The sequence below is a fragment of the Hylobates moloch genome, unplaced genomic scaffold (genome assembly GCF_009828535.3).
Source record: "Hylobates moloch isolate HMO894 unplaced genomic scaffold, HMol_V3 SCAFFOLD_5, whole genome shotgun sequence".
NCBI classification, from domain to species: domain Eukaryota; kingdom Metazoa; phylum Chordata; class Mammalia; order Primates; family Hylobatidae; genus Hylobates; species Hylobates moloch.
Window position 1 is genome coordinate 56127145 of NW_026652280.1, and position 71843 is coordinate 56198987.

A 71843-nucleotide genomic window follows, 5' to 3' on the forward strand; every position below is an offset into this window, starting at 1 on the left:
CAAGTGGAGCAAGAGCGAAACTCCATCTCAAAAATACATACATACATACATACATACATACATACATACAGGGTTGGGCGTGTTTATATAAACAGGAGGCAGAAGTTGCAATGAGCAGAGATCACACCACTGCACTCCAGCCTGGGTGACAGAGCTAGACTCTGTCTCAAAAAAATTTTTTTTAATTTAAAAAATGAATTCCATCTTTCACCTTTTCATAAAAACCTACAGTATTGACCATCCCCTGTTTCTCTCATATAGGCAACCTCTCCTCACTCCTGCTCCTAGAAGCAGCCTTTATATTTGCTCACCTCTCCCATCATAAAACCAAAACAAAAACAGAACTGAAAACACAGAGGACTTCCCTAAAACACACGTCCCTGTCTGGCTATCACTGCCTTCCTCTACTTCACAGTTAACAGGAGTCGGTCTGGACCCATCCCCCCTCCGACACCTCATGCCCAAGCAGGGACAGGCCATCAGATTAGGTAGAAGTTTAGAAAAAGAGACTTCCAAGAAAACCCGAGCTTCTCCACAGAAGTGCATATTTCGAACATGACCCCACAGGGATGTCTGCCAAGGACAGGGCAGCAGTGCAGTGTGTGTGTGTGTGTGTGTGTGTGTGTGTGCATGCATCACACTTAAAAAAGACTATGGTCTTTTCGTGACACCGGGCATCTCGTCCTTCCCAGAGAATTCGGTTCAGTTGACTCTGGCAGATGTTTTTGTCCTAAGAGCCAGGCTTGATTGTTGTGCAGTTTGCCTTGGGTCTGCAAGCAGCATTGAGGTCTGCCCGCATGTTATGGGCTGAAGTGTGTCCCCCGAGAATTCAGATGTTGAGGTACTAACCCTTAGTACTTCAAAATGCATCTGTATTTGGAGATAAGGCTTTAAATAGGCCATTAAGGTAAAATGACGAACCCTAATCCAGTATGACTGGTGTCTTTATAAGAGAAGATTAGGACCTAGACACACAGACTGAGGGGCCGCCCATGTGAAGACACAGCAAGAAGGCGCCACCTACAGGCCAAGAAGAGCTGCCTCAGAGGAAGCAACGCTGCTGGCACCTTGATCTAGGACTTCCTAGCCTCCAAAACTGTGAGAAAATAAATGTTTTCAACCTCAGTCTGTGGTATTTTGTTGTGGCAGCCCAAGCAGACTAATACACTGGCCATGGGCAAGAGGCCCTGACCACAGTGATCTTGACAGGGGGTGTGGGTGCAGGAGTTTCTGGGGCATCTTGAAGCCACTGCAGACCCCACAGAATCTAGAGGGTCCAGAATAAAGTCTTTATCCCTCCATGAGCTATCTCTTTCTGTTGCACATTTTTTTCTGCATTAAAACAGTTTGATTATTTGCCCCATGCCCATATAGGATTCCCTATTCTTCATAAATTTAAAAAAAAACCCTTTTTATTGATAAACATCAAAACTCTGCAAATAGTCTTTTAAAAATGGACAACAGACATTTCTACTTTGAGATTCCGTGTGTTACCAGAACTCACATTTTAAAGTGCCTAGTATCAGTATGGAAATCACCAAAAGGACTGGCCAGAATTTGAATTAGATGAGAATTTTCTTTCTATCATATCCCTACCTGGCCTGATCATTGCTTCCGTTCTCAGAACATTGTTTCTGTGGATTTCTCTTGCTACTGAGTCAGATACTTTCTTCCTCATTTCTGTTGTTTATGTAACAGATGTTTCTGCTGTGTCTTTGAAACTGCCTTTGCAAAAATTGTAACTGAGGAAATTGTAACAGTGAAAGAGATCAGACCTAAGCGACTCCATCTTGCTTCTAACCTTTAAGCTGTCCTTGTTCATTCCTGGGCATTTGGGAAGGAATTCAGTTCATAGTTTGACTCTGAAACAAAATTAATAATAGCGCTTTCCCGAAAAGACTCCCTTCTTGCCTGGGGACCAGTCTGCCTTTGCAGGACTAACAAGTTAGCTACAAGATTAGAAATTACGGTTTAGGGGTCATGCAGCCTCTGGCTCCAAGAGTCTGAACCTCCCCAAATTGCTTTTGGGGATAGCATCACTATTGTGAAACCTAAGATCAGTGCTTGAGATATTTTGTAGACCCTACACTGGATGGATCAGCTGACACCATCCAGACTGGTAATCTGGGCCAATCAGTTCTGCCATCCCATCTAGGAGTAGAAAACAGCAAGAAAACTTCACTTCGACCCCACTAGGATTCCATCTCCAACCTGACCAATCAGCACTCTCCACTTCCTGAGCCCCTACCTGCCAAATTATGTTTGTTTGTTTGTTTGAGATGGAGTCTCACTCTGTTGCCTAGGCTGGAGTGCAGTGGCACAATCTCGGCTCACTGCAACCTCCACCTCCTGGGTTCAAGCGAGTCTCCAGCCTGTCTCCCGAGTAGCTGGGTTTACAGGCACGTGCCACCACGCCCAGCTAATTTTTTGTATTTTTAGTAGAGATGGGGTTTCACCATGTTGGCCAGGCTGGTCTTGAACTCCTGACCTCAGGTGATCCGCCTGCCTCAGCCTCCCAAAGTGCCGGGATTACAAGCGTGAGCCACCACGCCCAGCACCAAATTATCTTTAAAAACTCTGATCCCCAAATGCTCGAGGAGACTGATTTAAGTAATAATCAAACTCCTGTCTCCCTCACAGCCAGCTCTGCGTGAAATTACTCTTTCTTCATTGCGATTCCACTGTCTTGATAAATTGGTTCTGTCTAGGCCGCAGGCAAGGTGAACCCTTTGGGCGGTTACATCTTTAAACATTATATTGAAGAAAGGATGCAAAGCTGTACCTCTGTTTTGGTTTCTCTTCATTACTGGCATGCTTTTCCCTGCTCTTGATTTGATTTTCAGAGGAAAATTAAAGTTTATAATACAAATTAGAATAATTCACATGTTTAACATTTAAAATTCACTTTTTAAAGTCAAAGCTAGACCTGGGAATAATTTGTAAATAAAATTAAATAAGTTAAATTTACTTTTATTGGAAATAAAAACTTGGTTTTTGTTTATGTTTTTGTTTTTGTTTTTTTTTGAGACGAAGTTTCGCTCTTGTCGCCCAGCCTGGAGTGCAATGGTGCCATCTCGACTCACCGCAACCTCTGCCTCCCTGGTTCAAGCAATTCTCCTGCCACAGCCTCCTGAGTAGCTGGGATTACAGGCAGGCGCCACCACGCCTGCCTAATTTTGTATTTTTAGTAGAGATGGGGTTTCACCATGTTGGTCAGGCTGGTCTCAAACTCCCAACCTCAGGTCATCCTTCCACCTCAGCTTCCCAAAGTGCTGGGATTACAGGCATGAGCCACTGCACCCAGTCACAACTTGTATTTTAAAAAACTCATTAAGCAATCTCAAAACATTGTTCTTTTAATTGCATGTAGCTGTCTTGGAAGATCATTTAAGCAAACATTTAAGCAAAAAAAAAATCTAAAGACTTGTTTTTACATCAAAACCCACGGAACTACCAGTAGGTTCTTTGCCCCTGCCTGTGACTCTGCTGGGGTCACAGGAGTTTTAAACTCCAAAACATTTCCAGAGACTGTCTAGCTCAATGGCTCCCCAGACCAGCTAGTTATCAGACTCCAAAGAGTCAAAAATTACAAAATAAAATCACACTATATTGTAATTATGAAAGAAATGCATGCATGTTAAAGAATTTTAATAGTACGGAAAAATAGCAAGTGAAAAAAAAAATCTCTCCTTCTTCCCCAACAAGAAGTGGGAAGACCCAGAAGAAATCATTGTTACCAATTTCTAGTTTTAGCCCTGATGGTCACAGCATAACTCTCGTATACTTATCTTGTTTTATCAGCTTCAGAAGTATCTGTTATTTCCTGAGGATATAGTTTAGATGTTATCCCCTCCAAATCTCATGTTGAATTGTAATCCCCAATATTGGAGGTGGGGCCTGGTTGGAGGTGACTGGATCATGGAGGCGAATTTCTCATGAATGGATTAGAGCCATTCCCTGGGTGCTGTCCTCCCGATAGTGAGTGAGCGCTCCTGAGATCTGCTTGTGGCACCTCCTCCCCACTCTCTCTTTTGCTCCAACTCTTGCCAAGTGAGACGTCAGCCCCTCTTCACTGGCACCACGCTTCCTGTACAGCCTGCAGAACTGCGAGCCAATTAAACCTCTTTTATTTATAAATCACTCAGCCTCGGAGATTTTTTTATAGCAGCACAAGAACGGACTAACACACCTGCTATAAAAAATGGCCAGGCGTGGTGGCTCACGCCTGTATGCCCAGCAATTTGGGAGGCTGAGGCAGGTGCATCACCTGAGGTCAGGAGTTCAAGCCCAGCCTGGCCAACATGGTGAAACCCCATCTCTACTAAAAATACAAAAATTAGCTGGGTGTGGTAGTGCACGCCTGTAATCCCAGCTACCCAGGAGGCTGATGCAGGAGAATTGCTTGAACCTGGGAGGCAGAGATTGCAGTGAGTCAACATCGTGCCACTGCACTCCAGCCTGGGTGACAAAGTAAGACTCTGTCTCAAAAATAGTAATAATAAGAAGAAAATGAGGAATTTAGTGCATTGATCTGCCTGTCACTTCCTTTTCCTCCATACCTCTCAATTTTTGTTATATTTTTCATTCTTCTAGTATTTACTTGCGTAACTTTTTATAATATCCATTGAATTACATTTTTTAATCCATCAGGGTTAGGAAGTTCTAGTGTCTCCCCACTGTATAAAATGGGGAGATGTGGGTCCTTATACTGCCCTCCCGTTCTCTCCTCCCTCCTCCCTACCTGCCATTACATTGTGTGATGGTTAATTTCATGTGTCAACTTGACTGGGCCACAGGATGTGCCCAGGTATTTGGTCAAACACTATTCTGGGTGTGTTTGTGAGGATGTTTTTGGATGATTTATCATTTATCAGTGAACTGAGTAAAGCAGATGACCCTTCCTAATGTGAGTGGGCCTCATCCAATCAGCTGACTAGAACAAAGTCCTGAATAGAACAAAAAGGCTGAACTTCCCCTGCAAAAAAGAGAATTCTGGCTGCCTGACAGCCTTTGAATTCAGACATCAGTTTGTTTCCCTGCCTTTAGACCTACACTGAAATGCAGGCTTTTCTGGGGTGTCCAGCATGTGTGTATACATGGTGGACATATATATATATATTCTATTTATTTGGAATAGATATATATGTATATTTGGAATATATATACGTATATTTGGAATATATATATTCTCTTTCTCTGGAGAACACTAACTAATACACATTGTTATGGTTTAGGACATTTACATTCCATAAGTATAAATTCAGTGACTTGTATAACGATTAACTCTAAAATTTGAAAACTAAAGCCAGGCACAGTGGCATGCACCTATAGTCTCAACTACTTGAAAGGCTGAGGCAGGAGAATTACTTGAGCCCGGGAGCTCAAGACTAGCCTGGGCAATGTAACAAGACCACACCTTTTTAAAAAAAGCAATAAAATATTTTTTTTTCCTTTTTTTCTTTTTAGCTGGTACCTTGATCTTGGATATAGTGTTCAAAATACTATTATTTTTATTTGTTTGTTTGTTTCTGAGATGGAGTTTTCACTCTTGTCGCCCAGGTTGGAGTGTAATGGCACAATCTCAGCTCACTGCAACCTCCGCCTCCTGGGTTCAAGCGATTCTCCTGCTTCAGCCTCCTGAGTAGCTGGGATTACAGGCAACTGCCACCACACCCAGCTAATTTTTGTATTTTTAGTAGAGACGGGGTTTTGCCATGTTGGCCAGGCTGGTCTCGAACTCCTGACCTCAGGTGATCTGCCCACCTCAGCCTTCCAAAGTGCTGGGACTACAGGCATGAGCCACTGCACCCAGGCAAAAATTTTATTATTTTTAACAATATATACAACCATAGAATGATTGAGTCTTTGGAAAAAGAAATGTGATCTTTCATTGCTGAACTCGAATATTTGAAAGAGAATGGTCAAAATCCTCTACCATTTGCTCAAATATCATACTACATTTTGGTTTGCTTATACTAAAAGCTGACTTTGTTATACAGCTTTCCTATAGTTTGAACACGCCCTCCAAATTTCAAGTGTTGGAAACTTAATCCCCAAATTCATATATTGTTGGTATTTGGAGGTGAGGCCTTTGGGAAGTAATTAGGATTAGATGAGGTCATCAGGGTAGGGCCCCCACAATGGGACTGGTGGCTTTATAAGAAAAGGAGGAGGCTGGGTGTGGTGGCTCATGCCTGTAATCCAGTATTTGGGGAGGCCAAGGTGGGCAGATTAGCAGAGGTCAGAAGTTTGAGACCAGCCTGGCCAATGTGGTGAAAACCTGTCTCTACTAAAAATACAAATAAATTAGCTGGACATGGTGGTACACACCTGTAGTCCCAGCTACTCGGGAGGCTGAGGCAGGAGAATCACTTGAATGAACCCAGGAGGCGGAGGTTGCAGTGAGCTGAGATTGTGCCACTGTACTCCAGCCTGAGCAAAAGAGTGATACTTCGTCTCAAAAAAAAGAAAAGAAAAGAAAAGAAAAAAAGAAAGAAAGAAAAAGAGGAAAGACCTGAGCTGACACACTAACACACACACTCTTGCTGTCCCACCACATGATACCCTCTACCATGTTGAGATGCAGCAAGAAGGCCCTCACAAGATGCCAGTGCCATGCTCTTGGACTTCCCAGATTTCAGAACTGTAAGGAATAAATTTCTTTTCTTTATAAATTACCCAGGATATGGTATTCTGTTAGCAAAAGAAAACAAACTAAGATAAGTTTTTGGCTTGTTTTTCCTGGAGTTTTTAATTGCCTTTCATTTTTTGTGGTTGTTGATAAAAGGGACTATGCTTTTATTGTATCTTTAAACTCTTCCAGGTTTTTTTTTTGTTTTTGTTTTTGTTTTTCTGAGATGGAGTCTTGCTCTGTCACCCAGGCTGGAGAATAGTGGCATGATCTTGGCTTACTGCAACTTCTACTTCCTGGGTTCAAGCGATTCTTGTGCCTCACCCTCCTGAGTAGTTGGGATTACAGGCGTGCACCACCACGCCTGGCTAATTTTTATATTTTTTAGTAGAGATGGGGTTTCACCATGTTGGCCAGGCTGGTCTCGAACTCCTGACCTCAAGTGATCTGCCTGCCTTGGCCTCCCAAAGCACTAGGATTACAGGCATGAGCCACTGTGCCCAGCCTCTTCCAGGTTTTTGTTAATTATATAGTTTGTATAGTATACTCCACATCATTTTGCAGACATTCTACACAGAGCCCTCTCATTTCTTATTCCATGTTTTCTATGATTTTTACTTTTTGTGGGTACACAGGTGCATATATTTGTAGGGTATAAGAGAAGTTTTGATACAGGCATGCAATGCATAATAACCACATCATGGACGATGGGGTATCCATCCCCTGAAGCACTTATCCTTTGTGTTGCAAACAATCCAATTATACTCTTACAGTTCTTTTTCTTTTTCTTTCTTTCTTTCTTTCTTTCTTTCTTTCTTTCTTTCTTTCTTTCTTTCTTTCTTTCTCTCTCTCTCTCTCTCTTTCTTTCTTTCTTTCTTTCTTTCTTTCTTTCTTTCTTTCTTGTTTCTTTCAACAGATTCTCACTCTGTCACCCAGGCTGGAATGCAGTGGTGCAATCTTGGCTCACTGCAACCTCCACCTCCTGGGTTCAAGTGATTCTCCTGCCTCTGCCTCCCAAGTAGCTGGGATTATAGGCACGTGCCACCATACCCAGTTAATTTTTTTGTTTTGTATTTTTAGTGGAGACAGGGTTTCACCATGTTGGCCAGGTTGGTCTCAGACCCCTGACCTCAAGTGATCTGCCTGCCTTGGCTTCCCAACATGCTGGAATTACAGGTGGGAGCCACCACACCTGTATTTATTTAGAAAAAAAAAGAGAGAGATAGGGGTCTCACTATGTTGCCCAGGCTGGTCTCGAGCTCCTGGGCTCAAGCAATCTTCCCACCTCAGTCTCCCAAAGTGCTGGCATTACAGGTACAGTCCTCTTTTTTTAGTTTTTTTGAGGAATCTTCAAACTGTTCTCCATAATGGTTGTACTAATTTACATTCATACCAATAGCATACAAGCGTTCGCTTTTCAGCTGGGAGTGGTGGCTCATACCTGTAATCCCAGCACTTTGGGAGGCCGAGGCAGGCAGCTCACCTGAGGTGGGGAGTTAAAGGCCAGCCTGACCAACGGGGAGAAACCCCGTCTCTACTAAAAATACAATATTAGCGGCGTGGTAGCATATGCCTGTAACCCCAGCTACTCAGGAGGCTGAGGCAGGAGAATCACTTGAACCCAGGAGGTGGAGGTTGCAGTGAGTCGAGATCACGCCATTGTACTCCAGCCTGGGCAACAAAAGCAAAACTCCGTCTCAAAAAAATAAATAAATAAATAAATAAATAAAATAAAGAGTTCCCTTTTCTCCGTCTTCTCGCCAGCATTGTTATTGCCTGTCTTTTGGATAGAAGCCATTTTAACTGGGGTGAGATGATATCTCATTGTCATTTTGATTTACATCTCTCTAATGATCAGTGATGTTTAGCATGTTTTCATATGCCAGTTTGCTATTTGTATGTCTTCTTTTGAGAAATGTCTGTTCAAATCTTTTGCCCATTTCTAAATCAGATTACTAGATTTTTTTCTATTGAAGTTGTTTGAGCTTCTTATATATTCTGGTTATTAATCCCTTGTCAGATGGGTAGTATTTTCTCCCATTCTGTGGGTTGTCTCTTCACTTTGTTGATTGTCTCCTTTGCTGTGCAGAAGCTTTTTAACTTGATGTGATCCCATTTGTCCATTTTTGCTTTGGTTACCTTTGGAGAATTACTCAAGAATTTTTTACCCAGACTAATGTCCTGGAGATTTTCCCCAATGTTTTCTTGTGGTAGTTTCACAGTTTGAGGTCTTGGATTTAAGTCTTTAGTCCATTTTGGTTTGATTTTTGTATTTGGTGAGAGATAGGGGTCTAGTTTCATTCTTCTGCATATGGATATCCAGTTTTCCCAGCACCATTTATTGAAGAGATTGTCCTTTCCCCAGTGTATGTTTTTGGCATCTTTGTCAAAAATGAGTTCACTAGTAATGAGTTCACTGGTGTGAACTCATTTTTTGACAAAGGTCAAATGAGGTGTGTGGATTTGTTTCTGGGTTCTTATTCTGTTCCATTGGTCTGTGTGTCTGTTTTTATGCCAGTACCATGCCGTTTTGGTTACTATAGCTCTGTGGTATAATTTGAAGTCAGATAATGTGATTCCCCCAGTTTTTTTTTTTTTTTTTTTTTTTTTTTTTGCTTAGGCTAGCATTGGCTATTCTGGGTCTTTTATGGTTCCACCTTATTCCATGTCTTGATTGTCCAGCTATTGTATCAGCTAGAATTACATTCACTGAAAGTAACTGCAAGAAATACCAACTCACAGTAACAACCAAACAGAACTTTATTTTTTCTCTAGGAATAAGAAGTCTGCAGGCAATCCATCTAGGCCTGTTACTGAGGTTCTATGATGCCTCAGGGATTCACACTCCTTTCGCTCCCCTTACCCATCTATCCCTATAGTGTCATTTCCACTCATGCTCATCACATCATAATTGCAAAATGGATGCTTGCTTCTCAAATGGGGCCCACAGTCCCCAGGCAGGAAGAAGGGGAAGAGTGAAGGGCAAAAGAACTTTCTAAGAGGCTCTAACCCAGTGACTTCTGTTTCATCTTATTGGCCAAAATTGTGTCTAGTAGCCACCCTAGCTGCAAGGGAGTTTGGGAAATGAAGTTTGTAGCTGAATATATCATGCCCTGTAGAAACTGGAGGTTTTAGTAGGGAAGAAGGTAGAAATGAATATTGGGTTAACAACTAGCAATGGACTTTTTTTTTTTTTTGAGACAGAGTCTCGTTCTGTCACCCAGGCTGGAGTGCAGTGGCGCGATCTTAGCTCACTGCAAGCTCCACCTCCCGGGTTCACGCCATTCTGCTGCCTCAGCCTCTAGAGTAGCTGGGACTCAGGCGCCTGCCACCAAGCCCAGCTAACTTTTTGTATTTTTAGTAGAGACAGGGTTTCACCATGTTAGCCAGGATGGTCTTGATCTCCTGACCTTGTGATCCATCCGCCTCGGCCTCACAGAGTGCTGGGATTACAGGCGTGAGCCACTGCACCCAGCCCTTTTTTTTTTTTTTCGTTGCATTTCAGGGTTAGTCATGCCTTTTTTTTCTCCCTCAGACTTTTAGTGAGCATCAGAAATGTTATTTCTGGCCAGGTGTGGTGGCTCACGCCTGTAATCCCAGCACTTTGGGAGGCCGAGATGGGTGGATCACTTGAGGTCAGGAGTTTGAGACCAGCCTGTTCAACATATGAAACCCCATCTCTACTAAAAATACAAAAATTAGCCTGGTGTAGTGGCACACACCTGTAATCCCAGCTACTCAGGAAGCTGAGGCAGGAGAATCACTTGAACTCAGGAGGCAGAAATTGCAGTGAGCTGAGATCACGCCACTGCACTCCAGCCTGGGTGACAGAGCAAGACTCCATCTCAAAAAAAAAAAAAGAAAGAAAGAAAAAAGAAGTGCTATTTCTTAAAATTCAGATTCCTGGGCCCTATTCTGACATCCTTGCTTGGGAACATATACTTTTAGTAAACCCATCACGTGATTATTTTCAGCCAAACTGACACCTGTTCACAGACAAACATATGGGGACCACTAGTTAGTTGTGAAATTCAAACCTGAATATGAACTGTTAAACTAAATCAAGGCCAGGCATGGTGGCTCACGCCTGTAATCCCAGCACTTTGAGAGGCCGAAATGGGCGGATCACCTGTGGTCAAGAGATCGAGACCATCCTGGCCAACATGGTGAAACCCCGTCTCTACTAAAAATACAAAAATTAGCTGGATGTGGAGGCGTGCACCTGTAATCCCAGCTACTCTGGAGTGAACCGGAGGTGGACTTGCATGACCAAATTGCACCACTGCACTCTGATCTGGAAACTCAAAAAAAAAAAAAAAAAAAAAAAAAAAAAAAAAAAAAATAAACAAAAAAAAATTAAAAAAAACAAAAAAAAAGTTTTGGCGCAGGTGGAACCCAAAAACATTAGAATATGAAAAAACAATTAGCAAATTAATTAAGATCTTCGTTTTCATTAATTGTGAAGGCAGTTCTTTTACCTTTTGTGAAGACACTGGAGAACAAGGCAGCTAGAACCTGAGAAGCCATGATTCTGTAGAGAGGGAAGCCTGGAGAAGGGAGGCTCACTTTTTTTTTTTTTTTCGAGATGGAGTCTCACCCTGTCGCCCAGACTGGAGTACAATGGTGCCATCTTGACTCACTGCAACCACCGCCTCCTGGATTCAAGCGATTCTCCTGCCTCAGTCTCCCAAGTAGCTGGGATTACAGGCGCCTGCTACCACACCCGGCTAATTTTTTGTATCTTTAGTAGAGATGGTGTTTCACCATGTTGGCCAGGCTGGTCTTGAACTCCTGACCTTGTGATCTGCCCACTTCGGCCTCTCACAGTGCTGGGATTACAGGCATGAGCTACTTCAGCCAGCCGGAGGCGGACATTTGCTGCCACTTCTTTCCACAATGAACTCGCTGCTTTGAAAGCAGTGACTGAGGTTGAGACGCTGAGCAGAAAAGGAAAGCTAAGAAGCCGAAAAGCGGTTAAAACTTTTTTTAGGCACATTCAGGACTGGAACAGTAAAATCTGGGGTACAGAGCCTGCTAGAGGCAGTCCTGGGGCCCTGGAGGGGACTCCTACCTAGGAACAGGTCAACTAAAATAGGGGGAAAACTTAAGTGCAGCCTCGAGCCAGCTCTACCCTTGATGGATACCTGGCTGCCCTGCCCACCGCTGGGGTTACTGAATCAGCACTGAGTTCGTTAGTTTGTTTTTCTTCTCCTTTCTTAGTTTACTATGAGCCAATGTTTCCGGAGCCACCAAAAAAGCTCAGTGTACCTCCTGGTGTTTCAGATAAGCACTCGACATGCTTGTTTTCCTTTTATAGCAGCTTAAAATGTGCGTCTGACAGTTTCTAAAACCTAAAACAACACATAGGCTTTTCTGTTTATTTTTGTTCTTATTTTTAAGTTCCGCTTTTCTGTTTTGCTGAGTTTTGTTTGCATTAATTTTTGTTTTATAGTCTTTGTTAGACTCTATGACAGATGTCTGAAGGCATATGTAGCCATATTTGTGTAGTGGCTCTCACTACTTGGCATGTTTTCAGATGGCTTTTACTTTGTTCTTTAAACTTTCTGAAGTCCTTTTTGTTTTAAAATGAGGATGAATAATATTTACAAAGAGCTATTTCTAAAGTACATATTTGCTGGTAAATTTTGACTATGTATCACTGTTTTGGAACCTGCTTTTTCATTTCAGAAGTGTTTTATGTTTGAATGCATCTTTCTTTCTCTCTTTTCTTTCTTTCTTTTTCTTTCTTTCTTTCTTTCTCTTTTCTTTCTTTGTTTCTTTCTTTCTTTTTCTTCTTTTTTTTTTTTTGCGACGGAATTTCCCTCTGTGGTCCAGGCTGGAGTGCAGTGGTGCGATCTCAGCTCACTGCCACCTCCACCCCCCGGGTTCAAGTGATTCTCCCACCTCAGCCTCCCGAGTAGCTGGGATTACAGGCGCCTGCCACCATGCCCAGCTAATTTTTGTATTTTTAGTAGAGATGGGGTTTTGCCATGTTGGCCAGGCTGGGCTTGAACTTTTGACCTCAGGTGATCCACATGCCCCGCCCTCCCAAAGTGCTAGTATTACAGGCGTGAGCCACCGTGCTGGGCCTGAATGCATGTGTCTTTCTACATTTGCATTTGCATATACATATGTATATAACAAGTGTCAGGAGTAATGTATATGGTAATTGTCTTGTACTGTGGGTGATTTCTGCTCTTTTTCCCCTACGGTTGCCAGAAGGTTCAGGAGGGTCTCCAGATGCTGGTGAGACCCCCGCCCCAGTTGGTTTCTTTTCGAGAAAGAATTCAGGGACAAGTCAGAATGAAGGGAAAGGCAAAAAGCTTTTATTGCAAAGTGACAGTATGCACTGAAGAGAGAAGTGCAGGCATGTTTGTGAAAATGAGTCACACAGAGGAAGTTTGGGTTTCTAATTTTATGGGTGTTTAATTAGGGGGTGAAATAATCATTTGGTATTCTGGAAGAGGGGGGATTTCAGGGACCCTCCTCTGTCCCACATCCCCAGGTACCACCCCCTTTCTCCCTGATTTGGGTTTGCACTGAAGAGTCATGGACATGTCACCCTGTCTCTGTTGCCCAGGCTGGAGTGCAGTGGCGTGATCTCGGCTCACTGCAACCTGTGTCTCCTGGGCTCAAGTGATCCTCCCGAGTAGCTGGACTACAGGCGTATGCCACCATGCCCAGCTATTTTTTATTTTTTTATTTTTTTATTTTTGGTAGAGAAGGGGTTTCACCATATTGGCCAGGATGGTCTCGATCTCTTGACCTCATGATCTACCCGCCTCAGCCTCCCAAAGTGCTGGGATTACAGGCGTGAGCCATCATGCTCGGCCCAATGGGCCAAATACTAACAATAAGATCACCATTAATGGGCCTAAAAGTGGTAAAACCAGGTAACAGAAAGTAGAGCAGCCTTAACGCATTCCCTTCGGAATCGGCCAAAAGGTTTTCCTTTCCAAAGGTGTGAAGCCCTTTTGCTTGGTCAGTTGTGCCTGAATTCCAAAGTAGGGGAAGGTATGGCGAGGCCAACGTATCCCAGAGGCAGTGCTGATGGCCAAGCTTTCATTCTGGCCCATATTGATGCAGGGGTGGCGTGCTACAGGCCCTGGGTCCCTCATGTCCCCTAGTGGGGCCCCTACGGCCAGGAGACTTAAGAGTCAAAAATCTTACTGCCAACTAAACATTCTAGACCAGATAGGAATGGAGGTGGGCAGGGACTCAAGCTTCAGCCTGTTTTTCCTTTGCTCCCCCTTTCCCTTTTGTGTGCACTTTTAGGTCTGAAGGTTTGTCCTTTCCTGCTGCCTTCTTTTTTGGCTTCGTTTCTACTTTTGCAGGAGCAAGGTTAGCGGACAACTGTGCCCATCTCCTCCTGGGCTTTTCCTTCACGGCCCCCTTGGCTGAGCTGACCTTCCTCTTGGGCATGTTGGTGGTGGGGAGGGGGCCTGCCAGGTGCCTACGGGCAATGGCGAAACCAGAGCCTTCTGGAAGCTGGGCTCACCAGCTACTGCTGCTCCTCCCACCACCCAAGCTGCCGAGACCTGTGGCACAGATTTTTTTCCCTCAAGTTTATAGAGCTATCTGTAGTAGCTCACTCGTATTCTGTAATGAATACCCCACCTTCCCCACCCCTCCATCTGCCACTTTCTTATCTACCGAATTTGATCTTAACTCCTCAAAAAGCTAGCCAAGTCTGGGAGAAAGTTGGAAAGTTTAGGATGGTAAAAGTAACACTGTTCCAAGCTGTTCTAAATGCAACATTGTATTATTTTTACATTGGAAACAAATCGGAAAAGAATAAAAACAACAGGCTTTCAAATTAGTAAACTGATGTCTCCAAATATAAAACACACTTTGGTAACTTATTTTTATGTAATCCTGACAAAAATCCAATAGAAAAATATTGTCTTCAAAAACCTAAGGATCAAGGTTTGAAAATATAATCAGATGAGCTTTTCTCTGCTCCTATAGAGCTTGGAATTTCAAAAGGTGCAGAAAACAATCTCTTCTGATGCCCAGAGCCCGAATGAGCAGTAAGAAACGTACTCCTAACACATCTTAGGGCCTATTGTCTTCATCTTCCTTAGAGTCTCCCGTGCTCAACATTTCCCCATCAGCTGCCTTGCTTCATCCTTTTTGTTCAAAGGTTTTTTTTAAAAAGGAAATACCATATGCAAAGGGGAAAAAAATTGCAGGGATGTATGCCACACTGTAAACAATAGTCTTTGGAATATGAAGGACTTTTACTTTTCTTTTGAGACAGAGTCTCGCTCTGTTGCCCAGGCTGGAGTGCAGTGGCACCATCTCAGCTCCTCTGCCTCCTGGGCTCAAGTGATTCTCCTGCCTCAGCCTCCCAAGTAGCTGGGATTACAGGCAATGTGCCACCACGCCCAGCTAATTTTTGTATTTTTAGTAGAGACAGGGATTCACCATGTTGGCCAGACTGGTCTCAAACTCCTGACCTCAGGTGACCTGCCCACCTTGGCTTCCCAAAGTGCTGGGATTACAGGCCTGAGCCACTGCGCCTGGCCGAGGGACTTTTACTTGAACATTTCTGAATTCCTACAATATTTAAATGCAAATAAATGACTTACTTTTGTAAGCAAGAAAAACTAATTTTTATGAAAAGGAAACTGGTAATTATCTTGTTGAAATAAAAGCTATCTAGTCATCCTTATTTTGATAACTTAATGGGAGATAAAATATCCCTATTTCCGTATTTTATATATTTTCATTTTATTAATTTATTTGAAACCAAATCTTTATCTATCACTCAGGCTGCAGCGTAGTCGTGTGATCATAGCTCACTGCAGGCTTGATCTCCTGAGCTCAAAGAATCCTCCTGCCTCAGCCTCCCAAGTAGCTGGGACCAGAGATGCATGCCACCACACCCACCTAATGTTTTGTAGAGATGAGGTCTGCTATGCTGCTCAGGCAGATCTCAAACTCCTAGGCTCAGGTGATCATCCTGCCTCAGCATCCCAAAGTATTGGGATTACAGGTGTGAGCCACCACACCCAGCTGGTATTTGACTTTTTATTTACTTAGCAAACCAGTATTTTTCACTTTCTTTTTCTACTATGGGAAAAAATCTACTCTCTAATCTACAAGGTGGGGGGGGGGGGGGGCGTGAAAACCTATTTGTAATGTGAAGTAGGCCATTTGAGATTGAAATCTAACAATGAGAAGTTGATGGGGAATAATCTACTTAAAATAGTATTGCTTAACTTTATACAGAAACGGCAACTTGGTACCAGGACATAAGTTAATATAAGGAACAGGAAGACACCACACAAAGAACCAATTTTAAAATGATCTCTTTTTAATTTCTTAAAAAGCACATTCACAGCACACTCCAAGAATGCCACACAGCAGTGGTTTGCTGCTCTGTCAGAGTATGTCAGGAAACAAAACAAAGAAAGTTTTAAATGCTAAAGGTTTTAAAAATTAGTTCTCTGAAATTTCTGTAAAGCCAGTATCACCAGTCCTCTAAATCTTTATTTTGGAATAGTGAACGTTTCAAAAATGTAATCAGCATCTACCCAAAATCACACCTCTCTGAAATGCAATTAAAAGCTATCAACAAAAACAAAAATAAATATTTTTCTAGAAAGAACATATTTGGCATTTTAAAATAATGTTAAAAACAGCTTTCTCAAATGTAAATGATGTCTAGATTTTTACTTTCTATTACCAGACAGAAGGTTTGGATCTTTAGTGGTTCCAATCTGACTTCAGTAACAGGAGGCATGATTACATTGAAGTTAATGAACTTCAATCCTAACAAAGCCAATATACTTTTCTAGCACAGTGATTGCTTTTTCAAAGTGGTGTCCAGCACGTACTAAAAACTACTAAGAGTAAGGCCAGATAGCTCAAATTAGTTGATTAATTTGGTATCCAAATTGGGTTTGTTGTTTTTTTTCCTGGAGACGGAGTTTCCCTCTGTCACCCAGGCTGGAGCACAGTAGCATGATCTCAGCGCACTGCAACCTCCGCCTCCCGGGTTCAAGTGATTCTCCTGTCTCAGCCTCCTGAGAAGCTGAGATTACAGAGATGTGCCACCACACCCGGCTAATTTTTGTATTTTTAGTAAAGACAGGGTTTTGCCATGTTGCCCAGGCTGGTCTTGAACTCCTGACCTCAAGTGATCCACCCGCCTTGGCCTCCCAAAGTGCTAGGATTACAGGTTTGAGCCATCGTGCCTGGCCCCCAAATTGTTTTATATATACCTTTCATCCTTAGATTTAATATTTCTAATTTGTGATATTTCCCTGAAAATCAATCAAGTACAGTTTTAGTGAAATATAAACTGAATTTTGCTTCATTAACTAAATTAAAATATGTCAAACATGGTTAAATCTTATATTCTGTCCTTTCAGATAATTTACATTTTGTTGATAAATGTAGATTAGCCACACCATGAGTTATATCCTAACCATTTTACCTAAATGTAGAAAAGCTGAAAGTTGACTGGATAGTTAAAAAGCTGTTACATAGTTATCTCTTTCAGAAACCTATGATGCCTTTTCTTAGATATAAGTATGGAAAAAGAATTCTGTTCATTTTCATGATATATCAACAAAAATTACATGACTTATGTCGATTTCTGTCAGCCATTCTGAAACCAAATTTTCCATTTGTTCTACCCACTAAAGAGCACACATTTTCCTTTAGAATCACGGCCACAGTCTGGAAACATAATTGAGAAAGGCTAACTCTGGGCCAGTAAAATATTCAAGGAAAGACGCAACACAAAACCGGGAGGTGAATAAAGCAAGTATGTTGTAAAATCCTCCCTTGTAAACACATCTGTCCTTTCCTCCCATATTTGGAAATGTTACCTAAGTTTTAAAAATTACCATCAAGATATTTTACACCACAAGTCACATAAAATTAGGTCTACTTCAGCCAGATAACCTATAGCTGTTAAAGAATTATATTATCCTATTCATAAGATGAGAGGTAGTGACATTTTATTCTCTCAATGCCGAGCTAAAAATTCCACACATCTGGCACATGGGTTACAAGGGGGAAAAGCACAGAAGCACCATTGCCCACTCCTCATGTTTTGGTATTTCAGGTCACCCATAACTTCATTTGCTATTGGCAGCTGACAATCACTGCTGTGTTAACACTGAAGCAGTGGGTATTAGTGCTATTCATCATATAATAGTGGTGGGTCTCCATCATCTTTCAAAAATGAAGCAGCTTTCCTTCCATTCTTCTGAACGTGATCTTCATTCATTTTCTCCAAAGCTTCTATCTACAAAAATAATACATTGAATCCATTTGTCAAAATCCTACTTTTCACAGAAACCATATTTTAGATTGTGCTAGTAATTTTTTTCTTTTTTTGAGATGCAGTCTCACTCTGCTGTCCAGGCTGGAGTGCAGTGGTGCAATCTCGGCTCACTGCAACCTCTGCCTCCTGGGTTCAAGCAATTCTCCTGCCTCAGCCTCCCTAGTAGCTGGGACACATGTGCCACCACGCCAGCTAATTTTTGTATTTTTAGTAAAGACGGGTTTCACTACGTTGTCCAGGCTGGTCTCGAACTCCTGACCTCAGGTGTTCCACTCGCCTTGGCCTCTCAGAGTGCTAGGATTACAGGCGTGAGTCACTGTGTCCAGCCAATTTTTTTATTTTTTATTTTTTAATGGAGTTTATGTTGCTCAGGCTGGTCTCAAACTCCTGGGCTCAAGAGATCCTCCCTCCTCGGCCTCCCAAAGTGTTGGGATAACAGGGATAACAGGAGTGAGCCACCATGCCTGACTAAGCCAGTAATTTTCACTCTCTTAAAAACTAGGTTATTCCTAATGATTCTGCCTTTGAGTTGAAATTACTGTGTGTGTGTGTGTGTGCGTGCACGCACACACGTGCATGCGTCCAAGTACACACACATAGTCATACATACATGTATTTTTTTTAACTTGATCACAAGGGTCAGTATTTACTATCTTTATCCAGCTAGCAATTGGAATCATCTATGTTTTGAAATGTGTTCTATAAAACATTCCAGAAACAGGAAAAAGAAAATTCAGCATTCATCAAACAACAGTATCACTTACTCACTGAGCAACTGTATTGTGCTGGAAGCTGAATTTACCATCTTTCTGTTATTTCTCTCTAGCCTTAGGCTAGGCACAGCTTACCCAAACTCAAGTCATCCTGGGAATTTCTGGAACAGACTCAGTAATCACTCTCCGCTTTGTTATAATGTTGGGAATAATTAACTGCTATTTCACCTTTTAGATTTTGTTCAATTTTAAGAGACTTTCTCTGGAGGAAGCTTTTTCATGGTTCTCTAGATCTGATATTATAATAACTGGGTATTTCCAAAGATGGGCACTTCTAACTTTCTATGTTTAGTAAAGGGCAGGGACCACATGTTACTGCTTTTTCTATCACTCAGAGTGTTCATCAACTTCCTCATTCATTAAATAGGGGAAATAGGAGTCTACTGGAAATGTACAGTTTGCCCATCTTAACCAAATGGTGCCCTCCGTGAAGAAATGTTTTGCTGTGTGTGTATTCTGAATTTTAAGTATAGAATAAAACAGGCCGGGCACAGTGGCTCATGCCTGTAATCTCAGCACTTTGGGAGGCCAAGGTGGGTGGATCCCTTGAGGCCAGGAGTTCAAGATCGGCCTGGCTAACATGGCGAAACCCTGTCTCTACCAAAAATACAAAAATCAGCCAAGCATGGTGGCACACACCTGTAATCCCAGCTACTCGGGAGCCTGAGGCAGGAGAATCGCTTGAACCCGAGAGGCAGAGGTTACAGTGAGCCAAGATCACGCCACTGCATTCCAGCCTGAGTGACAAACCAAGACTCCATCTCAAAAAAAAAAAAAAAAGAAAAGAAAAAACCAAAAACATCTTAAGAAAAGAAAAATCTCAAATTAATTTTGTTTTTTGGGAAAGGGAGGATAAAACTAGCTCTGGGTTTCAGTTATCTCCTCTATGCAGTTCTGCATGACCAGCAAGGTAAAAAACAGCAGTTTATCACATACCTCAGCTAAAAAATCAGCTTCATTATCTGCTGAGATGTTTAAGCCTGAAACAGCATTGAAGAGTTCTCGTTCACTAAGGGCTTCCTTGACTCCTCCTTTCTGGAAAAACTAGTAAGGAAATACAAGAAAGTCAGTAAGAAGTATTAGCAATGTTCTCTTATAAACTAAAAACAGGGAGCAGCACATTTATAAAAAGACTTGGACGCATGCACGTGTGCACACACACACACAGTAATTTCAACTCAAAGGCAGAATCATTAGGTAGGAATAACCTAGTTTTTAAGAGAGTAAAAATTACTGGCTCAGCCAGGCATGGCGGCTCACTCCTGTTATCCCTGTTATCCCAACACTTTGGGAGGCCAAGGAGGGAGGATCTCTTGAGCCACTACATTCCTTCTCTCATTTCTCAACCATCGATTTTCCTACTTCCAAGCTGGACTATGCTCAGGTTCTAGTTGCTTTTCATCCTCTCACACATCCATTCTGCCTTCTGGATTTAGCTCATACCACTGCACCTTCTATAGCTATAAAAATGAGTGCTATATATAAAACCACTTGGCATTGCTTTGGATATGTAAAGGAAATACTTTCACTAAACCCCAGAAATTAAAAATTTCAAGCAGGCTCAGAGGTTATTTCCAATATGAAGTCACTCTATCCTTTAGAAAGATCATTCCTATCTGAATCTACTGCCAACAATTCATTTCCCTTAGAAATACCAAACAAGTGTGACCCAACCCTGTGCTTACTAAATTTTACCTTATATATATATATGTTTTGTTTTTTTTAAGAGACAGGGCCTAGCACTGTCATCCAGGCTGGAGTGCAGTGGCACAATCATAGCTCGCTATAATCTTGAACTTCTGGACTCAAACAATCCTCCTGCCTCAGCCTCCCTAGTAAAACAGCCTCCCAGTTAAAGCAGCTAGGACTACAGACATGTTCCACCACACCCAGCTACTTTTTAAATTTTTTTGTAGAGATAGGCGTCTCACTATGTTGCCCAGGCTGGTCTCAAACTCCTGGGCTCAAGCAATCCTCCCTCCCTGGCTTCCCAAACCGTTGAGATTATAGGTGTGAACCACCATGCCCAGCCACCTAATCTTCTTACCCTGCTTCACAGTGACAGTGATCAGACACTGTCCCACAATGGAGACTGTCCCTCTTTCAATGGTAATAATGGCAGCAAGCATACAGGCACACCATATACCAGCTTCTGTTTAAGCACTATGCACACATTAAATGTCTGCTCGACTGCTTATATACAAGGAGCCAAAACACTCACTTATTCCCTTTAACATTTTTTTTTTTTTTTTTTTTGGAGAAGGAGTCTTGCTCTGTCACCCAGGCTGGAGTGCAATGGCGCAATCTTGGCTCACTGCAACCTCCGATTCCCAGGCTCAAGTGATTCTCCTGCCTCAGCCTCCCAAGTAGCTGGGATTACAGGCACACGCTACCGCACCCAGCTAATTTTTTTGTATTTTTCATAGAGACAGCGTTTCACCATGTTGGCCGGGCTGGTCTTGAACTCCTGACCTCAGATGATCCACCCACCTTGGCCTCCCAAAGTGCTGGGATTACAGGCATGAGCCACCGCACCCAGCATTTTTTTTTTTTTTTTTTTTAGATGGAGCCTCGCTCTGTTGCCCAGGCTGGGTGGAGTGCAGTGGCACGTTCTTGGCTCACTGCAACCTCTGCCTCCCAGGTTCAAGTGAGTCTCCTGCCTCAGCCTCCCAAGTAGCTGGGATTACAGGCGCCTGCCACCACGCCTGGCTAATTTTGCATTTTTAGTAGAGATGGGGTTTCACCATGTTGGCCAGGCTGGTCTTGAACCTCTGACATCAAGTGATCCACCTACCTCAGCCTCCCAAAGTGCTGGGATTACAGGCATGAGCCACCGTGCCTGGCACCCCTTGAACATTTTACCCAACTGTGAGACATGGAATCAAATTCTTGCAAAATGAAATATGACAAATTGATCTTTATATCCTTGTCCTGAAAGCAGCCCGTATCCCTTCCTTCAATTTCTAAGAATATGGTCCTCTTACTTATCTTAGGAGTGAGAAAAATACCTGCAGCTGTTACATCCAACAAAAAAAGGCATATTGATTTACACATCTACCTGCGAGACATTCCTGCAGTCCCGGAACAGGAACTCCAGGCCATGAGGGTGGGTAGGTTCTACTGACTGACTGACATCGATCAACCAGACCTATTTCAATACAGAACACAAACTGATGTACTTACATTTTAAATTTTACTTAAAGTAATTAAATCTGAATGTTAACAAAATGTTCTCCTCACCTTTCCAGCATGCCACAGCATGTTATACTCACTGAGGTCAGCATGGACAAGCGTACATTCATGATATAACTGCCGCATCAACTGTGAAGGCACACATTAGGAAACTAATAAATTAAGTGGTATTATTGATGATGACAACCCTGAAAGTTTTTTTTTTTTTTTTGGAGACAGTCTCACTCTGTCGCCCAGGCTGGAGTGCAGTGGTGTGATCTCGGCTCACTGCAAGCTCCGCCTCCCAGGTTCACACCATTCTCCTGCCTCAGCCTCCCAAGTAGCTAGGACTATAGGCGCCCACCACCACTCCTGGCTAATTTTTTGTATTTTTTTTTTAGTAGAGATGGGGTTTCACCATGTTAGCCAGGACGGTCTCAATCTCCTGACCTCGTGATCCGCCCGCCTCGGCCTCCCAGAGTGCTGGGATTACAGGCATGAGCCACTGTGCCCAGCCCCCGCAAAGTCTTATAGTAGAAATCAACATTAATGCATTTGTTTGACAGCCTTAATAGAATTAAATAGAAAAGTTTCATCACTATTTAATCTCTTCCCCAGCCACTCCACCTCCCAAAGAGGCCAGAAAAACATACTTGATTTTCCTTTCAATGTTTACCTTTGGAGGCAGAGAAAGGTGGGTCACCTTTCTAGCTATATCTTTAAAAATTAATTTGGATTAAAATTTCCATATCTAGATCAATGGATGCATTACACGACAGCTTCAAGTGGAGATTGCATAAAGTAGCACATTAAGTTCCTCCAGTGTTCAATTAAAACACAGAGGGATAATGGCAGTATTAGAAGCATTTTCTCAACCTAGAAGGCCCTCAGATTGAATTCAGTTGCTATTTCAAAGCATGTAGTTTCCTTGAGATTCCCGACATGTGCCTTCCAACTTAACACCTGTACTCCCTATTGTTTTCAATTTTCATCATCACTCTTTTATGATGAGACCAGACCTGCTTTCTTTCCTTCACTGTTAAAGCTGTAACATTCAATGTCTGGGTGTGGTGGCTCACACCAGTAATCCCAGCACTTTGGGATGCTGAGGCAAGAGGATCACTTGAGCCCAGGAGTTTGAGACCAGCCTAAGCAACATAGTGAGACCCTGTCTCTTATTTGACAAAAAAAAAAAAAAAAAAAAAGTCCCAAAAAACTGTAACATTCATGAAAGCACACAAACTAATGAGGCACTTTGCTAAATGTACTAACAGCAAATTTTATTTAATGAAGTTTGGTGAAAAATAGCTTCATGCACTATGTCACTAATCCTAGCAATGACGACTTCCCTGGTTAAGTCTGTAAGTTTTCTAAAACTATTTAAGACACACATATATTGATAGAAAAACAACTCTTCAGTGTTAACATTCTTTCACAAACTTCAACTTGTCTTTGTTATAGCACCTTGAAATAGCACTATTTAAGAAACTTGGGGTTTTTTGTTTTTTAAGAGATAGGGTCTTGCTCTATTTCTTGCCCAGGCTGGAGTGCAGTGGCACAATCATAGCTCAATGCTGCCTTAAATTCCCGGGTGCAAGTGATCCTCCCACCTTAGACTCCCGAGTAGCTGGGACTACAGGTGTGTGCCACCATGCCCAGCTAATTTTTATTTTTTTATTTTATTTTTTTTTTTTGAGACAGAGTCTTACTCTGTCACCCAGGCTGGAGTGCAGTGGTGCAATCTCGGTTCACTGCAACCTCCACCTCCCTAGTTCAAGCAATTCCCGTGCCTCAGCATCCCGAGTAGCTGGGATTATAGGCACACGCCCAGCTAATTTTTTTTGTATTTTTAGTAGAGACAGGGTTTCACCATGTTGCCCAGGCTGGTCTCAAACTCCTAGGCTCAAGTGATCCTACTGCCTCAGCCTCCCAAAGTTCTAGATTACAAGTGTGAGTCACCATGCCTGGCTTCTTTAAGGAAATTTTTTTAAAGTTTAGAGGAAATATTTTTTAAAGGTAGTGTGTGAATGCTTTTAAAAGCACAACTTACATGAAGAGTTTGATAGTAGGCTTCTTTCATTTCTTCACTATTGAGCTTTACTTCTTTTAATTTAAGGGCTGGAACTTGATCATGGCCAATAAAAGACATAACTAAAATGTGTTTCTTCAGTAGTACAACTGTTGGACAAGGAATTCCAGCTCTCTGCATTCTATACAGAAAGAAATGATTCAGAATATACAGATCAGAAGGAGAGAAAATATGTCATTTATTCAATAAATATCTAATCAGGGCCTGCAATGAGCTGGCACTATGTTCTACCCTGGTGATGTGGGAATACAAAGACAGTAAAACACAGCCTCTGCCCGTAGAGAACTCAGGGACTGATGGAAATGACAGACAAGTAAAGAGACAATTACAGTTACGCACTGGCAGAGGTATGGGTAGGAGCTACAGGAGCACACAGCACCAAGGATGGCTTATTAGAAGAAGAGGTAGGGAATAGGAATTAGCCACATGAAGACAGTGCAAGGGAATGCAGGGAGGTGTTCAAGAGCAGTCCATTTGGGGAATGTATATCAATCAACATAGCTGGATCTGTGAGTAGGAGGAAGGGCAATGTGGGCTAAGGCTACAGAGACAGGCAAGCTCCACTATGGAAAACTGTTGAAGAATTTTAAGAAAGGCAGGAATTTCAGGAGTACAGAAAAGAGACTGGAGGACAGCAAGACCTTCTAGAAAATGATTCTACCTGGAATTAATTAATTAATTGAAAAAACATTTTTTTTTTTTTTTTTTTGAGACAAGGTCTCGGGAGTCTAATGTTTCTAGGCTGGTTTTGAACTCCTAGGTTCAAGCAGTCCTCCCATCTCAGCCTCCCAAGTAGCTGGGAGTACACGTGCACACCATGCCTGGCTTATTTTGGTGGGGAACTCTCAGTAGAAGAATTTTGTAACTGATATATATGAATAGTTACTTTTGAAAGCAAATATCTTTAGAAAATAACAAACTAAAATTAAGCTTTTAATAAATTAAGATAATAGAAAGGTTTTTAATGAGAAGGACTATTACTGAATTTCTTGGTTGATAAAACAAATTCTTTGATAGAAAATGAATTGCTTAGAAAATTCAGATACAAGTATAAAAATTAAAACAAAATGTAATTTGATTGGTAAGAACTTACTCCCACAAAATTAACAAAAGTAACAAACATTTTCTGAAACAAAAAAGAAACCTTTTTTTTTATGCTAAGCCTAATTGGATGCTGGAAGTTTTACTTCTTGATAAAAGCAATTTAAAAATGGCATTTAGATATATGATAAAGTGTCTAAGGCAGAAAATGCCCAGATTTCCCTCAAGCTTCATTGAGGAAAGAAAAAAGAAAATGGCTTTTTCATCCTAAAAGTATGAATCGAGGTCATACACCTGGCCTTTCATTATTTCTATAAATGAATTTAAAAGAAAGCATGGATTTTTTTATCCTAACGAAAAAGGTATTTACCGAAGATTACGTCTAGCACAATATTTTCTTTACCTTGTGAGATTGTGCATTTCTTTTTCTGCCCACATGCGGATGATCTTACGTGGATTTAGTTTACTGAAGCGATCTTTAAACCTGAAATCATCTTTAATATATTTGTCACGATTCTTAAACTCATTAAGGGTTGTTTTAAATACCTTGATGGCACATTCTGTAGGTATAACTTTACTATCTTCCTTTTCATCTTCCATGCTAAGTGGAAGAAAAAAAATCAAGTCAGTACAAGTTGCCAGCTCACTAGTACAACAATTTCAAAATAAAGATTCTGTAACATTAAATTAGATCTACCTTCTCTCAGTGTCAAGTCTTGTTTTTTTAAGCGTTTAGGTTTTGGATCTTAATAAAGCCTTAGGTTTTGGTTTGATTGTTTAAATAAAATATACTTTCAAATAAATTGTCAACCAATTTTCAACCATCTATCACATAATGTTCTTCACTTAATGACTACGGAATCAAGCTTGAGATACAATGAAGACATATGCACTTGAAAATAGGCTACGGTCTTCCCAATATGGTTCAGGAGCAAAATTCAATAAAAGCAACAAATAAAACAGCTTTTTAAAACATAACTCTTTCACTCCTAGCAGACATATAAAGGTGAATCAAATGGTTCCTGCCCCACAAGTCTGCAAGAAGTGGCAACACAGAACAAAAGAAGTACATGAATAGGAAAGGTCCCTTTTCATTGGAAAGGTCAGGCAAGACTTCACGGCACAAGTGCCATCTGAAACAGAAACAGGACAATGGGTAGGATTTGAACAGCATGAACAAAAGCAGAGGCAGGAAACCACAGGACATGTCTGAGGAACAACAAACACTATAGTTAAGACTTGGCTGGAGAGAGAGAATGAAAAAAAATTGGAGCTAAAGGACAGGACAGAGGCACATCTGTGAAGAGCCTGGACAAATTCCTAGAGGTGATGGGGAATCGCGAGGGTTTCTGTGTATGGCACTCTCAAATGCGTGCTTCATGAAGATCGAGTGAACGATACTGTCAGCATGGAAGGGCACAGGGACAGGCTAGAGGTGTGGGGTCGACTCAGGATGCTACTGCAATAGTCCCCCAATAGTGAACTTCAGTCATGATGGTGGCAGTGGGAATGAAAAGGTGGATGGAATGAGAAACAGTATTAATATTTACCTTTAAACATCTGATAGGATGTTAATCTGGGAAAGAAACGAACTATATTTCCAAAGGACAGAATGTGAATCAAACCTCCTGCTGTACCATATTCTCCCAACTGACTCCTCTTCCATTTAGTCTCAAAAGGTTAAAGTCCTTCACCTGGTTCTAAGAAACCACCCTTCTCTTCCTGGGCAATTTCACTTAGCCCCATGGCTCTAAATATCATCTCTATATAGACAACTCCCACATTTCTTTCTTTTTTTTTTGTTTGAGACAGAGTCTCACTTTGTCACCCAGGCTAGAGTACAGTGGTGTGATCCTGGCTCACTGCAACCTCCACCTCCCGGGTTCAAGCTATTCTCCTGCCTCAGCCGCCTGAGTAGCTGGGATTACAGGCACGTGCCACCACGTCAGGCTAATTTTTGTATTTTTAGTAGAGACGGGGTTTCGCCATGTTGGCCAGGCTGGTCTCGAACTCCTGACCTCAGGTGATCCACCCATCTCGGCCTCCGAAAGTGCTGGGATTACAGGCATGAGCCACCGTGCCTGGCCGACAACTCCCACATTTCTATCTCAGTCCTGACTTTCCCTAGAACTTCAGGCCCATTTATCCAACACCTACGTGACATCACTTAGAAGTCTAACAGGCATCTCAAATTTAATATGCCCAAAACAAAACTCATGCTGAGTCCTCACCCTACCCTTCCCCAGGCTCTCACCTCGTCAAACAGCACCACCATCAGCTGCTCTAGCCCAGAATCTATCCTCCTACACCCACTTCCAATCCAACAGCGTGTGCTGTTCTCTCTGCCTTCAAAACACACACCAACGCTCTCCTACTCTTCACTTCCACTACCGCCCTCCCTAGTCCAACCTTTCACCATTTCTCACTTCAACTACTACAACGTTTTAACTGATCTTACTGCTTCTTCTCTTCTCCTCCTATAACTCATTTTCCACACAGCAATCTTTTTAAAATAAGAATCAACTCATAGCTTTGGTTCCAGAGCAGTCAAAGAGCAGACTCCTTACCCTGGCCTACAAAATCCTACCTGGTCCAGCCCCTGCTTAGTCCTCCAGCCCCCCCTCTCTCCCATTCACATCCTATGCTCCAGGGAGACTGGGTTTCTTACGCTTCCCTCAAAGATACTAACTTTGTACCTGTCCTAAGGCATTAGCACTAGCTGTTCTCTAGTCCAGAATGCCCATCCACCTGATCTTTGATGTATCCTAGATGTGTCACTCACATGTCACTTCATTGGAGAAGCGTTCCCTGTCCTACTAATAAAGCTAGTCAGCCTGTCACTATGACATCATCCTATTTTCACTATCTGCATAGCACATATCTGACATTTTTTGTTTATTATTGTCATGGAGAGGGGTTGATGGGGGAAGCACATTCCATTAGACCAGAGACCTTCCTTGTACCATTCATTGCTGTATCCCTAGTACCTGCTCAACTATTTGGTTAACAGATGACACAATTTTCAGGGAGACAGATTAGAGACTCTATTCAGAGAAGAAATCTCTAATAACTTAAAAGACATTATGACAGAATAGGCTAGATTTTGAGATAAGCTCCTTTCATTGGACTAGTTTAACCACACAGGAGGTGAGGCCCTAGCAAAAATGCCATACAAGAGATCCCTTACTTGGAAGGTCTCTAGGATCGAGTCCAATTTGTAAGATTTGCCTTGTTATTGTCCTACTACAAAAAGATCCTGTTTCTTAGCAAATGACACATCCCTCTGCCTAGCTCTTAAGGTCCTCCTTACCAATTTCCAGTTTGCTTACACCACTTTACTTCCTACTACCTCTAAGCACATACCTTCCTAATCTTCTCAGTGCCTCAACTTCAACCTTCCCACCCTTAGCCTTTTTCTTAAAGAATTAAACATTACAGATGATGCTGAAGTGCCCTCTGATTACCATTCCCCATCTTAACTCACCAGAGGCAATAACTATCATAAATGCTGTATTTCTAGTCTCTTTTAAAAGATAATATATAAGTATCCACAAGCATCTATAAACATCTCTGTAATTTTCTGTATGACTTAAAAAATTTAAATAGATGATATACTGTATATATATTCTGCAACTAGCTTTTTATGCTCAACATTGGATTTTTTTTTTTTTTTTTTTTTTTGAGACGGCGTCTTGCTCTGTCACCCAGGCTGGAGTGCAGTGGTGCGATCTCGGCTCACTGCAAGCTCCACTCCCAGGTTCACGCCATTCTCCTGCCTCAGCCTCCCAGGTAGCTGGGAGTACAGACATCCACCACCATGCCCGGCTGTTTTGTATTTTTTAGTAGAGATGGAGTTTCACTGTGTTAACCAGGATCGTCTTGACCTCCTGACCTCGTGATCCGCCCGCCTCGGTCCCCCAGTGGATTTTTTTTTAACCTATTTTTGAAATCCAGATTGAGATCCAACTTCATTATGATATCTTCCCTGAATGTGCCTGGCAATGATCTTGTTCTATTCGCTATTCCTATCCCATATAAGGTCTCGTTTGCATAACTGGGTACTCTATTATGTAATTATCTTTCATTGACCATAATGGTTCTTACTGTAATGTTCTCCTTTTAGCTAAAGCTTAAGCTCTTTGAGAGTAAAAAATATGTCTTATATTTTATTCCCTGAGTAATCTAGCACAAATTACTGTTTGAATAATTGTTGATTGCCTGACCAACCTGAGAGTGACAGAAACCAGAGCTTTGACCCAGGCACAGTGGCCCACGTCTGTAATCCCAGCACTTTGGGAGGCTGAGGCAGGTGGATCACAAGGTCAGGAATTTGAGACCAGCCTGGCCAAAATGGTGAAACCCCGTCTCTACTAAAAATACAAAAATTAGCCGGGCATGGTGGTGTGCGCCTGTAATCCCAGCTACTGGGGAGACTGAGGCAGGAGAATCACTTGAACCTGGGAGGGATGCAGTGAGCCAAGATTGTGCCATTGCACTCCAGCCTGGGTGACAGAGCAAGACTCCATCTCAAAAAAAAAAAAAAGAAAGAAAGAAAGCAAGAAAGAAACCAGAGCTTTGTGGAAAGCAAAACTCCCAGCCCCCTTGGTGTGCACACCCTGCATAATACCTCCTTCCCTTGAGCACGTGTGGGATAGCCACTCCCTGGTTAGGTTATGTGGCAAAGGTGATGGTCTAGTCATTCCCATGATAACATCCCACTAAGTCTCAGTCTTAGCAGACTGGAGAGATTCTCCTGCTGGCTTTGAAGGTGTGAGAGCTTGTACGTGAAGGGGCCTGTGAGACAGCCCCATGGCAAGGAACTGCAGGGGCCTGGAGGAGTTGAGAGCAGCCCACTGCTGACAGCCAACAAGCAAGTGGGACCTCAGTCCTATAGCTGCAAAGAACTGAAAGGTGGCCAAGGGAAGAGGACGCCAAGCTCCAGAAAGGAACACAGCCTGGCCAACACCTAGACTGCAGGCTTGTGAAACCCTGAAGAGAGAACCTAGTTAAGCCGTGCCTGGATTCTGTCAACAGAAACTACGAGATAATAAATGGATGCTGTTTTGGCTGCTAAGTCTGTGGCAATTTGTTATGTACCACAGAAAACTAACAAACTTTTAAAAGCATTTACTTTTAGCTGTAGAAAACTGAATGTTCTCTAGTTTTGCTAACTTAGAAATGTCAAAGTACAGATTATGATACCAACTCCACCAGAAAGACTGATCATTTATTATATTAGAGTATGTTAAGTATAACAGGCCAGGCGCAGTGGCTCACGCCTGTAATCTTGGCACTTTGGGAGGCCAAGACGGGTGGATCACCTGATGTCAGGAGTTTGAGACCAGCCCGGCTAACATGGTGAAAGCCCGTCTCTACTAAAAACACACAAATTAGCCAGGCGTGGTGGCACATGCCTGTAATCCCAGCTACTTGGGAGGCTGAGACAGGAGAATCGCTTGAACCCAGGAGGTGGAGGTTGCAGTGAGCCGAGATTGCGCCATTGTACTCCACCCTGGGCAACAAGAGCAAAACTCCATCTCCCCCCTCAAAAAAAAGAGGAGTATATTGAGTATAACAGAAAATGGACAAAGGATAAACAAGAGAGAAGACAAGAAAAAGAAATACAAATGGCCAATAAAGCACTTGAAAAAAATGTACAACTTAATCATAATTAAATAAATGCACACCAAAATACCAAGATGTTGCTTTTCATCTTTCACACTGACAAAAAGCATTAGATTTGATAATACTAAACACTGATAAAGATGAGGAAGGCTGGAAGCGGTGGCTCACGCCTGTAATCCCAGCACTTTGGGAGGCCGAGGCGGGTGGATCACCTAAGGTCAGGAGTTTGAGGCCAGCCTAGCCAACATGGCAAAACCCTGTCTCTACTAAAAATACAAAAATTAGCCAGGCGTGGTGGCATGTGCCTGTAATCCCAGCTACTCTGAAGGCTGGGACAGGAGACCTTGCTTGAACCCGGGAGGCAGAGATTGCAGTGAGCTGAGATCACACCACTGCACTCCAGCCTGGGGAACAAGAGTGAAACTCCATCTCAAAAAATAACAATAACAATAATAATAATACACGCATTGAAAAAAACTGGAGAAGTCTACCCAAAATTATTAATGATTATCTCTGGGTGGTGGTATTAGGATGATTGTGTTTTTTTATACATTCCTATACTGCCTAGACTTTCTACAATAACACTTTAAAAATTACTCTGCTTGCCATGCAGCATTATTTTGATTCTGTGTAAATTCATTAATCTTGGGGAGAAGAGACTAAGTTTTCATATCATGGTATCATATTTTGCTCATTTACCTCCCTCCATATGCATGAAAGACAACAGACTCCTTTCCTGTACTAATACAGCCAGTGATTGTCTCCAACATTCCAGAGCTGACCATTTTATACATAAGTAAACGTGTCTTAGGATCAACTGCTTTCTCCTGCAAGAGATAAAGCACTGTAAGTGAAAATGACTGCTAATCACAAAATATTTTCTGAGCCACTTCTAATAACTTTTTATTTTTTTTTTTTGAGACGGAGTCTTGCTCTTGTCACCCAGGCTAGAGTGCAATGGCACCATCTCTGATCACTGCAACCTCCGCCTCCTGGGTTCGAGTGATTCTCCTGCCTCAGCCTCCCGAGTAGCTGGGATTACAGGCACCCGCCACCACACCTGGCTAATTTTTGTATTTTTACTAGAGATGGGGTTTCACTATGTTGGCCAGGCTGGTCTCGAACTCCTGACTTCATGATCCACCCGCTTTGGCCTCCCAAAGTGCTGGGATTATAGGCGTGAGCCACCACGCCTGGCCTAATATCTTTTTTTTTTGAGAGAGAGAGAGAGAGAGAGACAGGGTCTCACTCTGTTGTCCAGGATGGAATGCAGTGATATGATTATGGCTCACTACAGCCTCGAATTCCTGGGCTCAAGTGATCCTCCCACCTCAGCCTCCTGAGCATCTGGGACTAAAGGCGCACACCAACATGCCCGGCTAATTTTTTAAAACTTTTGCTGAGACAGGGTCTCCCAGAGTCTCCCTATGTTGCCCAGGCTGGTCTCGAACTCCTGGGCTCAAGCGATCCTTCCACCTTGGCCTCCCAAGGTGCTGGGAGCCACCTTGCCTGGCTTATTTACATTTTTTTTTTTTTTTTTTTTGAGGCAGGGTCTCAATCTGTTACCCAGGCTGCAATACAGTGGTGCAATCATGGTTCACTGCAGCCTCAACTTCTTGGGCTCAACCAATCCTCCCACCTCAGTCCCCCGAGTAGCTGGGACCACAGGCGTGTGCCACGATGCCCAGCTAATTTTTTTTTTGTGAGCTGGGGATCATTATGTTGCCCGGGCTGTTCTCACACTCCTAGGCTCAAGTAATCCTCCTGTCTCCATCTCCCACCCCAAAGTAGTGGGATTACAGGCAGGCACCACAGTGGCTGGATTTATTTACATCTTTGATTTAAAAAGCCAATCTCATGAAAAAATACCAAACATGAAGTTTTTTTTCCTTCACCCAAAGTTTTCTAATATGAATCTTTCTAGTAAAAAAGAAAAAAAAAATCTATAAATCCTTACTGCTGTAGAATGCTCCTTTTTCTCATGTAGGCGGGCACTTCGACGTTCTTCTGAGTAGGCATGTTGTTTTAAAGCATTGAAAACATGGTTTGATAGTTTTAAATCCATTCCAATTCCATCTCCTACCTGAAACTCAGGTGCAAACTGCCAAAAAGAAGAATTACCATCTAAATATTTTAAAACAGGGACAGTTAAAAACAAAAACAACGAAATGAGAAGATTAGTCTTTAATTTCTTACTCAATAGATGATCACACTAGAAAACCAGAACTCATAGCTACTATAGATAAAAAAATTACTCACAGAAAGAGGAGCAATACTATTTAAGAAATTACAACCCAAAGGAAGGCATTCATTCCAGGCATAGAAAACATCTCATCACATCCAAAACTAAGGTCTTTCAGCATGTGCATTGTACCTTGCTTTTAGCCAAAGGACACAATATTGAACTGCGAAGGCTACACCAAATCTAACTAAAGAAATACAATTTTGTAATTATTTGTGGAGAGTGGGTTGTTATAGCAGACTATGTTCACACCATGACAATTATGTTCTAGAACTGTGCAATTCAGTTAGGTAGCCACTAGCCACACTTGGATATTCAAGTTAATTAAAATTAAATTAAAAATTCAGTTCCTCTATTATACCACCCAAATTTCAAGTGCTCAACAGGAAATGTGGCTACCATATTGAACAGCACACATATAGAACATTTCCATTACCACAGAAAGTTCTATTGGACAGAACTCTTCTAGAATTAGATCTGGAATATTTCTAGAAATGATGAATATGTTTACTTAACAAGCATTTGTGCTTTAAAATCTAAATGTCTAATATATTAACCACAATATTTATGAAGGATTTAGAATGCTTTTTTTGTTTGTTTTTTTGAGGCGGAGTTTCACTCTTGTTGCCCGGGCTGGAGTGAAGTGGCACGATCTCGGCTCACTGCAACTTCTGCCTCCCAGGTTCAAGCAATTCTCCTGCCTCAGCCTCCCGAGTAACTGGGATTACAGGCATGCGCCACCATGCCTGGCTAATTTTGTATTTTTAGTAGAGACAGGGTTTTTCCATGTTGGTCAGGCTGGTCTTGAACTCCTGACCTCAGGTGATCTGCCCACCTTGGCATCCCAAAGTGCTGGGATTACAGGCGTGAGCCTCCATGCCCGGCCTAGAATGCTACTTTTTAAAGTTACACTTTACTTCTGATTTTACAGAGGTAGTTCAGGCACAAGATAATAAATTCAAAATGCACAAAAGAGTATATGGTGAAAAGTATTTCTCCCTCCCATTCGTATTCCCCAATCACCACCGTTATCTGTTTTTTGGGTAGGGATGCTATTTTATAGAGATATGATGAAGAATAAATGTTATTTTCGTAATAACTATTTATTAATTTTAGAATCAATGTGAGTCAAAATAGTTTTTCAACACTGTTATGGAATTTTATTCTGAGGTACTTTATATTTTCATTAATGTCTCAGTTTCCATGATATTGCTATATTGTTATCTAAAAACATCTTTAGAAAGCAAGACATTTTTAGAAATCTAAGGTATTATATTTAGAATCCTGTTTTTAAAAGGTATTCAAACAAAGCTCTAAATTCAGAGATAGAAACTTTCTGTAACTTACATTTTCCATTCTTGCTGTGTTCTTTCTCCCACACACTACTTCATCATGTTTGGTGGTGATATCTTTTCCTTTTCCAATAAAGCCCTTTTTAGGAGTGGGAACCGGTTTTGCTAAAGGCAATTGAAATAAGCCAGGTATATAAAAATAGCAAAGACTACATTGCTGCATTCAACGTTGTCTGAAAAGACATTTGAATCTAAGAGTAAATTACTAAATGAGATTCAAAGAAAAATATAAAACTAAAAGAGTTCATTGAAAAGATTAGTCTTCCTATATCTCTATTCTGCTGCCCCCAGAAAGTAAAAGCTTTGGTACCTGGTCTGTAGGGATCATCACGAGTATCCTGCCAGTCAACCTCATCTTCAGAGCTATCGCTGTCTTCATAAGGATGCACTTTCCGATAATTTTCAAAGGAAATGGAAACTTAAAAAGCAAAAATAGTTGAAGATTTACTTAGGAGCACATTATGGGTGTTTTCTATCACTCAATGGAGTTGTCACAATAAGGTTATAGTACCTTTGCTATCTCCATTGAATTTTTTTTCTTCACGCCTAAGCTGTGCATCATATTCTCTGTCATATTCCATTTGTAGCATCTGAGCCAGCATAAGGTCACTGGACGTATCAATGTTTTCTCCAGTAATAAATGGTCCTTCAGCAACACTATTCGAAATAAGGCAATACAAATTATGAGAGTAGGAGGTGGCTTTTCCATGTTAAAATTGAATAATGGAAAAGAACTCTATCAAACCATTTACCTTCTCCTGCACAGCTAGCCTTAAGACCAATGGCATGCACCTGTGGGAGTACCAACTAGGATTAAGAGAACTGGGAGAGAAAGCTAAACCTAGAATTCATTTGTTCTGAATGAAAGTATGAGGCCGGGTGCAGTGGCTCATACCTATAATCCCAGCACTTTGGGAGGCTGAGGCTGGTGGATCACCTGAGGTCAGGAGTTTGAGACCAGCCTGACCAACATGGAGAAACCCCGTCTCTACTAAAAATACAAAATTAGCTGGGCGTGGCGGCACATGCCTGTAATCCCAGCTACTCAAGAGGCTGAGGCAGGAGAATCACTTGAACCCGGGAGGAGGAGGTTGTGGTGAGCCGAGACTGTGCCATTGCACTCTAGCCTGGGCAACAAGAGCGAAATTCCATCTCCAAAAAAAAATAAGAAAGTCTGGATGTTTCATTCACCCATAATGAAAGAACAGATACATATTCATGAAAAGATAAACTACAAACACTTGATCAAAACTGTACCTCATCTAGTTCAACTGCGGCATTAACATGATGTAACTAAAACCCACAGAAACAGTGGCTTGTCCAAGGTAATAATGAAAACCAATGCAAAATCAGGACCAAAATTCAAGCATCAGTGGACTCTCAATATGGTGCTTTCTTCTGCACTGCTTTTTCCAAACCACTTGTCATGACAATTACTCATCAAATCCTAAAACTCTGCTATAAGTTGCTAGATAAAGTGCTTTGTGAATTTTACTTACGCAACTTCAGGAAAAACGGCAGCTTCTTCTTCTAACTGCAATTCTTTGGCCAGCTGTTCACTCATTACGTCAGCCAAAGAACAAGATATTGTATTTTGAGGGATAGCCCATGGACACTATGAAAAAAGAAAAAGGAACAGCTCAATTCATCATAATGAAACAAAGCACCTCTCATTTTACAAATAAGGTTATATTTTGAGAATTAAACTATGTAGTTAAAAACCAGAAATGAATAACTAGCTATTTGCAGAAATCATCTCAAAAGTAAAAATATCTCCCAGGTCAAATTTAGTCAAGGATATATGTAAACTAAAACAGCTAAAAGCACTTTCTAGCCTGCTAAGTAGGTATATCCTTAAAGCTGAGGGGAAGCATCAGGCCCACTGGCATCCCCCCACTAGCCAATGAGTTCATGTAATTCCTCTTGTTCCAATCCTTGGCTCACCAAGCTACTTTCTGCTTATAATCTGATTTCCCAAGTAGATTTTCTTATAGAAATAGACCATACCAACTAGCACAATTTGAAGCCTAATGAAAAGTTGTATCTCATTCTAATTTAAGCATTGAGTCATCTAAGTGTACAAATTGTGTCAGCCCCTCTCAAAACATCTTAGGATATGCTAAAATAAAAAGAAGAACAGGCCAGGCGCGGTGGCTCACGCCTGTAATCCTAGCACTTTGGCAGGCCAAGGCGGGTGGATCACCTGAGGTCAGGAGTTTGAGACCAGCCTGGCCAACATGGTGAAACCCCATCTCTACCAGAAATACAAACAATTAGCGGGCTGTGGTGGTGTGTGCCTGTAGTCTCAGCTACTCAGGAGGCTGAGGCAGGAGAATCGCTTGAACCCGGGAGACTAGGGTTGAAGTGAGTCGAGATCGCGCCACTGCACTCCAGCCTGGGCGATAGAATGAGACCCCCTGCCAAAAAAAAAAAAAATAGCAAGAACAAACAACAAAATTTTTTTTAATTTTATTTCTTTTTTTTTTTTTTTTTTTTGGAGACAGTTTCCTCTGTTGCCCAGGCTGGAGTGCAGTGGGGTGATCTCGGCTCACTGCAACCTCCACCTCCCCGGGTTCAAGCAATTCTCCTGCCTCAGCCTTCTGAGTAGCTGGGATTACAGGTGTAGGCCACCATGCCCAGCTAATTTTTGTATTTTTAGTAGAGATAGGGTTTTGCCAAGTTGTCCAGGCTGGTCTCGAATTCCTAACCTCAGGTGATCTGCCCGCCTCAGCCTCCCAAAGTGCTGGGATTACAGGTGTGAGCCACCAAGCCTAGCCCCAAAATTTTATTCCTGAACTTTAGAAGCTGAGAAACAGTCTCTTAAGACAATACCAATACACACAGTAATATTCTGTCAGACCCAGTTGACCTTCCTCAGTGACATACTCCTGCCTCAGCCTTCTTGAAATCAAACTGTAGGTTTATTTCAAATTCATAATTTTTGAGGGGGCAAGATGCTTTACTTAGCAGCAGCAAATGATTACATTTTATAGCCTACTGATTGAGACCTTTAATATTTAGTAAGATGCCTAAGCATCTCCTGAACTTGTCCATCTCTTTCCATCCCTCTTCCATAATTCTACTCCAAGGTATCCCATTCGCTGGGTTACTTTCAGAGCATCCTAACGAATCTTTCTGCTCTCAATCTTGGTAGTTTCTGTTCTTCACACTGTAGCACAGTAATTGTTCTAAAATGCAGATGTGATGGGTTCCATCTCCTTACTCAAAATCTCTTTTATTGTTTCCCATTGCTTTTAGGATAAAGTCCAAAACTCATTCCTTTAACTACTACTGAGTGTCTAATTTAGAATATAGCATAAAATGGTATCTGTTTTAGCCACAAAATTATTTGATCAAGTTCAGCCAGTATAGGCCCTCTAGTTGGTCTAAAGGCCTGCTGCATGACACTCAGAGACAACTGAGCAAGTGACCTTTGTTCAGGTTCCACAGTACTGATATTCAGGAATTTACTTAGCTCAGGCTGTTTGGGTGGAGCACCTAAGGGCGACAAATGATAATTATATTTATGCCTGAGTGAATGAGAATCAAGTTTTATCTAGTCTCACCCTGAGATTGAGGAAATACACCTGGTACCTAGCACATACCTACAATACACTATCACAGAACTCTTCCAGGCTTCTGTAAGGCCAGACTTGAGAGAGAATAGGCTTCTTGAAGGTCTGGTGTGACTTTCATTCACTCAGAGCTTATCTGTAATTGAGTGGAGAACTCTCCTGGTAAGGATTTTAAGGTCTAGAATCTTGAAGCTTTCTATCATCTGGAGAACATAGCTAATTTTTTGGCCTCATGACTCTGCTGACTTCCTTCTGTATCCTCTAGGTAGAAGATACAATGTTGTTTAGCCTAGAAATGTTTCATCTGATCAGTTTCAAAGTCCAGGTTCCAAAAGGCAGGTGACTGTCTAACTCAGAATTCTCAATCACATTTGGCAATGACTAACAGTTGCAAAACAGACAATATCTGAATATTCACTATATTTAAGTCACTTAGTTAAATATACATAACTTACATAGATTACTTAAATCACACAACAATTGAGTAGTTGCAATCCATCCCCATTTTATGGATTTTAAAACTGAGATACACAAAGGCTTTTCTTTTAACCCAAGAAAACATCATAGATGGAAGTACCAAGCTGAACCAGGTGATGCCAGGCTGCACTCTTAGCATTTTGCTGTACAGCTTCCCTATCATCTCACCCTGAAATGTGTGAAGCAAACTGCCCTACTGCCTACAATATAAAATCCAAATTCCCCACCCTAGGCAACACAGCAAGATATCATCTCTCCAAAAAAATTTAAAAATTAGTTGGGCACAGTGGCAAATGCCTGCAGTCCCAGCTACTCAGGAGGCTGAAGTAGGAGGAGGATCATTTGAGCCCTATGATTGTGCTACTGCACTCCAGCCTGGGTGACAGAGTGAGACCCTGTCTCTAAATAAATAAAATCCAAATTCCTCAGCAAGGGATGCCCTTTACAACTTGCCCTGATTTATCTTTCCAATCTCAACCCTCATCTATCCTACACTCTAGTAACACTAATTATATGCCAAAGATGGCATACTCAGGCCGTGCGCAGTGGCTCACGCCTGTAATCCCAGCACTTTGAGAGGCCAAGGCAGGCGAATCACCTGAGGTCAGGAGTTCGAGACCAGTCTGGTCAACATGGAGAAACACCATCTCTACTAAAATTATAAAAATTAGTATTTTTTATACTAATTTACACTACAGGCATGGTGGCAGGTGCCCGTAGTTCCAGCTACTCAGGAGGCTGAGGCAGAAGAATCACTTGAACCCAGGAGGCGGAGGTTGCAGTGAGCCGAGATCGTGCCACTTCACCCCAGCCTGGGTGACAGAGCGAGACTGTCTCAAAAACAAACAAAAAAGATGGCATACTTTCCCCGCTGCATGCCTTCACACATTCCTTTCCTTACCATTGGTTTTTCTTCCTTATTTACACCAATTAAATGTCACCTCCTCTATAAGGCTGCCTCAATGTTACCAAAGTTGGATCCTTTCCTTTGTGTTCCCATAGCAGTATGCAAACACTGTTAATGCAGAACTCATCACTGTATTAGGGTTCCTGCATTAGCCACAATGGAGCATGAGCCCCTTGAAGGGTAAAGACTTCTCATCCACCCTCAGAGCCCAGCATAGAGCTTTGAATATAAAGAGGCATTCCAGTATTTCCTAAGCAGTATGTGCCAAAAGAAAACACTGGAGTGACTAGCTGCAGAGGTCTGATGCCTTTGTACATCCCTACTAATCTAATGTCCTTTCCCCCAACTTGGAAAGTCTGCCCTTTTGCCTGCCCACTTCTGAGGTTTCAAGTCTTTTGCCATCTGTCAATTAATTCTGCTAAGGTATTAAAGTATTAGCTGACGATTTGTCAGAAGAGGCAAAAATGACAGGCAGAATTTTGTTATTTTGAGGCAGAGATTGACCTACTCACAGATACACTGAATCAGAAAGGGAAACATGTAGAGATCTCAAACAGCACCAAAGCACCCTCGCTGTCCACTCCTACTGACCCTAGAGACTCTAGAGACTATACTACCCTGTACCAGCTCAACTGGTCCACTTCACACTAAGGCAACTTCCTTGGGTGAGGTAAATAAGTAAAGATTTCAGAATGGCTGCCACTCCCATACTTTGAAATCAAACCCAGACTCTTCAAGCCAACAATTAAAAGCCCTCCATACACTTTTTCCAGGCTGTGAGAGGGACAGCTTTGGGGGTGGGGGGAAGACTCGCTGCGTTTTCCCTATAGGCACAGAGGTTTGCTATCCCAAGTGCTCAGAAAATTTACTGCAGACTCCTCCTATGAACAGGTACCATAGGTTGTATGTAAGGGAATCCTCTGTCATCTGTGACTCTTCAGTAAACCACTCTTTGTAAAAAATGTAACGAGATGGAGGAAACGCCCTCCATAATCTTGCTCTGTCCTAGCTATCCAAAGTCATTTCCTACTATTCCATTCATCAACACAAACTCCCTATAGTGTCACAATCTGATGGGACACCCCATACAATCCTTTCCAGTCAGCGATTCTTCTTCAAAGGACATCCATCAAGCTTTTAACCAGCCTCTTGGTTCTTTCTTTCCTGTTGCTAAATAACCCTAAGACCCACCCTGTTTTCCTCTCCTTTGCTAAACCGCCACCACTGAACTCTGTTCCTTGGGGTTCTTCACTACTACCGCATTCTCCCCCACCTGCCTGGCTGCACATTAGTGGGGAATCATCTCCCTTTCCTTCCACTTCCTAAAGATACGACCTTCACTGCTTGTATCATTTTTTTTAAAGGTTTCCTGAAGACAATTATGGGTAAAGAATCAAGTAAAATTAAAAACAGCAGCCGGGTGCAGTGGCTCGCGCCTGTAATACTAGCACTTTGGGAGGCTGAGGCAGGTGGATTGCTTGAGCTCAGGAGTTCAAGACCAGCGTGGGCAACATAGTGAAACCCCGTTTCTACTAAAATACAAAAAAAAAAAAAAAAAAAAAATTAGCCAGGCATGGTGATGCACACTTGTAGTCTCAGCTACTCTGGAGACTGAGGCACGAGAATTGCTTGAGCCCAGGGGGCGGAGGTTGCAGGGAGCCGAGATTGCACCACTGCACTCCAGCCAGGGCGATAGAGTGAAACTGTCTCCAAAAAAAAAAAAAAAGAAAACCAGCAAACATGAAAGAGGCACACAGTAACAAAAATTCAGTCCTCTACTGGAAGCGAGTCAAGAGAAACATAACCTACAGAAAGTTCCCCTTTCTAACCATACAGCTAGAAGACATAATCTATCTAAGTGGAATATTTAAGTAAGTAATTTTTCAACTCAAGACAAGTGTCTCTGAAAAAAATAATCTGGGACTACATAACAACACTAATCCATTTTTAAAAATGCTTTTGGTTTTAGAATAGTCTTACTTTTAAAAAACTAGAAAAAAATGCCAAGACAGTACAGTTCCCAAATACTACACTCGGTAGTTTATCCTATCAACACCTTGCATTAGTATTATACGTTTGTCACAATTCACGAACCAATATTGATACATTATTATTATTAACTAAAGTCCATACTCTACTCAGATTTCCTTAGTTTTTCTCTAACATCCTTTTTCTGTTCCAGGATCCCATTCAGGATACCACATTACATTTAGTTGCCACGTCTCCTTAAGCTCTTAGGCTGTTGAGTTTCTCAGACTTTCCTTGTTTTTGATAACTTTGACAGTTTTGAGGAGTACTGCTAATTTATTTATTTTTTTACAACTCTCTATCAACAGAGCTACACGCTTCCTCACTTTTGCTTACACTTTGCCAATCTTCCCTTCTTGGAATATCCCCTAAAATTCTTTGTCCATAATAGTAGTTCAGCATTTTGTAACTTGTACCCTGGTACTCTGGGAGAAGGATCCCCAAGACCCATTCAGAGGGTCTACGAAGTCAAAATTTTCAAAATAGTAATAATACATTATTTGTCTTTTTAACTCTCATTCTCCCAAGAGTGTGGAGTTTTCCGGAGTCTACATCAGATGTGATGACATCATCACTGATGGCTAATGGAATGTGTGCTTGGTATTCTCATGTTTTCTAAAATTTTCTAAAGAGTAGATTTAAGATATAAATGCATTTTTAGATATTTAACCAAGTTTGTTCTCAGTATTTCTACTATGCTCTTATTACCCACCTTCACTTACATCTGCTACAATCTACTTAGCTGTGAGGATGGATTTTCTTCAAATACTTCAACCTCACAACAGGTTGAATGAAAAAAGAAGATAGAAGAATCCAGATATCTTCTAATAAGTCAGATGTTAGAGATTTGCAAAAATATAAAATACTGTTCACTAATTTTTGTTTTCACATATAGTTTTCTTTTGGCCAGGTGTGGTGGTTTGCACCTGTAATTCTAGCACTTTGGGAGGCCAAGGTGGGAAGACTGCTTGAGGCCACACGTTCCAGACCAGCTGAGCAACACAGTAAGATCTCAACTCTATTTTTTTGTTTGTTTTCTTTTTCCACTTTTCTCACATGTTCTAATCTATTTTTTTGTTTTCTTTAAATATAAAAATGTTATTTATGTTAACATACGACTTTTTTTTTTAAAGCCAGCCAAATTTAGCAGTGGGGAGGTTGTATATCAACTTTAATGACACTAATGTTAATAAGTTCTGATAACCCACTACCGTCACACTAGCATGACTTTTAAATGACTTAAAATTTTTCTATTTCTCAGTTTTAATTTCAGATTGATAAATATCAATTGATATAATCAATGTAAACAAAAGATATTTGGGGTCCTCAATTTTTAAGAGTATAAAGAAGTCCGGGCCGGGTGTGGTGGCTCACGCCTGTAATCCTAACATTTTGAGAGGCCAGGGCGGAAGGGAGTGGGGTACTGCTTGAGCCCAGGAGTTTAAGACCAGCCTGGGCAACATAGTGACATCCAATCTCTACAAAAAAATACAAAAATTGGCTGGGTGCAGTGGCTCACACCTGTAATCCCAGCACTTTGGGAGGCCAAGGCAGGAGGATCACGAGGTCAAGAGATCAAGACCATCCTGGCCAACATGGTGAAACCCCATCTCTACTAAAAAATACAAAAATTAGCTGGGCATGGTGGTGTGCACCTGTAGTCCCAGCTACTCGGGAGGCTGAGGAAGGAGAATCGCTTGAACCCAGGAGGCGGAGGTTGCAGTGAGCTGAGATCATGCCACTGCTCTCCAGCCTGGTGACAGAGCGAGACTCCATCTCAAAAAAAAAACAAAAATTAGCTAGGTGTGGTGGCACCGGCCTGTAGTCCAAGCTAATCAGGAGGCCAAGGTGGGAGCCTGCCAGGTCAAGGCACAGTGTGAGCTGTGATCATGCCACTGCACTCCAGCCTGATCTAGTCCCACCCTGAGATCCTGTCTCAATTAAAAAAGAAAGAGGCCAAGGTGGGCGGATCACGAGGTCAGGAAATCAAGACCATCTTGGCTAACATGGTGAAACCCCGCCTCTATTAAAAATACAAAAAATTAGCCGGGTGTGGTGGCGGGCACCTGTGGTCCCAGCTACTTGGGAGGCTGAGGCAGGAGAATTGCTTGAACCTGGGAGGCGGAGCTTGCAGTGAGCCAAGATCTCGACACTGCACTCCAGCCTAGGAGACAAAGCGAGACTCCGTCTCAAAAAAAAAAAAAAAAAAAAAGAAAGATGCTGGGCATGGTGGCTCACGTCTGTAATCCCAGCAGTGTGGGAGGCCAAGGCGGGTGGATCACTTGAGGTCGGAATTTGAGACCAGCCTGGCCAATACGGTGAAACCCCGTCTCTACAAAAAATACAAAAATTAGCTGGGCGTGGTGGCGGGCACCTGTAATCTCAGCTACTCAGGAGGCCGAGTCACAAGAATTGCCTGAACCCGGAGGGCAGAGGTTGCAGTGAGCTGGGAACAAACCACTGTACTCCAGCCTAGGCGATAGAGCGAGACTCCATCTCAAATAAATAAACAAATGAAAAGGAAAGAAAGGAAACGAAGGAAAGGAAGGAAAGAAGTCCTGACTAAAAAGTTTTGAGAATCCTTCCATTTTTCAAAACCCTCCTCAAATCTTCACCTCCTCTATGTAGGCTTCTGTAATCACTTTGGTTTTCCAAAAGGTTAGAGGAAAAAAGGATTAATGATAGTACTTTCAGCCTGTTTCTAATTGTTTTGCCTTTCAAAACACCGTCCTCCCAATAGAGCGTCTATAAATCCCAGAAGCATTTTTGTTGCACAATGAAAATGGAATTTTATAGTTCTGATGATGTACACTTAAATAAAAATATGACTGTTAAATAGTTTATTACTGAATTAGTTTTGTAAGTGAAATTTGTTCTGAGATTAGGATGTATTCTGAATAGAGTGTGTCTCATTTGACATTTTTACCAGCCTTTGCCAATGCTTAACTGAAGGACTTTAACATACAGAGTATATATTTATAATACTAGTCTGTCTACTGATTTCATCCTTTTATGTCTGCTAATCTTGAACTTGTAAACAAGGTCTTAAGGAAAAATAACACAAAATAACATGCAGACGTAACCACATTTGCCAATGCAGTATCTCAGATTCTTCCAACAGTTGTATGAGAACTTTTACAAAATTAACTTTCGGTTACTTAATAGCTAATTATTGACCCCTTTTCCTGTTAAGGCCTAGCCTGAAGATCTAATAAGTTTCACAGGTGACCTTTTAAATGGGAACAAATATTCTGTATTAGCATGTAAAGAATAATTATGAAGCTAAAAAAGCTAGACTCCTTCACGACCTTAATTTGTGGAACAAAAAATCTCAACGGAAGCACTCTGCTCTCAAGCAGACCCTCCATAAAGTGGCAGACAAGTATTTTCATCCATATAATCAAAGTATCATGAAAAAGACCTCCCTGGAAACCAGAAAGCAAATGTGAAATAAAGGTCTTTAGTTTGCCACTCTATGAAAAAGTTTAAACGTCAAAGCTTAGGCAGATAATGAAATTCATAAACACTTTACAGTCCGTGGTGCGCACTTGAATTTTAGCGTCGAGGGAGAAGGGTGGGCTGGGTTTTATCTTTTACTACTTCAAAAACAAGAAATTTCCAAACTGGGATAACCACACTTGTCAAATTAAGTAAACAGCTTCCTAAACCAACTTTCTGTCTGGCCAGCTGTGTATTCGGCTGACTCACTTGGCCAGTGAAAAACAAGATCCTGCTTGTTTCCCCTCCAGTATCAGCGTGTGTAAGCCAGTCCTGCTCAAATACATGCTACGATGATACAGAAAGTACGCTGAAGAAATAGAGAGCCCTAACCACTCAAGGTGGCCTTTGGGAGATCCAGCCGCCCTCCGCCCCTCTTTCCGCTCCCTCCATCCCCATCCCGGCACCCCCGCGGCCAGTGCCCCCTTGCCGAGATCGGCGGGGTCCCGCCCCAGAACTTCCCGAGTCGCCTAGGATGCCGCCCTCTCCAAGCTTTCCGAGAGAACCAGCCCGTGTGACCAAGGCAAGTACTCCAGCCTCGTCTGCCACTTACCTTGCTGGGTCCCCAGGCCGCTGCCGGCCCGGGCTCAGGCGATGCCACTCCTACCAGATCCATTCGGGGATGAAGGCAGAAACAAGAACAGAGCAGAGAGGTGGCAGGACGGGAAGCAGGCTCCGCCGAGGAGACAGGCGGGGCAAGGGCGACTGGCTGCTGATGCCGGAGTGGAGGTGACAGATGGCGGCGACGGCGACGGCGGCGGCCGCGTCCGGAACTGGATCTCTTCTCTTCCGCCCTCTTCTCTAGGACAGTCGATTGCAATTGGCCGCAAGCCCCTAGCTCCTCCTTAAGGCACCTTTCCCCGCCCCCGGGCAGGCTACTTCCGGCCGCTGACCGCCGGGCGCGGGGAAGCAAGGATCAGCTGGCTGTCGCTTGGGGTCACGTTGCCTGTGTCGGGCAGGGCAGGGCAAGAACTGGGTGTGGCTTCCTTTGGCCCAGGCTCTGCCCTGTCCCTGCACTGCCATCTCCTTCTTTCCTCCTTGGCACCCCCAAAATTGCCGCTGGATCTAAACTAGATTAGACTAGTGGATTGTAAATAAATAAACACACTAGGCTCTCTCTGTTCATTCATTATTTCCTGGAGCAGTTCTAAACTGAGATGACTTGGGAGAGAGAAAACGGCAGGTTTATAGAGGGAAAGGGCCTGGAGAGGACGGTCGGAGTTTGTAGTGGTGGTTGTTGAGGGGCGGGGCGTGGAATGCGGAAAATGTGTAAAATGTGTTATGTAACAGTGAACAAAAATAAGGCTGCATAATAAAACTTTTGATTCTGTATTTTGTAGACAGATTCTAATAAAATGACCAAATAAAAGATAACTAAGCATTGCATTTCACTTAGTATATCAATGCGCTGTTCAAATCGTTCATTAACTTTTTAGTCCTCAAAATTATCCTGACAGATAAATTCTATCATCTCTATTTTACTGATATTGAAACTGAGGCACAGAGAGGTAAAGTAATTTAGTTGAGGTCACACAGATAACAAGCGGCAAAGCTAATAAGGGGTGAACCCAGACAATCGGTTTGGGAACTGGACTGGCTGTACATTATATTTTGACTATAAACTATACACTGTCTATATGTTGTATATTCAAACATTCTAAAAATAGGTACTGAATAACTGTTTTCCCTAAATCTCAGTTCCAAGTTAGTATCTCTAACTGTCCACACTTGAGAGCCCTGGGTTACTGATCTTAATGATTTCCATTAGCATGCAATCTTTGCCTCCTTTCCATTCCAGGTGAAAACATGTTCTGAATCCTCCAAACACTCCTACTGCAATAAGGCAAACTACAGCCATATGATAGGATGCAGACGTGTGCTTGGCAAATGTTGCCTATATATGTGAATGTGTGTGGAAATTGTGTTCCTTCCTAGTGTTCAAAGGATTACAATTGGAGGATAAATAGCTTAAGAAAAATGGGTGTAACTATTAATAGAAACGGACTTCTCAATTTTGGTTAGGAAAAAATAGGAGAGGCCTGGGCATGGTGGCTCGTGCCTGTAATCCCAGCACTTTGGGAGGCCAAGGCGGGTGGATCACCTGAGGTCAGGAGTTTGAGACCAGCCTGGCCAACATGGTGAAACCCCATCTCACTAAAAATACAAAAATCAGCAGGGTGTGGTGGCACGCACTTGTAATTCCAGCTACTCAGGAGGCTGAGGCAGGAGAATCACTTGACCCCGGGAGGCGGAGATTGCAATTAGCCAAGATCATGCCACTGCACTCCAACCCGGGCAACAGAGCGAGACTCCGTCTCAAAAAAAAAGAAAAAAAAAAAAGATTAAAAGGAAAAGATCAGACCAGAAAGAAAGGCTGAGATGCAGTGTATGACAAAAATGTACCAGTGAGAGACTATTTGGGAGATATATCAGAAAAGGACAAGAAGTCAAAAATAAAACTAAGAATCTGAATATTCTTTTTGTTTTGTTTTGAATGTAAAGGAGAGAGGTCAGATCTTTTTTTAAAAACTTTTTTCTTTCTTTTTTTTTTTTTTTTTTTGAAACAGAGTCTCGCTCTGTTGCCAGGCTGGAGTGCAGTGGCATGATCAAGGCTCACTGCAACCTCCACCTCCTGGGTTCAAGCGATTCTTCTGCCTCAGCCTTCCGTGTAGCTGGGACTATAGGCGCGTGCCACTGCACCCAGCTAATTTTTGTATTTTTAGTAGAGACGGTGTTTCACCATGTTGGCCAGGCTGGTTTCGAACTCCTGACCTCGTGATCCGCCCACGTTGGCCTCCCAAGGTGCTGGGATCACAGGTGTGAGCCACTGCACCCAGCCAGAAGAGGTCAGATCTACCCAGATGTCAGGAAGGATTCCTTAGAGTAGATGACACTTGATCTCAGCCTCACAAGATGACCAGGCATTGGTGAGATGGGCTGTAAGGTGGAGCGGGACCTTCTGTACAAGGGGAGCAGTCTTCAGGGTACCTCGGAAAAGGCCAGGTGGTTTGGCATGGTCAGATGTAGGGTTCAACAGGGACAAAGTGAGAGAATAGGTTGGAGAATGCAGGAAAGGTCCAGGTCCAAGAGTTTTTTTGTTTTTGTTTTTTGAGACGGAGTCTCACTCTGTCGCCCAGGCTGGAGTGCAGTGGCAGGATCTTGGCTCACTGCAACATCCGCCTCCCGGGTTCAAGCAGCAATTCTCCTGCCTCAGCCTCCCGAGTAGCTGGGACTACAGGCACGTGCCACCACACCCAGCTAATTATTATTATTATTATTATTTTATTATTATTTTTGACACAGAGTGTCACTCTGTAACCCAGGTTGGAGTGCAGTGGTGCAATCTCGGCTCACTGCAACCTCGACTCCCAGGTTCAAGCGATTCTCTGGCCTCAATCTCGGCTCACTGCAACCTCGACTCCCAGGTTCAAGCGATTCTCTGGCCTCAGCCTCCCGAGTAGCTGGGACTACAGGCGCCTGCCACCACGCCTGGCTAATTTTTTTTTTTTTTTTTTTTTTATTAAGAGACAGAGTTTTGCCATGTTGGCCAGGCTAGTCTCGAATTCCTGACCTCAGGTGATCCGCCTGCCTCGGCCTCTCAAAGTTCTGGCATTACAACCGACACAGTCTTTAAATGTGTTAATACCTTCAGTCTAATTTCAAGTCTCAGAAACTTTTTCTTTCTTTATTCCAACTCTGATTCAATTTCTCTTATTTCCAAGATTTGATTCTTGGGTTTTGGTGCCGATGTTGGCAGTGCCAGATGGGGGCAGGGCAGGATGGGAGGCAGGCATCTCAATGGAGGTCAAGAAGTCTGAGATAACTTCCGTTTTTTGATTGGTTGACTGGGTGGAAGGCGGCGCCTGGAGATATGGTTTGAAGGGAAGATGATAGAATTAATTTTGTATTATACATGTCACAATTAGGTTGTTTATGGAACACAGCAGCTATCAAAAACTGTAAATACACATTTATTTGCCTATCTGTTTTTTTTTTTCCTCCCAGGAGAGCAGGAATTGTGTTCACTATTGTAAACCAGTGCCTAGCATGGTGGCTGGCATATAGTAGGCACTCAAATATTTGCAGACGGGCGCGGTGGCTCACGCCTGTAATCCCAGCACTTCGGGAGGCTGAGGTGGGTGGATCACAAGGTCAGGAGTTCGAGACCATCCTGGCTAACACAGTTAAACCCCATCTCTACTAAAAATACAAAAAAAATTAGCCGGGTGTAGGTGGTGCATGCCTGTAGTCCCAGCTACTCGGGAGGCGGAGGCAGGAGAATGGCGTAAAACCTGGGAGGCGGAGCTTGCAGTGAGCCGAGATCATGCCACTGCACTACAGCCTGGGCGAAAGAGCCAGATTTCGTCTCAAAAAAAAAAAAAAAAAAAAGAAAGAAAGAAAAGAAAAGAAATAAACATTTGCAAATGAACAAACTGTATGGATGCTGTTTGAAAGTGGCCAATAGGCAGTCTAGAGTTTATGAGAAAAAATAGGGGCTGAAAACAAAAATTTAGTAGCCATCATCATAACTACCATTTACTGAACGCTTACTACGTGTTTAAACATTTCAAATACATTAGCTCATTAGGTTCTATTTTTTGTTTTGCTTTGTTTTCGTGATAGTGTCTCCCTCTGTCACCCAGGCTGAGTGACAGCTCATTGCAACCTGGAACTCATGGGCTCAGGTGATCCTCCCACCTCAGCCTCCTGAATAGCTGGAACTAAAGACACGTGCCACCAAGCCTGGCTGATTTTTAAATTTTTAGTAGAGATGTGGTCTCACTATGTTGCTGAGGCTGGTCTTGAACTCCTGATCTGAAGTGATCCTCCTACCTTGGCCTCCCAAAGTGCTGGGATTACAGGCATGAGCCACCACTCCCGGCCTATTCTTACAACAACTCTGGGGGATATTGTTTTTCCTATATCAGAAAGCTGAAAGTTGGAGAGCCTGATGTAACACAGAATGAATTATGTGGTTTATAATGGCTGTGGACATAATGTTTTGTTTTCGCTTTTTGTTTTTTTGAGACAGAGTCTTACTCTGTCGCCCATGCTGGAGTGCAATGGTGCGACCTTGGCTCACTGCAGCCTCCACCTCCCAGGTTCAAGTGATTCTCCTGCCTCAGCCTCCTGAGTAGCTGGGATTACAGGTGCGTGCCACCACGTCCTGCTAATTTTTGTATTTTTGGTAGAGGTGCGGTTTCACCATGTTGGCCAGTCTTGTCTTGAACTCCTGACCCTAGGTGATCAGCCCGCCTCGGCCTCCCAAAATTCTGGGATTACAGGCATGAGCCACAGCACCTGGCTGGACGTAACTTTAAAAGGAGCTGGCTGTTAGGAGGAATGTAGGGAGTTAGGGACGGGAGATTTTGATGCATTGGAGTAAAGAAATTCAGTGGGAGAAAGGACACTTTCTGGAGCTAAAGAATTAAGTTGGTGTGCATGTGGAGAAATGGGAACCCTCGTACATGGATTGTAGGAATGTGAAATGGTGCTCTGCTGTAGAAAACAGTTTGGCAGTTCCTCAAAAAGTTAAACATAGAATTATCACATAACCCAGAAATCCTATTCATAGGTATATACCCCAAAGAACTGAAAACAGATAACCAAATACTTGTATGTGAATGTTTACAAAACCATTATTCATGGTAGCCAAAAGGTAGAAACAAACCAAATGTCCATTAGTGGATAAATGGACAAAATATGATATATATAAACAATAGAATATTATTCAGTCACAAAAAGGAAAAGTTATGGGTTGATTTTGTGTCCCCACAAAATTCATATTTGAAGTCCTAACTCCCAGTACCTCAGAATGTAACCATACTTGGAGATAAGGTCTTTGAACAGGTGATTATGTTAAAATAAGGCCATCAGGATGGGGCCCTAACCTAGTATGACTAGTGGCCTTATAAAAAGAGGAAGAAACCCTAGCACCATAGTCATACACACAGAGATGACTATGGGAAGAGGCAACCAGAGGGCAGCCATGTGTGGGCCAAGAAGAGAGGTCTCAGAGGAAACCAACCCTGCCAGTACCTTGATCTTGAACTTCCAATCTCTAGTACTATGAGAAAATAAATGTTTGTTGTATAATCACCCAGTCTATGGTATCGTGTTAAGGCAGCCTAGCAAGCTAATACAGGACTGAAGTACTGATATATGCTACAATGTGGACGAGCATCACTCACAAGATGCTGAGTGAAAGAAGTCAGACATAAAGGTCACATATTCTATGAACTCATTTATATGAAAAATGCAGAATAGGCGAATTTATAATAACGGAAAGCAGATTGGGGGTTGCTAGGGAATGAGTGGGGAGGGGATAATGGGGAGTGACTGCTTCAAGGGTAAGCTTAATGGGGTTTTCTTTAGGGGTGATATAGGTGGTGGCAGCACACCATTGTGAATCTGCTAAATGCTGAATTTTACACTTTAAAACGTTAATTTTTTTTTTTTTTTTTTTTTTTTGAGACGGAGTCTCGCTCTGTCGCCCAGGCTGGAGTGCAGTGGCGCAATCTCGGCTCACTGCAAGCTCCGCCTCCCGGGTTCACGCCATTCTCCTGCCTCAGCCTCTCTGAGTAGCTGGGACTACAGGCGCCCGCCACCACGCCCGGCTAATTTTTTGTATTTTTAGTAGAGACGGGGTTTCACCGTGGTCTCGATCTCCTGACCTCGTGATCCACCCGCCTCGGCCTCCCAAAGTGCTGGGATTACAAGCGTGAGCCACCGCGCCCAGCCTAAAACGTTAATTTTATGTTAAGTGAATTTCACCTCAATTTTTTAAAAAAGTGACAAAGATAGTGGGCTATTGAAGGATTTTAGAGGTAGAGAAGATGCAGCAATTCTGAGGTCAGAGGAAGCCATAATGAAGAGGTGGTGAGGTTGAGGTTGGGAAGCTTAACGAATCAGGATAAAAATGTCAGCGTATTGGATGGGTGATATGCGCGGACCTTAAAACCACCCAGCAAGATGGCAGGACTTGAGGTAAAGTGGAAGAGAATGTACCGGTGCCACAGTCTTAGACAATGTGCAGATTGTACCCAAGAGATTGGTAGATGATGCTGATAAAGAAATTTAGAGGTCATGATAATGGAATGGTTAGAGACTCGAGAGACCTGACAACCTGAGGGGCCAGGAATAACATTTTGGGAGCTGTGCTGGGGAGAGTGAAGAATGCTGCCCTGCCCTGGAGGGAAATGAATAGTTCCAGAAGACCCTAAGGTTTTAAATGAGGCAAGGAAGTAGGGAGGGCAGGCTGTAAGGACAAGGGAAGTTGATTAATCCCTTGTTATGGAATGAGTTCCCATGGGTTTTGTGGTTTAACAATTTTAATGGTTGCTTGTTGACAGTTAAGATACATACCTGATGCCACCAACTATGCACTCCTTCAGAAGGAAGATAGAAGGACATGCACAATGTTTACAAATTCTACATTTACAAATGTTGCTAATAGGAAAAATGTGGTTTACCAATAACAGCATTTAGTCCTACGTGATTTAATAGTGAGTCCTTGAATAGGGAAATGGCCGTATTGCTGTCAGGCAGAGTAAGCACAATGTTTAGAGGCTTTGGCTCCAGCTCCTACTCCCTGTCTTCTCTGCTGATGAACTCACTGCTGGTTCTGTCTCTTTTTTTTTTTTTTTTGAGACAGAGTCTCGCTCTGTCGCCCAGGCAGGAGTGCTGTGGCGCGATCTCGGCTCACCGCAAGCTCCGCCTCCCGGGTTCACGCCATTCTCCTGCCTCAGCTTCCTGAGTAGCTGGGACTACAGGCGCCCACCACCACACACAGCTAATTTTTTTTGTTTTTTTTTTGTTTTTTTTTTTGTTTTTTAGTAGAGACAGGGTTTCACCGTGTTAGCCAGGATGGTCTCAATCTCCTGACCTCGTGATCCGCCCGCCTCGACCTCCCAAAGTACTGGGATGACAGGCGTGAGCCACCGCGCCCGGCCAAACTCACTGGTTCTCAGCAGGAACAAAACTATTCGAGAATCGGCCCTGTCTAAACACATGAATCAGCAGATTCTTTGGTCTCTAAAGAGAACAGAAATAAGGCTCTTTAGTTTTTAATATTGAAATAAGTCTATTCTGCAAATAGCTGTTTCAGGCAATGAACAACTGTCTATTAACTACCTAGGATGCCCCCAAAGTCCTTTGGGAAAAACAAAGAACTGTGAGATAGCACTTGGAGAGATAACAGTAGTCACACAATAACATTAAATAACAATATAACACCTCTATCTCAAAGAGTGCATGATTTATTTCCAAATGACAGCTATAGACACAAACATTTCAGGATTCATTGTGGGGTAGTGAGATCTGGAAAGGCTGCGTGGCACCAAAGTAGGTCATGAAGGTTGGGGAGAAGCTGTAACGCTGGTTTGGGTGGAAGAACAGCCTAAGACTAGGCATAGGGGCAGGAAAGCCCATAGTATATTTAGTGACTACTGAGTAGTTTCGTAAGATTATTAGATGAAATGCTACAGATATGATTCAGTTAGGGTCAGCTCGGACTCAGCAGTTCTTAAGCCTATCTAACCCACTGACATTTTTAATAACAGAGATTTTGTTTTGCTCCCTTTACTGCATAGTATCTTTTAAAATTGATATATAATGATCTGACTATGAGGGATAAACAAAAGGAAAATTATTTTTATTTATTTATTTTGAGACAGAATCTTGCTGTGTCACCCAGGTTGAAGTGCAGTGGCACAATCATGGCTCACAACAGCCTTGACCTCCTAGGCTCAAGCAATTCTCTTGTTTCAGCCTCCTGAGTAACTGGGAGGTGTGCGCCACCACACCTGACTACTTTTTATTTTTATATTTTGTAGAAACGGGATTTCACCATGTTGCCAAGGCTGGTCTCAAACTCCTAGGCTCAAGTGATCCTCCTGCCTTGGCCTCCCAAGGTCCTGGGATTACAGGTGTGAAGCACCGTGCCTGGCTTCTAGCATCATTTGTTAAAAAGGGCTGTTCTTTGTTCATTAGATTGTCTTGTCAAAAATCAATTGGCCATAAATGTGAGCGGTTTCAATTCTATTCCATTGGTCTATGTGTGTATCCTTATGCCAGTACCATACTGTCTTGAGTGTAGCTTTGTAATAATCTCTGAAATTAAGAACTATGAATCCTTTAACTTTGTTCTTCTCTTTCAAGATTTTTAGCTATAAAGGGTCTCTTTAATTTCCATATGAATTTTAGGATCAGTTAGTTAATTTCTGCAGAGAAAGATAAACCAGCTAGAATTCTGATTGGGACTGTATTGAATCTGTAGATCAACTTGGGGATTATTGCCACCTTAATAATATCCAGTCTTCCAATCCATAAGCATGGGATATTTTTCTGTTTAATTTTATTTATTTATTTATTAATTCAATTGGTCTTCTTTAATGCCCTTCAAAAATATTTCGTAGTTTTCAGATAATAAATTTTGCATTTATTTTGCCATTTTTTCCTAAGTATTATGTTTTTTATGGTATTTTAAATAAAACTGATTCCTTAGTTTTATTTTCAGATTGTGCATTGCAAGTGTACAGAAATATAATTGATTTTTGTATATTGATCTTGCATTCTGCAACTTGCTGGATTCATCTACTAGTTCTAACAGTATTTTAGTGTATTGTTTATGGTTTTCTATATGTGAAATTTTGTCTTCTGTATAACAGACAGTTTTATTTCTTCTTTTGAAATCTGGATGCCTTTTATTTATTTATTTTTCCTTGCCTTGTTGTCCTGGCTAGAGCCTCCAACACAGTGTTGAATAGAAGTGACAAGGTGGTTATTCTAGTCTGGCTTCTGATCTTAGGGAGGAAAGCCCTCTTTCATCATTAGCTATGATGTTAGGCTGTGGGTTTTTATAGAAAACTTTTATGATATTGAGGAAGTTCCCTCCTACTTCTAGCTTCTGAATTTTTGTTTGTTTGAGATGGAGTCTAGCTCTGTCACCCAGGCTGGAGTGCAGTGGCGCGATCTCGGCTCACTGCAAGCTCCGCCTCCTGGGTTCACGCCACTCTCCTGCCTCAGCCTCCCGAGTAGCTGTAACTACAGGCGCCTGCCACCACGCCCGGCTAATTTTTTTTTTTTTTTTTTTTAGTAGAGACGGGGTTTCACCATGTTAGTCAGGATGGTCTCGATATCCTGACCTCGTGATCCACCTGCCTTGGCCTCCCAAAGTGCTGGGATGACAGGCGTGAACCACCAGGCCTGGCCATAGCTTCTGAATGTTTTTATTGTGAAGGGGTGTTGAATCTTGTCAAATGCCTTATCTATGTCTAGGTATCCTTTATTATATCAATATAATAAATTATCCTTTATTAGATATTGTGTATTATATGAATTGGTTTTTGTATGTTAAACCAACGTTGCGTTCCTGGGATAAGTCCAATTTGGTCAAGCTGTATATTCCTTTTTCATGTTGCTGAATTCCTTCTGCTAGTGTTTGGTTGAGGATTTTTGCATCTATATTCATGGGAGATATTTATATTCTCTCTTTTTTAAGGGTGACTTAAGGAGTTTCAAAATGTGTGCTACTGCTTCTACCATCTTTTGAGAATTCTGCATGTGTGCTATCATAAAAATTTATTATTAAAAAAAGATTTGTGGGGGAAAAAATTCCACAAGTCATTGTTTTATCCAAGCTTCCCTCTGTTTTCATTCAATAAACATTTATTGAGTATTTATAAATATATTATCAAAAAAATTAATGGGTGGGGCGCGGTGGCTCACGCCTGTAATCCCAGCACTTTGGGACGCCAAAGCGGGCGGATCACGAGGTCAAGAGATCGAGACCGGCCGGGCGCGGTGGCTCACGCCTGTAATCCCAGCACTTTGGGAGGCCAAGGCTGGCAGATCTCGAGGTTAGGAGATCGAGACCATCCTGGCTAACACGGTGAAACCTCGTCTCTACTAAAAAAAAAAAAAAAAATACAAAAAAATTAGCCGGGCGTGATGGCAGGCGCCCGTAGTCTCAGCTACTTGGCAGGCTGAAGCAGGAGTATGGCGTGAACCCGGGAGGCGGAGCTTGCAGTGAGCCGAGATCGCGCCACTGCACTCCAGCCTGGGCGACAGAGAGACACTCTGTCTCAAAAAGAAAAAAAAAAGAGAGAAAGATCGAGACCATCCTGGCCAACATGGTGAAATCCCGTCTCTATTAAAAAATACAAAAAAAATTAGCCGGGCATGTTGGGCGCCTGTAGTCCCAGCTCTTCGGGAGGCTGAGCAGGAGAATAGCTTGAACCCGGGAGGCAGAGGTTGCCGTGAGCCGAGATCGTGCCATTGCACTCCAGCCTGGCGATAGAGTGAGACTCCATCTTAATAAATAAATAAATTAATTAATTAATGATAATGCCCCTTTGGTCTCAAACATCTCAATTAATAATACGAGCACATATTTTCATGTGCATAGCAAGTTTACCTCAATCTCACATTAACAGCTATGGTTCGTCAATGTAAAATCTGCTGATTTTGTTTTAATTCAGTCTTTGTGTAACAGAGTACTACAGCTTTGGAAAAATCAATACCTCTGGCAATATCTTTCAGCACTTTTACTGCTAATGTCAGTATCAATTTTCATGACTCACTGTTCTGGTTGTTCCCGCTTAATAAGCAAAAATTGTAAAAGAAAACAAGTTAAGCAATGATTGGGAAATAATAAGGCCTGAATTGAATTTGCTCTTCTACTGAAAGAGCTCAGAGAAATCTCAGGTAAATACGAACCATTGATTTCAAGCAAATTCTACTGGGCAAAAATTTTCTTTGTAAGGACTGTTTAGCTCTGAAATAAGTTTCCTACAGTAACTTCAAGGAAAAATAACTATTTATTTATCTGGTTTATGCTTTATGCTATTTATGTGATTTAAGCTGTATTTATCTTTTCCAAAGGTTTATTTACCTTTGATGTAGAGACTATACATCCGGTGTTTGCTTGGATAATATAGTTTGATAAGCAGTTTACTTAGGGAAAACAAATAATTAGTTCTTTTTTTTGAGACGGAGTCTCACTGTCGCCCAGGCTGGAATGCAGTGGCGCGATCTCGGCTCACTGCAGGCTCCGCCCCCCAGGGTTCACGCCATTCTCCTGCCTCAGCCTCCAGAGTAGCTGGGACCACAGGCGCCTGCCACCTCGCCCGGCTAATTTTTTGTATTTTTAGTATAGACGGGGTTTCACCGTGTTAGCCAGGATGGTCTCGATCTCCTGACCTCGTGATCTGCCCGCCTCGGCCTCCCAAAGTACTGGGATTACAGGCGTGAGCCACCGCGCCCGGCCATAATTAGTTCTTTATTTGCTGGCTATACAATCTCTAAATAATTTTGTAAATTTTAATCATGTAACTAAAGAAGTCTAAATTGTCTTATACACAGTGATTGTTTCTGGGTAGGCGTTTGTCCTGAGATGGTCTAATTTTAAGGAACCACAGGCTTGTTGTTTGTTGAATGGGGGAAGAGAAATTCTCATTCTGAAGCTGAATGAGCCACAGGTAGCCCTGGTTCCTCTGGCAGCAGTAATCATGTGAGAACCCAGGCCCCCTGGAAGGCAGAGCCAAGGGTAGGAAGAAACTAGGTTCTTGGTTGGTGACCATTTATTATCCAAACCAAGACACTTGTAGGAATGAAAGGGGTGCTGTTAATAATTATGCTAGGACAAAAGCATAAGTCAGAAGTGTTTTAGGCAAATCAGGATCCATGGTCACCCTAGTTCTTGGTGATACCCCAGGTATTGTTGAATACCTGGACCAAACTATACTTGAAGCCTGATCTATCTGGACTTTTCAGTTACATGAACCAATGTATTCTTATCATTTAAGCCAATATGTGTTAGAAGTTCTCTGACTTACACTAGAAAATATCCTAACTAATGTAGTCTCTCAACTTCTTTCCAATTTCTTCTCTGTTTTGAAGCCATTGGAATTTCCCTGACATGTCTGAAAACAATGTTAATAATCTTCCATCACATACGTTTATACATACCACTCGACTGGCATTTCTGCATTTGATCAGAAACCAATTTCACATTCTGCCTATTTTTTGACACTTTAAAATAAAATTAGATAACTAAATAGTACAATCTTATATTAGAACTATTAGATTTTGGCTGGGCGCAGTGGCTCACGCCTGTAATCCCAGCACTTTGGGAGGCCAAGGCAGGCGGATGGCTTGAGTCTAGGAGTTCGATACCAGCCTGGGTGACATGGCAAAAGTTCATCTCTACAAAAAATACAAAAATTAGCTGGGCATGGTAGCACGTGCCTATAGTCCAGCTACTCAGGAGACTGAGATGGGAGGATCGCTTGAGCCCGGGAGGCAGAGATTTCAGTGAGCCAAGTTTATGCCACTGCACTCCAGCCTGGGTGACAGAGCAAGACCTCACTTCAAAGGAAAAAAAAAGAAAAGAATGATTAGATTTCTTTGATAATAATATGTAACAGAAGTGTGATTAAACTCAATATAGTATGAATACCTTTAATTAGGAACTGAATTGGCATACTCATTACTTTTTAGGCAACACTGTACAAAGCCTGGACAAATAGTGAAACAAAGCAATAACAACTATCAAAGAAGTTTACCAACAAAAGTGTTTCTGCCAATGCAATTTAAGTTACTCATTTGCTATAGTTGTTATCCTCTTAATAGCAATATCCCTTTAAAGGCAATCTCCTGTGAGGTTGTTTGATGCCCATGTGGCAAGTTGGTGACTGTAGGTGTCTTTTGCGTTATGGATTCCAGGCCTTTTTGGTATTATATGTGTTCCATGCTATTTGACATTTTAAAATCCCATTCCTACATCACTTCGTTGATGCATTCATTCAGTTGATAGATTCCTTCATCATGCCTTTATCAGTGTACCTAGTTTGTGTAAGGCACTGAGCTAAGCATAGGAGTGCCTATGTGCTCCAAGAGCTGCCATGTGGCTGAGGAGAGAGGGTATGCAACACCCTGACTCTAATACAGCTTCTTTTTATTGTTTTAATTTTTGGGGGGAAAGGGTATTGCTCTGTCACCCAGCCTGGAGTGCAGTGGTGTGATCTTGGCTCCCTGCAACCTCCGGCTCCCAGGTTCAATGATTCTCCTGCCTCAGCCTCCCAAGTAGCTGGGATTGCAGGTGCACCCCACCATGCCCAGCTAATCTTTTGTATTTTTAATAGAGATGGGGTTTCACCATGTTGGCCAGGCTGATCTTGAACTCCTGACCTCAGGTGATCTGCCCACCTTGGCCTCCCAAAGTGTTGGGATTACAGGCACACACCACCATGCCCAGCTAATTTTTTGTATTTTTAGTAGAGATGGGGTTTCACCATGTTGGCCAGACTGGTCTTGAACTCCTGAACCTCAGGTGATCCACCCGCCCCAGCGTCCCAAAGTGCCAGGATTATAGGCGTGAGCCACACACTCAGCCTAATACAGCTTCTTAACTGGTGTGGCTGGGCAAGAGTTACAGGAGTTCCTCCTCATCTTCAGGGAGGCCTGGACAGCATTTCAGACTCCAAGCAGTGTCAGCAATTTAGCCTGGGGCTCTGAACAAATACTATCATTTTCTTCATGAACCACAATATGGAAAAAATGTAAGATGCTAATTATTGTAACCCGTATTAAAAAGTAGTACTGGAAAAGAGAGGAGAATAAGTTATGCCTGAAGTGCTTGAGAAGAGCTAGACCTAAGTAGGATTCCCACAGACAGAAAGTAAAGGGAAGTGGAAAGTAATGATTTAAGAAAATACACACACACTGTGATTCTGCAATCCTCCTGTTCTGAATCTATTCTACAGAAATTAAACCAGCAGGAAGTAAAGACATATGTACAAAGATGTTTATTATAGCCTTGTATGTTGTAGCAAAAGACTAGAAACAACATAATTATGTCAACAGCAGAATGGTTGAATACATTATGGTATATCCATACTATGGAATGCCTGCAGCTTTTTAAAAAAAAATTGAATCTCTGTGTGTTGACCTGTAGTTGTAAAAGTAAGTTGTTTAGCAATGTGAATAGCTAGATCCATTTTCATGAGGCAACAAATTATAAATGGGTATATGTTGATCTATGAATACGGAGGAAGGTGTAGAAGGATACACCAACCTGTTAATATTGGTTATGTGGGTAGTGGTGGTTAAGAGTGTCGTATTGGTTTGCTAATTTTTCTTTTATAAATCTCTATTGGTCTTGTTACAATGATTTTTTTTTTTTTGAGACGGAGTCTCGCTTTGTCTCCGAGGCTGGAGTGCAGTGGCGTGATCTTGGCTCACTGCAAGCTCCGCCTCCCAGGTTCACGCCATTCGCCTGCCTCAGCCTCCTGAGTAGCTGGGACTACTCAGTCGTGAGTACTGGGACACTCACCAGTAGTCGTGGGACTACTTAGTAGGTGGCGCCTGCCACCATGGCCGGCTAATTTTTTTGGTATTTTTTAAGTAGAGACGGAGTTTCACCATGTTAGCCACGATGGTCTCCATCTCCTGACCTCGTGATCCGCCTGCCTCGGCCTCCCAAAGTGCTGGGATTATAGGCATGAGCCACCGCTCCGGCCACAATGATCTTTTTAAATTGTCATTAAAGACTGGTGTTTTGGAGAGGGAGACACAAACCCTGGGGCAAGAGCAATAGGTGAGAAGCGAGTGTAGGCTTGTGAAGGGGCCTCCTTGTGAAGTGTTAACTTCTTACATGATTTTATTTCTATGGAGAGGAAAATTTAGTGCATTTGAAGCTTCATCTCCTCTCTTCCTGTTTTGTATTTTTCCTTTTTAATAACCCGGTGTACTAGTCTGTTTTCATGCTGCTGATAAAGACTTACCCGAGACTTGGTGATTTATAAAGAAAAAGAGGTTTAATGGATTCACAGTTCCTCGGGTCTAGGGAGGCTTCATAATCATGGTGGAAGGCAAAAGGCACGTCTTACATGGTGGCAGGCAAGAAAGAAAAAATGAGAGCCAAGCGAATGGGGTTTCCCCTTACAAAACCATCAGATCTCGTGAGACTTATTCACTACCATGAGACGAGTATGGGGGAAACTGCCTCAATGATTCAATTATCTGCCACCGGTCCTTCCCATAACATGTGGGAATTATGAAAGCTACAATTCAAGATGAGATTTGGGGACACAGCCAAACCATATCATCCAGTCTTGGTAGAGAAAGCTATATCCATCTGTACAAGTGGTTTGAAGGAGACTGGGAGAAAAGGGAGGGAAGGGGTGACCAGCTCACCTCCATCTCTATGCCGGTCCCCTCAGCAGACCAACCAGCAGGCCCAGGAAGAGACCTGTGGAAAAGTGAGCAGAGGCAAAAGACTGCGATGAGACAGTGGTGGCTGGGGAGTGGCTTCAAGGGGACAAGCCGAGGTCAGCCCTCCCTCAATGCTGGAGGGAGCAGAGAGAAACAAGGCATGCCTCTGAAAAACAGAAAAATTACATAAGGGATGGTGGTGTCATTTTCCATCCACTGCTCCAGCACCAAGAGCCAGGAGGACTTTTGCTGTGGCTTAAGAGTGATGGTTTCCCCGTGTGTGGGTGTTTCTGAAAATCTGTGTGTTTCTACAGGCAGAGAACACTGGCACTTCTTGCTATTGTCCAAGTCCATCAATAGGTTTTCTTGCATGTTTACTAACATTTGCCAGAAGCCTCATGAGTCCAATTTTCCACCCTGGAGACTAGGAATAGGAATAGGAATAGGGGCTGTGCTTGGGAACGGGTTCTTATTTTATGGAAATGTCAAGAGAATGGAATGACTTTACTTAAATACAAACAAAACTCAAAAAACCTATACTCAATTCCAGTTCCTTCTTCCTTCACCTTCCCTCTTTTAAATGAACATTTGTTGCTGTTACCTTTTTTGTGTCATTTGCCAAAGCGCTACAGACTCAGTGGAGAAAATTGGGAAAATTCAGTGAAGCACGGGTAACATTTTGGTCTCATAGTTTAGAGATAGCAATGAACATTTTTCTTTAAACACTGATGGGGTGTTGTGAACTGCGGTATGTTTTTTTCCTCTTCTGCGACTTTCTACTCTTTAAAAGAAGGATGACCGTCCTTCGCGGGCGCGGCCCCTTTAAGGAGGCAGACGCCGGGGGCGGTCCCCGCGCTGATTGGCGGAGCTCGGAGCCACGTGGCCGTCTCGGGGCTGCTGCTGCTGTTGCTGCTGTTGCTGCTGCTGTTGCTGCTGCTGTTGCTGCTGCTGCTGCTGCGGGGGTCGGGCGGCGGCCAGGGGATTTGGGCAGGCACCGCGGGTCCCCGGGAAGGGGACGAGTTGACAGATGTGCGTGAGGAGGTCCCTGGTCGGCCTCATCTTTTGTACCTGCTACCTGGCTTCTTACCTCACGAACAAGGTGAGGGGGCGGGCGCGGGAGGCAGCGATTGCACGTGGGAGGTTTGAGTCGGATAATCTTCCCGTGACAAACGGAGCCTCCTCCCGCTTTTTACCTCATTCTTCCTGGTGGCGATGGAGATGGAGAGCGAACCTCCTCCGTGTGTGGGATGCTCTTTTAGAAATAGGATTTGCCGGCCTGTACTGTCCCCGTTTCCTGCACTGTAAAGCACGGTACATCTCCAGGGAAACAGGATTTTTGGGCTGGCCATTTCCCGGGAACTTGGTTTGGGGCTGTGTGGACTAGTTTTAAGAGAAAGCAAGCAATTGGCTCCTGCTCCCCCGGGGAGGAAGAGTCAGAAGACATCTGACACATCCTGCCTTTTTTCTAAACACGTCCCTGTCCCAGAGCCCCTGTGAAGTTCCAGAAGCCTTTAAATAGAAGAGATTAAGCCGTCTCCCCCTCACACTGCTGATTCCCTAATCAATTTTTTTGTACGTCTCCATTGTAAGCACTTCAGGAGTTTTTCATGGAATTATTATTTTTTAAAATAAAACGTACATTTAGTTTTAGGTTTAAACTAATGTCATGACATCATGAAAACCTTTTGGTGAGGAGGCAGAGAAGCAGTGGTGCCAGGTTTGGGGTTTTGTTTTGCAAGGAGAGGGAAGCTGGCTTTAGGTTTGGTACCACGCAGGGAGAGGTTGGACCCAATAGGACCGAGTGGGCATGGCTGGGGCATTACCTGCTGGCCTGGACTCTGGGCTGGCCCGGACTCTGGGCCGGCCCCAGCCAAAGTGGGAATACAGGGTGCAAGACCACCTGGCCCCACTGTGGGGTCTTACTGCGGGCTCCCCACCTGCTCCCCGCTCTTGCTTTCCCCTCTCTTCTCCTCCGGAAAAGAACCATCGACAAACAGCATTTCCTTCTACCTCCTCTCCTACAATGAATGGCTGCCTTTATGTATTCAGAGGATGCTCCCCAACCCCCTTTCCTTCTCCAGTTGATTTTTATTTTTATTTTTATTTTTTTGAGATAGAGTCTCGCTCTGTTACCCAGGCTGGAGTGCAGTGACGTGATCTCGGCTCACTGCAACCTCTGCCTCCTGGGTTCAAGTGATTCTCCTGCCTCAGCCTCCCGAGTAGCTGGGGCTACAGGTGTGCGCCACCACGCCGGGCTAATTTTTGTATTTTTAGTAGAGACGGGGTTTCACCGTGTTGTCCAGGCTGGCCTTGAACTCCTGACCTCAGGTGATCCGCCTGCCTCAGCCTTCCAAAATGCTGAGATTACAGGTGTGAGCCACTGCGCCCGGCCTCCAGTTGATTTTTAATTATGGCGATAAGCCTTCGAAGGTCCATAAATGCAGCCTTCCTGGGAGGCATTGATGGGTTTTACTTCCTGGCTCCACTTACTTGGCGTTTGGAACCTTACTCTTTCTAAACCTAAGTTTCTTAACTTTAAGATGGGACAAAGAGTCCTCTTGAAATTGTTGTAGCTGGGTGCGGTGGCTCACGCCTGTAATCCCAGCACTTTGGGACGCCGTGGCGGGTGGATTGTTTGAGGCCAGGAGTTCGAAAGCAGCCTGGCCAACATGGCAAAACCCCGTCTCTACTAAAAATACAAAAATTAGCCGGGCGTGGTGGCAGGCGCCTGTAATTCCAGCTACTCAGTTGGCTGAGGTAGGAGAATCACTTGAACCTGAGAGGCGGATAGTGAGCCGAGATCGCACTCCAGCCTGGGCAACAGAGCAAGACTCAGTCTTAAAAAAAAAAAAAAAAAAAAAAGAGAAAGTGTTGTTGTGAGAGTTAATGGAAATGATGTTGGCCAGGCACAGTGGCTCAGGCCTGTAATCCAAGCACTTTGGGAGGTTGAGGTGAGCGGATCACTTGAAATCAGGAGTTTGAGACCAGCCTGGTAAATATGGTAAAACCCCATCTCTGCTAAAAACACAAAAATTAGCCAGGCTTGATAGTGGGCACCTGTAATCCCAGCTACTCAGGAGGCTGAGGCATGAGAATCTCTTGAGCCGGGGAGGCGGAGGTTGCTGTGAGCGGAGATCACGACACTGCACTGCAGCCTGGGCAATAGAGCCAGACTTCGTCTCAACAACAACAAAAGAAATAATGTTTGTAAGGTAGGTGGCCTAGTGCTTGCCATTGTGGCAAACTATAAGATAAGTGGTCGTTACTCTGGAAGAAAAGTAAGGACAATCTTTTGTTTATACTGTGACAGTAATTAGTAACTTTTAACAGATTTGTTTTCTTCTCATGGGACAAGTAGCTAAACTAAAGGCAGTTTGTTTGTTTGTTTTTTGTAGCACCTACTCAGAAATTTGTGAATTTGTGAAATATCTGGCTTTTTCAATTTAACTATTCTAATTTGTCTAGCAAACTTGATGGATATAATGATAAAATTTTACTTTAAAACAGAATAACCTTTCTTTTATTTCCATATAATCACTAGAAGGGCTAGATTAACACATCTGTCATGAAAGCCCATGAGCCATGGCATTGGTTAGATAAAATCATTTTAGGCCGGGCGCGGTGGCTCACGCCTGTAATCCCAGCACTTTGGGAGGCCGAGGCAGGCGGATCACGAGGTCAGGAGATCAAGACCATCCTGGCTAATACAGTGAAACCCCGTCTCTACTAAAAAAAAAAAAATACAAAAAATTAGCCGGGCGAGGTGGCGGGCACCTGTAGTCCCAGCTACGCGGGAGGCTGAGGCAGGAGAATGGCGTGAACCCCAGGGGGCGGAGCCTGCAGTGAGCAGAGATCACGCCACTGCACTCCAGCCTGGGTGAAAGAGCGAGACTTCTTCTCAAAAAAAAAAAAAAAAGATAAAATCATTTTAACTAAGCAAAAAAAAAGGCAGACAAATAGCATTTAGTTCATATAAATTTATGCCCCTCTTTGGATGTACATTTTCTTTCTTTTTTTCTTTTTCTTTTTTTTTTTTTTTTTTTTGAGACACAGGCCCACTCTATCACCCAGGCTGCAGGAGAGTGGTGTGATCTCGGCTCACCACGACCCCCGCCTCCCAGGTTCAAGCGATTCTAGTGCCTCAGCCTCCTGAGTAGCTGGGACTACAGGTGTGCACCACCATGCTGGGCTAATATTTATATTTTTAGTAGAGATGGGGTTTCGTCATGTTGGCCAGCTGGTCTTAAACTCCTGACCTCGGGTGATCCACCCGCCTCAGCCTCCCAAAGTGCTGGGATTACAGTCATGAGCCACCACGCCTGGCCTGGATGTACATTTTCATTTGTGGTACTTTTACAAAATTTTTTGGAGCCCCACGGCATTTTATAAATTTTTGTTTGTTTTTTGAGACAGGGTCTTCTTCTGTCACCCAGGCTGGAGTGCAGTGGTGCAATCATGGCTCACTGTAACCTCTGCCTCCCAGGCTCAAGCGATCCACACTCCTCAGCCTCCTCAGTAGCTGGGACTACAGGTGTGCGCCACAATGCCTGGCTAATTTTTGCATTTTTTTTTTTATAGAGACGAAGTTTTGCCATGTTACTCAGGCTAGTTTTTAACTCCTGGGCTCAAGCGATATGCCCACCTTGCCTTGGCCTCCCAAATGCTGGGATTACAGGTATGAGCCACCGTGCCCAGCCAACAAATTTAATAAAAAGATAAAATACCTTCCATGTGCATAATGCGTCTAGCTGTTAGATGAAATTAAACCAAATTGTTTGGTCCCAGGAATATATAATCTGAATAATCGAAATCATAGCTGACCAAGGGTCCCGAGAATGTAAATACGATGGTTTGGAATGCTTTAGCTTGGGGATGTTGGGAAGTGTCAGAGCTAGTGGAAAGAGTAGGTCAAGAACAGCAGAAGGCAGAAAAGAAGGGGAGACCAAGGAGATTGTCTACAGAGGGAGGAGGAGGTGAGCTCAAGAGTAGAGGAGAGGAGATGGGAGAGCCAGGTAGGTTGCACATTATGGGGCTCTGGTGAGGAACTTTATATCTCTTATAAGCTTGAACCTTTTATGGCCATTGTTTCATCTTCTCAACCAGGATGGTGATGCTCCCTTCTGGTAACCAAGGCTGGGTGGGTCGGCTTGGACTAAGTAGAGGCCAACTGGGAAGAAATCTGCAGTAGACACCCCATGAGCATATTCATTCTACTATGAGCATATCCTACTATGAGCATATTCTACTCTAATGTGGCAGAGAGCATGTAATTTCTCTGCTATATTAATTTTCTTTTGAGTTAGTGAAGATTTTTTTTTTGTCTAAAGTAGAGGATGCTCTCTTCTAGTTTTTTGAAGCCTCCACTTCAGTTTATTTCCATCTTTCTTTTTTTTTCTTTTTTTTTTTTGAGACGGAGTCTCACTCTGTCGCTCAGGCTGGAGTGCAGTGGCGCGACCTCGGCTCACTGCAAGCTCTGCCCCCCGGGCTCCCGAGTAGCTGGGACTACAGGCGCTCTGCCACCACGCCCAGCTAATTTTTTGTATTTTTAGTAGAGACGGGGTTTCACCGTGTTAGCCAGGATGGTCTCAATCTCCTGACCTCGTGATCCACCCGTCTCGACCTCCCAAAGTGCTGGCATTACAGGCGTGAGCCACCGCGCCCGGCCTATTTCCATATTTCTTAGTGTAATTTTCTCCTTCAGCTGTTCCCCTATTTATTTGTAGTAAGAAAATTCTTTTGAAAAAGGTCTTATATAGCTCATTCTGACCCCCTTCTATTGTTTGAAAGAATGGTCGATATTTGTTAGGAGTTTGAAGCAGCAAGTGTGCTGTCAAAGGAAGCTGCCCTAGGTAGGGAGGGAGGAGAAAGCACCACACCCTTAAGCTCTGGCATGGTGGCCTGGGTTGGCCCAGGCTGATGACATGTTCCTCTGTCCTTTGGGAGGTTCCAGCTGTAATCAGGCCCTAGGCAGCCAGCTGTCCTTCTTCCCCTCATAGCAATTGAGCCTTCAGCTCAGAGGCAAAGTTCATTTCTGTTCTGGACAAGTGGTTGGCATCTGTAAAATACAAAGAATTTATTAAATTAATAAATACTAAAACCTCAGTGAAAATAAATGGGTAAATGGCAGAAGTAGACAATTCACTGAAAAAAACAGTTACAAGGCCAGGCACAGTGGCTCATGCCTGTAATCCCAGCACTTTGAGAGGCTGAGACAGGTGGATCATCTGAGATCAGGAGTTTGAGAGTAGCCAAAAATTAGCCGGGCGTGGTGGTGCATGCCTGCAGTCATGGCTACTTGGGAGGCTGAAGCAGGAACACCACTTGAACTGGGAGGCAAAGGTTGCAGTGAGCCAAGATTGCGTCATTACATTCCAGGGCAAGACTCCATCTCAAAAAAAAAAGGAAAAAAAAGAGTTACAAGTGGATAATAAGTATAAGAAATTTGCTTGCACGCCTTTCAATGGCTCCATTTTTTTTTTTTTTTTTTTTTTTGAGACAGAGTCTTGCTCTGTTGCCGAGGCTGGAGTGCAGTGGTATGATCCTGGCCCACTGCAACCTCTGCCTCCCATGCTCAAGTGATCCTCCCACCTCAGCCTCCCAAGTAGCTGGGACTACAGGCTTGCACAACCATGTCTGGCTAATTTTTGTATTTTTTGTCGAGATAAAAATGTTGTTGCTCAGGCTGGTCTTCAACTCCTGAGCTCCCGCCTTGGCCTCCAAAAGTGCTGGCATTACAGGCGTGAATGGCTCCCAAATTGCTCCTTCTCTTTCTTTTTTTTTTTTTTTTTGAGATGGAGTCTCACTCTGTTGCTTAGGCTGGAGTGCAGTGGCTCAATCTCGGCTCACTGCAACCTCCACTTCCTGGGTTCATGCGATTCTCCTGCCTCAGCCTCCTGAGTAGCTGGGATTACAGGCGCATACCACCATGCCCGGCTAATTTTTGTATTTTTAGTAGAGACGGGGTTTCACTATGTTGGTCAGGCTGGTCTTGAACTCCTGACCTCGTGATCCGCCCACCTCGGCCTCCCAAAGAGCTGGGATTACAGGCATGAGCCACCGCGCCCAGGGCTCCTTCTTTTTCCTCAAGAACCTCATTGCTAGGGCTTTGCTGTTCAATAGAATAGCATTTTGTCTGAGCAACACTTCTCAGTGACGTGAGGAATTGGATTTCTTTTTTCTCTGTTCTTTAGCAAGGTGAGGCAAGAGCTTCAGGATCTTTGATTTCCCCCAGTATGTAGGCCAAAGCTAAGCACACAATAAACTAAATATTTATTGTCATAATGAAGCTTGTTAAGGGTATTTCAGGCCGTGACTCAGATGCTCACTTAATCCTTTCCTTTTCTCCATGTAAGAATAAAAATATCAGAAAAGTAGGGAAGAACATATTGAATTATGTAGTAAATAGATTTTAAGGAAGAAGAGGAAGTGTAGAACAACGCATAAGCAGTTAGCCATAATTGTGGCATTTAGGAGCTCAAACAAGGGGAATTCTATGTGGACTAATCCCTGGGAAAAAAGTAGATATATAAACTTGCCCAGCACCAGTCCACTTCATTTTTTTAGAGCATGTGAAGGATCAGTAGAGTCCTTGCCTAAAGCCATTTAATGGTTTTAGACTTAAAAAAGTAAATTCTTAGTGGTCAATAATAGGAAAAAAATGGAAAAGATACCCAGAAGGATAAAACACAATTCCTTCCCTCATAAAGTGCTGTAAATTTAATTAATATACATAAATATACATAAGAGAAATAGAAACTGACCTTAACTGAGTTGGTTTAAAAAAAGTCCGTAACATGCTAAAACACAGCAAAAACTATGACTCCTATGCAGAATTGGTTTGAAAAAATCGTTTAATGGAAACAACATACAAAATCCTAAAATGCAGAATTAGTTTGAAAAAAAATCATTTAATACAAAAGACATACAAAACCCTAAAAATTGAAGGACAACAAAGGAAAGAAAGACTAGGATGTGGTTTTACTTGAAAAGAAACAGAGAAAGGATTGGATTTTTAGGTAAACTGGACCACAGATGAAGTGGATACCCTGAGAAAACAGACTGTGTCCAGGGACTTGTCTGAATTACTCTGGGGCTGCTACAGTTACCATGTGACATTTCTGACATCTGGGAAGGTGCTGAGTGTTCCAGCATCTGTAACGTCAGACCCAGCTGCTACGCTTCCCTGTTTGCTCATGATGCCAGCTCCATTTCACCAACCAAAAGGCAGCCAGGCTTCTGGTAGCCCTAGGAAAAAGCGGCTCAATCTCTTTTTTCTTTTCTTTTTCTTTACTTTTTTTTTTTTTTTTTTTTTTTTTTTTGAGATAGACTCTCACTTTGTTGCCCAGGCTGGAGTGCAGTGGCGCGATTTCTGCTCACTGCAACCTCTGCCTCCTAGGTTCAAGCGATTCTTCTGCCTCAGCCTCCTGAGTAACTGGGACTATATGTGAGCACCACCATGCCTGGCTAATTTTTGTATTTTTAATGGAGACGGGGTTTCACCATATTGGCCAAGCTGGTCTCGAACCCCTCACGTTGTGATCCGCCTGCCTCAGCCTTCCAAAGTGCTGGGATTGCAGATGTGAGCCACCGTGCCCGGCCAGCTCAATTTCTTTAGTATGACTTGGGAGGTCATTTGTTTGCCCAGTTTGTGATTTTGGTGGGAATAATGGCCTTTTTAAAACTTGAATTTACTTAAGTTATATGGTTATGTTTTTTTAATAGAAATGTCTTTGATTATATGGTTTGTCAATTTTCCATCATTTGAAATGTCCAATAATTTGGTGTTTGTTTTTCAGTATGTGCTGTCTGTCTTGAAATTTACCTACCCTACATTATTCCAAGGGTGAGTATCTTCTTTGCTCTTTATATACATTTTTAGGAAATGTCCAGCCAACGTCATTCTTTGAAATAGTTTTAATAACTGCATAGATTTTTTTTGTCAAATGGACATATTGTAAGATACTTAGCCACCTTATTAACAGATATTTATGTTCTATTTCGGGGGTATGAAAACAATGTTACTAGACATTTTTGTGTTAAAGTCTGCCAAATTTCCAACTATTTCTTTGGGATTGATTCTTACATAAGAAATTTGGTTTAGGCTAGGCATGGTGTCTCATTACTATAATCTCAGCGCTTTGGGAGGCTGAGGCAAGAGGATTGTATGAGGCCAGGAGTTCAAGACCAGTCTGGGCAACATAGCAAGATGCTGTCTACAAAAAAAAAATAAAAAATAAAACTGGCTAACTGTATGCAGAAAAATGAAACTGGACCCCTATATCTCACCATATACAAAAATTAACTCAGGATGGATTAAAGACTTAAATGTAAGATCTCAAACTCTAAAAATCCTAGAAGAAAACCCAGAAAATACTTTTCTGGACATTGGCTTAGACAAAGAATTTCTGGTAAGTCCTCAAAAGCAAATGCAACATATACAAAAATTGGCAATTGGGACCTTATTAAACTAAAGACTTTCTGAATAGCAAAAGAAACTATTAACAGAGTAAACGGACAGCCTACAGAATGGGAGAAAATATTTGCAAACTATGCATCCAACAGAGGACTAATATCCACAATCTGTAACGAACCTAAATAAATCAACAAGAAAAAAACTAAATAATTCCTTTAAAAGTGGGCAAAGTCCACGAATAGACACTTCTCAAAACAAGACATGCAAGTGGCCAACATATGAAAAAATGCTTAACATCACTAATCATCAGAGAAATGCAAATCAAAACCACAATGAGATACCACCTCATACCAGTCAGAATGGCTGTTATTAAAAAGTCAAAAAATGGCCGGTGTGGTGGTGCATGCCTGTAATCCCAGCACTTTGGGAGGCCAAGGTGGGCGGATTACCTGAGGTCAGGAGTTCAAGATCAGCCTGACCAGCATGGTAAAACCCCATGTCTACTAAAAATACAAAAAAATTAGCCGGGCATAATGGCACATTCCTGTAATCCCAGCTACTTGGGATGCTGAGGCAGGAGAATGGCTTGAACCTGGGAGGCGGAGGTTGGAGTGAGCTGGAGGTTGGAGTGAGCTGAGATTGCACCATTGTACTCCAGCCTGGGCAACAAGAGTAAAAATCCGTCTAAAAAAAGGCAAAAAATAACATGTTGGCGAAGTTTTGCAGAAAAGGAAATGTTTATACACTGTTGGTAGGATTGTGAATTAGCTTAGCCCCTATGGAAAGCAGTTTGGAGACTTCTAAAAGAATGAAAAATAGAATTACCATTTGACCCAGCAATCCCATTACTAGATATATACTCAAGGAAAATAAATTCTCCTACCAAAAATATACCTACGCTCACGTGTATTTTATCACAGCACTATTCATAATAGCAAAGACATGGAATCAACCTAGGTGCCCATTAACAGGGGATTGGATAAAGAAAATTTGGTATATATATAGCATGGAATACTACGCAGCCATAAAAAAGAGCACAATTATGTCCTTAGCATCAGCATGGATGCAGCTGAAGGTCATTATCCTAAGTGAATTAACACATTAAGAGAAAACCAAATACTGCATGTTTTTACTTATAAATGGCAGCTGAACCTTGGGTACACATGGACATAAAGATGGAATAGTAGACACTGGGGATTCCCCAAGGAGAGAGTTAGGGAGAGAGGTAAGTAAGGATTGAAAAACTACCTATTAGGTACTGTGTTCACTGTTTGGGTGACAGGATCAATAGAGGCCCAAACCAGCATCACGCAATGTACCCATGTAGCAAGTCTGCACATGCACCCCTTGAATCTTAAAAAAAAAAAAAAAAAAAATTAGCTGAGCATGGTGACATGAACCTATAGTCTCAGCTACTCAGGAGGTTGAGACAGGAGGATTGTTGGACCCTAAGAGTTGGAGGCTGCAGTGGGCTGTGATCATGCCGCTGTACTCCAGCTTGGGTG

General features: G+C 42.6%; 2 protein-coding genes across 5 annotated transcripts in view; one reads left to right on the top strand and one right to left on the bottom strand.

Moving 5' to 3' along the window:
- Positions 1 to 16706: 16706 nt before the first annotated feature.
- Positions 16707 to 45508, bottom strand: RIOK3 (RIO kinase 3). The gene is made up of 13 exons (XM_032152649.2): positions 45265 to 45508; positions 35726 to 35841; positions 34738 to 34883; positions 34537 to 34644; positions 34222 to 34331; positions 32590 to 32733; positions 31332 to 31459; positions 25411 to 25608; positions 23928 to 24087; positions 21947 to 22027; positions 21765 to 21854; positions 19643 to 19750; positions 16707 to 17894 (listed from the first exon to the last, which is right to left on the bottom strand). Exons 1-13 carry the CDS (start codon positions 45325 to 45327, stop codon positions 17787 to 17789), a joined length of 1560 nt encoding a protein of 519 aa, XP_032008540.1. The 5' UTR covers positions 45328 to 45508; the 3' UTR covers positions 16707 to 17786.
- A 16347-nt stretch (positions 45509 to 61855) lies between these two features.
- The window catches only part of TMEM241 (transmembrane protein 241), a 147362-nt gene continuing 137374 nt past the window's right edge, over positions 61856 to 71843 (top strand). For 3 of the 4 annotated variants that reach the window (XR_009213503.1, XM_058438560.1, XM_058438561.1), the window contains exons 1-2: positions 61861 to 62025; positions 69722 to 69768. Coding sequence is in view for 3 of the 4 variants with exons in the window: in XM_058438560.1 (XP_058294543.1) it covers positions 61954 to 62025; positions 69722 to 69768 (119 nt within the window). In the remaining variant the exon portion in view is untranslated. Of the gene's footprint in view, positions 62026 to 69721; positions 69769 to 71843 lie in introns of all 4 variants that reach the window. The other variant, XM_032152651.2, reaches the window with a different exon arrangement.

What these genes read in the sequence shown, in the direction of transcription:
- RIOK3 (XM_032152649.2), bottom strand. Translation starts at nt 45,327, where the DNA reads ATGGATCTGGTAGGAGTGGCATCGCCTGAGCCCGGGCCGGCAGCGGCC. An exon ending in CGGCCTGGGGACCCAGCAAG is followed by an intron (nt 35,842 to 45,264) that starts GTAAGTGGCAGA and finishes CTTTTTTCATAG; the next exon opens with TGTCCATGGGCTATCCCTCA. An exon ending in AAAAGGAGCATTCTACAGCA is followed by an intron (nt 31,460 to 32,589) that starts GTAAGGATTTAT and finishes TATCTCTTGCAG; the next exon opens with GAGAAAGCAGTTGATCCTAA.